At 32.2% G+C, this 72089-nt stretch overlaps 5 protein-coding genes and 1 pseudogene across 12 annotated transcripts in view; 3 read left to right on the top strand and 3 right to left on the bottom strand.

The window, feature by feature from the left end:
• The first annotated feature begins 5541 nt into the window (after nt 1-5541).
• On the top strand, nt 5542-7176 carry LOC110669722 (putative F-box protein PP2-B12; annotated as a pseudogene).
• A 23957-nt stretch (nt 7177-31133) lies between these two features.
• Nucleotides 31134-34987, top strand: LOC110669729 (protein TIFY 6B). 3 transcript variants are annotated; one of them, XM_021831491.2, is made up of 7 exons: nt 31134-31473; nt 32260-32459; nt 32702-32994; nt 33084-33168; nt 33268-33604; nt 33772-33826; nt 34561-34987. In XM_021831491.2, the coding sequence occupies exons 1-7, from the start codon at nt 31386-31388 to the stop codon at nt 34631-34633; spliced, it is 1131 nt and encodes a 376-aa protein (XP_021687183.1). In that variant the 5' UTR covers nt 31134-31385; the 3' UTR covers nt 34634-34987. The 3 variants fall into 3 exon arrangements, with proteins under 3 accessions (XP_021687183.1, XP_021687182.1, XP_021687184.1); XM_021831490.2 differs by having other exon boundaries at nt 31141-31473; nt 33769-33826; XM_021831492.2 differs by having other exon boundaries at nt 31158-31473; nt 32804-32994; nt 33769-33826.
• An 11143-nt stretch (nt 34988-46130) lies between these two features.
• LOC110669732 (mediator of RNA polymerase II transcription subunit 23) lies at nt 46131-49825 on the bottom strand. Of its 6 annotated transcripts, XR_009144074.1 has the most exons (4): nt 49473-49823; nt 49326-49369; nt 46877-47296; nt 46131-46488 (listed from the first exon to the last, which is right to left on the bottom strand). XR_009144074.1 is itself a non-coding variant. In XM_058135909.1 (3 exons), exons 1-3 carry the CDS (start codon nt 49578-49580, stop codon nt 46428-46430), a joined length of 645 nt encoding a protein of 214 aa, XP_057991892.1. In that variant the 5' UTR covers nt 49581-49825; the 3' UTR covers nt 46131-46427. The 6 variants fall into 6 exon arrangements, 2 of the variants coding, with proteins under 2 accessions (XP_057991892.1, XP_057991893.1); XR_002497766.2 differs by lacking the exon at nt 46877-47296; XM_058135909.1 differs by lacking the exon at nt 49326-49369 and having other exon boundaries at nt 46821-47296; nt 49473-49825.
• Nucleotides 49826-50348: 523 nt separating this feature from the next.
• On the top strand, nt 50349-55423 carry LOC110669747 (glucan endo-1,3-beta-glucosidase 3). Its single transcript, XM_058136618.1, has 4 exons — nt 50349-50781; nt 53126-54379; nt 54752-54779; nt 54960-55423. Exons 1-4 carry the CDS (start codon nt 50724-50726, stop codon nt 55114-55116), a joined length of 1497 nt encoding a protein of 498 aa, XP_057992601.1. The 5' UTR covers nt 50349-50723; the 3' UTR covers nt 55117-55423.
• Nucleotides 55424-56110: 687 nt separating this feature from the next.
• On the bottom strand, nt 56111-58739 carry LOC110669748 (uncharacterized). Its single transcript, XM_021831517.2, has 2 exons — nt 58179-58739; nt 56111-56410 (listed from the first exon to the last, which is right to left on the bottom strand). The coding sequence occupies exons 1-2, from the start codon at nt 58407-58409 to the stop codon at nt 56255-56257; spliced, it is 387 nt and encodes a 128-aa protein (XP_021687209.1). The 5' UTR covers nt 58410-58739; the 3' UTR covers nt 56111-56254.
• A 12332-nt stretch (nt 58740-71071) lies between these two features.
• LOC110669709 (protein PLANT CADMIUM RESISTANCE 2) overlaps nt 71072-72089 on the bottom strand; it is a 1421-nt gene continuing 403 nt past the window's right edge. Inside the window, exons 1-4 of the mRNA XM_021831473.2 lie at nt 72068-72089; nt 71868-71939; nt 71475-71687; nt 71072-71390 (exon numbers count right to left, since the gene is read on the bottom strand). The exon at nt 72068-72089 is cut by the window's right edge and continues 403 nt beyond it. Coding sequence (XP_021687165.1) covers nt 71305-71390; nt 71475-71687; nt 71868-71939; nt 72068-72089 — 393 coding nt within the window. The 3' untranslated portion in view covers nt 71072-71304. The remainder of the gene's footprint in view (nt 71391-71474; nt 71688-71867; nt 71940-72067) is intronic.

Consider the following 72089-nt stretch of genomic DNA (forward strand, 5'->3'; position numbering starts at 1 on the left):
GGGGGCTTTAGGCTGGTCAATATCCTAGTGATGGTCCGGCCCATAGATCAGGTCGTGACACATTCATTTAATGACATAATTTATTAAAAATTACTCTCAAAGTCCATTTTTTATATGTATTTTTTAGAAGTTATTTTATCTATAATTATCTGTTATTTTGAGAAAACTAAAGAGTACTAATTATTTTTTTTTAATTTTATCTTTATCCTTAATAAACACAAAAATTATTTGTACAATTTTTTAAAATTTATCTTAATGTCTTTTCTCTCTTAATTAAGTGAGATAAAGAGTAATTTAATCAAATTAAGAAATATTTTATTATAATTTAAATGATTTAATTACTTTCCTAATTATCGTAAAAAATCTTAAATTAAAAAGACAAATAAAAATGCATGAGGTAATAATTAGGAAATGTTTTTACACTATCTATCTTGGTATTCATTTGCCATTAGTCTTTAAGCAGCATTTATTTATAAAATTATATTTTTTTTAAAAAAAAACATTAGTTTAAATATAATTAAAGATATTTTATTATTTTAATAATTTTATAATTAAAATATATTAAATTTAATTTTCAAGTAATGCAAAATAAATCCGAAATCTATCTGAAAAGTGTAGAATCTTCCAAAGCAATGAGCACTCGCGTAAAGGCACCATTAATTGCTTCAATTTAGCAATCATTAATTTGGGAAGGTCTTGTAATAATCTATTCTAGTTCCGATAATATAAGAGGGAAAAAAACTAAAGTTTAATAGTCTTGTTCATGATCATAATATCATCCAATACACTTAATCACCAAACAATAATCTTATTTTTAACCTAATAATTTTTTTTGTCAGAATTTAACTTAATAATTAGGGGAAAATAAAAGAAATATAACAGGAGAAATATTTTTTCATACATGTGATTGAATGTTCTAAGATAATTTTAAAAAAGAAAAGTACATTTAAATATTCTATGATTTATGTATTTTATTAAAAGGAACTTGAGATTTTTTTTCACATACGGGCATGTAATCTAACATCATTAGCACTTGAAGAATAAAGTGACTAACGATATTAGATATTTATTCATATGGCAGGTATACATTAACATGGCGATCGACATGATATGACATGACATCAATGCCATATTAGCAACAAGTTAGTGCGACGTCATTATTATTATTATTATTATTATTATTATTGGATGTGAAAGGCTAAAAGCACATGTCCCTTAAGTGTTAAAAACTGAAAACACATATCTTTAAAGTGCCAAAAAAAAAGAAAAATTCAGATCTTGAATGCTAAAAGTTTGAAATTAGATAATACTTATGCGTATTTTATCTTTAATTTACAAATAAATCATTATATTTTGATAAATAAATTCTTAAATATTATAGTTATTTTAATCCCTTTGCTCTTATCTCTCTGTCTCACTCTGTTTCTCTCTGTCCATGTCTTTTGCCCGTCTCTTCCTATTTAGGTCTCTCTCCCTCTATTCATCTCTTTTGCCCTATCTCTTTATTCCTATTTAGGTCTCTTTCTATCCTTGTCTCCCTCTCTTCATTCATATTTCCCTATATCCATCTCTTTCATCCTCTCTTTCTTCCTATTTGGGGGTCTCTCCATCTCTCTCTCGCTCACTCCATCTCCGAGAGGGAGAGAAAGAGAGAGACAATGGCAAATGAATTATAAATAATTGTAATATTTAAGAATTTATTTATCAAAATATAAGGATTTATTTATAAATAAAAGTATAAAATACACTTAAATATCATATATTTTCAAATTTTTAGCATTTAAGGCCCGAGTTTATCACTTAAAGAATATGTGTTTTTAACCTTTGATACTTAAGGGGCATGTACTTTTAGCCTTTTGCATTTATGTTCTAAAATAATAATAATAATAATAATATAATTACTAACTTGGCAATGACTTAATCGCTGATGTGGCATTGATATTATGCCACATCAGTGCCACGTTTGCACATTGTTGCAATGTCAACACATTCCTGTCATATTAATAAATATCTAATACTGTTAATTACTTTAGCTGTTAAGTGTTAATGATGTTATACCATATGCTTTTATTAAAAATAAAAAACTCCTTTCAATAAAACACATAAAATCATAAGATATTTAAGTATACTCTTTCCTTTAAAAAATTATTAGACTTAAAAATCTTGGAGAGATTATTTCATGAGGCAGGCACATGTGATGTCTCTCACTCTCTTCAAGGATGACAATTGTGTTTTGAACCTGATTTATTCAATCTTGCACCAATCAATTTTTTTAGATCTCACCTCAACCTCAATATTATGTAGAGTGAGGGATGGAGAGAAGGTTTACCAACTTTGAATCCCTGTAACCGGCTTTAATAATAATATATTATTATTTTTTATTAATAACTTTCTTTTTCATATATTTAAGTATGTAAATATTATAATTAAAAAATATGTATATTATTAAATTTATATTTAAATTTCACATTTTTAACTTATAATTTATTTTTAATAAACAAATTTATACTATATAATGATTAGTTGAATTAAAAAAAAAAAAGGGAGAGAGAGATCCCTACAGGAAAATTTTAGCTGTCTCGGCTTTTCGATGGAAAATTTTCCGCCCCTTGCTATTCCTTCTCCTCTGATACATAAGCCATGTATTCACCACGTGGAGTTCCCTGGGACGCATAGTCACTATGAGAAGGACTGCATGTTGTAGCCGTTTCATGGTAGGGTTGTCAAATTTTCTATTAGAAATAGATATATGAGAATAAAAAAAATTTAAAACTTGTTTAAATAAAAAATTAAAACCTAAAATTATATTTGAAACTCATCGCCTCTTAAATGTTTAAATTAAGAAGAGTGTTGTTGCTCGATTAATAATATAAAAATTGAAATTTTTTTATTTATTAGAGATATGAAAGGAAAAAAGAAATTTAATTAAAGAGCTTATGATTGGATGGAGTTGAGCCAAAATATATACGCAAGCCAATTTGATTTTTGTATGTTTTTATATATACTCCACAAGTTAAATTCAACGTTCAACTTAAGTAAACAATTTAAAAGATAATATTTCCTATTCATTCGGCCTCAAAATTTCTTAATAAATTTGGTAAGTATGGGTTAAGATTTGAATGATTTCGCCTTAAAATAAGCTGAACTTAGTTTGAAGCAAAGCCCAATAAGAAAAGAAACCAGAATGGAATCCATTAGGCTATTTAATTTTCTTTCTTTATTTATTTGTTTATTTTAAATCTAAAGTTTCTGAAGGAAAATATATATGCTGTCTAAATTAAAGCTAGGTATATTTTTTAAACTTCATATTCGTTACATGTCTACGTATAAATTAAGCCTAATAGAAGTAATCCCATTTCATCGGCACAGATAATTAGGTATACTTTTTGTTCAAGTCTGGCTCTAATTTTATATATTAGGTGACTTGGCCCTTACCATTAAAGGGGGGAGGGGGAGAAATCAATCCACTGCTCAGTGGTAGTCTGACGGATTCAATCAAATTTGGAACATATGTATAAGAGTTCTTCTGTGTAGACAGTTTCCAGGCAATGTGTATTATCGACGGTCAAAAGGTCAGCCTCATTAGATTCTACTATCTCTCTCTCTCTCTCTATCTCTCTCTCTCTCTCTCTCTCTCTCTCTCCAGGTAGGGTAAAAATTTTCAATTAATAAGAATGCGATTGATATTGTCTTCTTTTGGAAAAATTATGTACTACATCAGTTCGGACAAAATATTTATATTCATCAATCTTGCATTTCCTTTATTGTTTCTAGTTATTTTGCATTTGGCAATATAACAAAGAGCTAGAATATAGCTATTTCCTTCGTTACATAAAACCTCCTATTATGGCATAGATTGGAAGTCAGGGGAAAGAAGAAGGAGAAGAAGAAGAAGATATTGCAGGAATTAATTCGAAAATAGGGGCATATTCAGAATATAATTTTAAGCAATAAACTAATACACTTTAATGGGTCAATATATAAATATGACTATTGGTGCATGATAAATAAGTAAACATAAATAATGGTCCATAATACATGAGTAATTATTAATTTCCTAAGTCCAACAACTATGAACATGGGTTTGGTCATAATAATTAAGGGCTAGCGTGATAGTGGAGCAAGGCTTTCTTTTTTAGTCGAAGCAACAAACATAAATGGTTAATTACTAGAAAAAAAAATTTTAATTTGATAATTTTTGTATTAAATTTTGAAATTTATATAATTGCTAATTAAGTTATTATGTTTTATTAATGTCTCAAATTGATCCGACCATCAATAAACTGTTAGTATACTTAACAAAAATTTCACGTCAGTTGTCATATCATCACTATATTAGTTACACCAAAAGCTTCAAATTAGAGTTAATTTCTAAAAAAACATAAAATTTATCAATTTTTACAATTAAACTCTAAAGTTTACATAATTATTAATTAAACCCTCATATTTGATTGATATCTTAAATTAACCCAATCGTCGATAAATCGTTAGTATGTGGTGCTTGGAATGTAATTATAATGGCTTTTGTTTTGACTGTTTTGGTTGAGAACTTTACTTTATAAATTTATTGATATCTGATATTAATAGACAATTGATTTAGAGGAATAATTGTTCTTTCTTCCAGTGGTTTGATTCATCTTACAATGGCCTAGAGAAAAAGTTACTGACACATTTGCTTCAGGCGTCAGTAAAGAAATGCTCTTAAAGATAAAGTTACAGAGTTAAAGAAAATTAACAAAAAAATCACTGAGTAAATAATGTGATTAAAATGATACACTTACGATTGAAGTATTGACAAAAATAAAAAGTAAAATAAAATTTGACTTGTAATTTCTTATTTGTTGAAGTGTATTAATGATTTATTGACGGTTGAATCAATATTAGACATCAATTAAATATAAGGGTTTAATTGATAATTATACAAATTTTAGGATTTACTTGTAAAAATAGGTAAATTTTCATTATTTTTTTTTTGCAATTAACTTTAAACTAGAATTTATGATATGATTTCTACAGTGATTACATGACAGTTGATATGAAACTCACATTAAGTATATTAACTGTTTTTCGACAGTTAGATTAATTTAAAGTATCATTCAAACGTTAAGATTTAATTGATAATTATATAAATTTTAAGATTTAATTACAAAAATTATCAATTTTTTTATACGATTAATCTTAACAAAAATAAAATATGTTTTCATAAAAATCATAGAATGGCAGTGGGGCAAGTGCCCCATTAATGTACATCTGGCCCTGCTTGGAGGAATTGCCAAAGGGATGTATACCCAATGTATTATCGTTCCTTTTTTTTTAAGTGATATTAAATTCAATCTGTTTTATTAATATAATGTCAAAAACATCCAATCTCAATATTGAATCAATTTTGCAAATTTAATGTTCTTCATCTCCAATTTTATACCTTTTTTGAGAAAAAAAAAATCCTATTTCCTTCGCTATATAAATCCTCCTACTCAGAGGACCAAAAATGTCTAGTGAAGAGCTAGGAGATACTATTTCCTTCGAGGCTTTGATGTATAAAACCTCATATTGTGGCATAGGCCCACAGAAAATCTAGAAAGCGAGGAGATAAAGCCGAAGTCAAGGAAAGGAGAAGTTGCAGGAGTTGACTTGAAGGACTTGCCACAGGGATGCATAGCCAACATACTATCGTTCACGACTCCTCTCGACGCTTGCAGATTGGCTCTGGTTTCTAAAACATTCCGATCAGCCGCCAATTCTGACTCTGGGAGAAATTGTTGCCTTCGGATTGTGATGAAATCATCTCATTTCTATCATTCTCTTCAAAGAAAGAGCTCTTTTTTCAGTTTGTGCAATAATCCAGTCCTTATGGATGATGCCAAGAAGGTATATAGTCGATCCCATCTCCTGTTCACAATAGAATGCACTCTAATTCTTTATTTGTTATTGGATCTGAACATTGTTGAATGTTATAATGCAGAGCTAACAAGTCCTGTGATTGCTGGTCACGATATATATGTCATGCGTCAAAAAAATCCCTTAAAGAGTCCGTCAATATATATATCCATATGGCTTCGAAATTTTTTCCAAAATTCTAAAAAAACTAAAAGTTATAAATAGAATGGGGAAACTATAAGAAGTAAACAGAAATTAATTGAATTGATTGTAATGAATGAGGGGATAACTTTGATTTCAACATATGCAGAATCCATGTGGAGTTGAAGTGGCTGGATCTCTATGGTTATGGACTAATCAAGAAACTAGAATAGTTATATGTGTATTGTTTTCTTATTATCCATTTAATTAATTGCCTTGATAATGCAAATGCCCCTTAATAGAGCTTTTCTTTGGACAAGAGTACTGGCAAGAAATGTTATATGCTTGCTGCAAGAGGTCTCATGATTGCATGGGGTGGTAATCCTCAGTGTTGGATTTGGAAAAATGTACCATACTCCAGGTGATCTCTCTTTACCTCACCAATCCCTTCTTCTCTTTTTTTCATCTGCCTTTTACTTGTATTGAATGCAATGTGTAAAAAACAACAGATTCACAGAGGTGGCTGAGCTTAAGTTCGTGTGGTGGCTTGAAATTCGAGGCAAGATAGATACTTCCATGATATCCCCAATTACAAACTATGTAGTAGCTTATCTAGTATTTAAGATGCGGACAGATGCAAGGGGATTTATCCTTCATCCAATAGATGTTTCAGTTGGCATATCTCGAAGGTGAAAGAAATAGTACAGGAACAGTCTGTTTGCACCCTGAACTAGAGCAGCATCCACGGAGTACTAGGCGGAGTCACATGCTGAGACTGCGGCATCCGAATAGAAGTGATGGGTGGCTAGAAGTTGAGTTGGGTGAATATTTCAAGCAGTGTGGAAATGATGGTGAAGTACTAGAGATGAGTGCCATGGAAGTGAACGATGAAAAGAGTGGACTCATCGTTCAGGGGATTGAGATCAGGCCTAAGGCAGTTTAATAACTTGGGAGAAATAATTTTTGAGTCCCATAATTACCAGTGTTGAGTGTCTGTAGTTGTACTTTTACCTTTGCTTCGCATACGAAGAGTAGAACTATTTTTAAATTTAGTGCATGCCTGGTCCATGTAATTGAATCTTAACCACTGTCTTAGCAATGGATTGTGGGCATATATTTTTATTTTAATGAGGAAGAATTGAAGATGTTGTGGAGTTATTATAATAGAAAAATTAAAAGTTGCCACTTGCGATGATGGAATATATATGTTGATCCTAGCACTTGAAGAATTATTGGATGTGTTCATAACATTAAATTTTAGTACTCTTATAATTACACAATTGTAGTTTCCTCTATAATTATGAAAAATGAGTTTCATATTTACATGAATAAAGGAGTACTTGTTTCCAGAATCATTTGATATTAGGTTAAAATAAATTAAAGATTAAGGGGATTTAGTACACGGTTAATAAGAGTAATTATTCTTTTTATAACTTTTAACTTTTATTTATATTGTTTAGATATTTAAAAAAATATATGTTATCTTTTCACTTCTTTAATATTTATGATTTATTAGGAGATTAAATGCTAATATTAGGAGGCTTAAATTAATAATTATCCTCTTTAAAAATTAAAACTTATAAAGATAATATTTAACATATTAAGAGAAAATAATATTAATTAGGTTTAAAATAATCAAACGTATTATTAGCATTCACATAACAATAATAAGAGTTAAAAATTATAAAAATAATAATTATTCCTTTTTTAAAGTATATCATATTTTTTCTATTAGAAATAGCAATCGTGCAAGTTAGAGGTGGGGAATTGCTCCCTCTGTCCTGCCTCAAAACCCATAGGAGTTTGATGCGAGAAAGGAATTTTCTTTTTATTTTTTTTATTTTAATTTATAATAACATTTTATTTATCAAAATATAAGTTAAAAGTATAAGTTAATATATTTATATTTTTTAATTAAAATTATAATATTTAAATATATAAAAATAAAAATATTTTTTTATAAAAATAATAATATAGTATTATGTAGGGATTACGGGGATTTAGAATAGGAAACCTTCTCTTCATTCCTGCTGCATAATATCAAAATCAAAATGAAAATGAAAAATAAAAATTAATGAAATGCAAATTAAACAAATTGAGTTCAGAAATAATTGCAATCCTATTTTCCATTATTGGGTAGATATGCACTAAACCTTACCTAAGTTGGGCCTCCCACAAAAAGGGCAGAAACTATAAATTGGGCTACAGCCCCATTTTTAATTTATATAAAATAAATATATTTCTAATATATATTTTATACATATAATTTATATAAAAATCTATTATTGGGCTGGGCTTTAAACAGTCCTATGATTGCCCAACCTATACATATCCTCTACGTTTTCAAGGGCTAACTTTGAAATATTAAAATTTAATTTAATAGCATTAAGATATTTCTCTTAATTTATAAATGGATTAGAAAATCAACGTTAGAACCTCAAACCAAAAATGAAAAGGTTTGAATTTTAGTCATAGTAATATGAACCAAGCAATTATATGATGGTGTAGAGGGCTCAAACGCTTGAGCAAATAAACATTGGGTTAAATTTAGATTTTATAATTTGAAATTTATTTTTTAAATATTGAATTTTAAATTTATAAATTTAAAATCATCTTATATAATCAACAAAATAAATTTCAAATTTTAAATTTAAAACAAAATTTTTACAAGATTGAATTTAAATTTCAAATGATATACTTGATATTGTTATTTAAAAATTTTTTTTTTAGCCTTAATACTTATGTTACATTTGATTGAAATTCAAATTCATATTTTTAAAATTCCCAAACAATTTTATTTGATGCAAATATAAATTTATATATTTAAATATATGAATTCAAGCACAATTTATTTTTTTTTTTCAAAAACAAACACAAGTATTTAAAATTGAGGGAGCAAATTAGAAATAATCACAATTTATACTATTAGAAATATTAAATTACAAATTTAGCAGTATTTCTTGTTCTATGTAGGGGAGGAAGAGTTACATTTGGGTCTCTTAAATTCAACATAGTTAATTCCTCAGCAAAGATTTCATTTTCAAAAAAGAGGAAAAGAAAGAAAAATAAGAGAAGAAATTACAGTAATGAGGAAAATCTTATCTAATGCAAGAGCATGTCACAAGGAAAATCTTTATGATTTCTGAAGTGATATTTCAAAAAGCGTGAGAATATTGGGCATGCAAAGCATAGGACAAGGAAAATAATTCAAGAGTCAAGTATGTAATGGACCCAATAACAGTGGCTTCCATATGCCATCACATCCCAAGGTGTAGCCCAAAGGGGTTTTCCAATCCAATCGAATCATTGAGTTTACACACATCATGGTGATTTTATGGAACGTCCCCTATATTAACCTTTTCTTTACGTGCAACTATTCAAGAAAGGCAACATGCCCTTTCCCAGATGTTAGAACAAGTCACCAAAAGGAGATATGTATGATTGCTCATACTTGGCCTCAAAGCTCGTCACAAATAGTTGTCCAAATAGTCAAGTAATGGTAACAAAGTAACGTCTCATTGATTCTTTTTTTTTTTAAATCCTTGTATGTCTTCTAATTGAAGTTGGTCCATGTCCATAGTGGGCAGATGATGTTAGCGGCAGCAAATTCTATAATTTGTGATTGTGAATCTAATATGGCTGAATTGATGGCTATAGAATTTGGATTGAAAGTGTCTAAGACAGCGGAATCCTTCAATTTGAAAATGGAGAAAGAGATTAGTGACCATTCATGCTCTCAAAAGTGGTCCAACTTGTTAATTCTGATTGATGTGAGTCGAAATCGACAGATCTTGATCTCTCGCCACATATATTCTATGAACAAAATGTAAACACGTGACATGAAAAAATTATAAAATACAAGGGTGATTTTATGCTAATAATTTTATATATAATGATAAATTATTAATGAATAAGCAAATAATTGTTGAAGTGATAACAGTTTTAGCTTTTTGGAAACATTGCTTCAGCGGTCCAAAACTCGATCTTAAGAGACACGTTTACAGGGCACAATAACTCCCATACACAACCATATTGCTTACTTAATCAAATCCACAATGCGCTGAAAAAAAGAAATCTTAAAACTATTGATCTTTAAGCAAACAAATTGGAGTTGGTCCTGTTGATGACACTATAAATCTTGTCATTGTATAATGACTTTGAAGTTAAACAATTGGTTAATCCTTTGAAATTTTATATTGAATGTGCAGAGTGCATATATATAAAATATATAAATGAATTATGCTATAATAAGATTAAGTTAATATTATTATGATTTTAATAGATATTTATTTTTATTATTAATTTATGTGTGTATTTTTTTTAAAAAAATAAAATTATTAAACAGATATAAAAACTCACAGCACATGGTTTAGGATTTGGTTTAAATTATTAATAATAATAATAATAATAATAATAATAATAATAATAATAATAATAATACCATTCAAATAATATTTGGAAACAATTAGAGCATCCAGCGAGCAGTGATCGATGGAGTGCTCAACTTGTGCAATTGTATACGGTGAAATAATTTGTGGCAACAATTTTTTACAGTGAAGTACTCATAATACATAGTTTTTAGTTCAATAAAGTAATGATTAGTGCTCATCCACAATCATTAATTATTAAAATTATAAAATCAATCTATATTTCTTATAAATTTTAATTTCGTATTTTTATATTATTAAAATAAATATTTAATTATTAAATTATTTATTTAATATATATATGACAAATATTTAATTATAAATTTGTCTCCCAATAACTCTTTAATTTTCATTTTCAAAGATTCAAATATGAATCATTTTATGAAAACTTCTTCAAAATTTAGGATGTACATAATTTTTTAAGTGTTGTCCAGCTTGTAGTTAGAGCCATTATATATATAATCCTAATTAAGTCCTAACCCTCATCATTTAAATTTATAATATTTTATATTATGATTAGAAAACGTGACTGCACAAAACAGCACTCATGGATATGTATATTAAGGATACTATTACTTAATCATTAAAAATAAAATTAATAATGAATGATTGGCATCCCCATGTTCATTAGGTTTATAGGCATGCCTTTGACCTTAAGTTTGCTTTTGCCTTGGGCGAGTTCTTAATTCTGCAATAATAATATACTAATATATATTTTTGTTTTATATATATAGTCGCGTGAACTTTAAGAGTTAGGAAATATGTATACAAATATATCAAATCAACCAGCAGATTACGAATGTGACAATACAAATAGTTTTTTTTTTTTTTATATCTATCAATGATTATTAATTAATTGAGCGAGTGCAGTAGGTGCGAATAGAATAAATTAATTGTGTAAAAAAGGGAAAAATATTTATTAATTATTATCAATTAAGGAAAGGAGGGGTAACATGTTGGCTATCATAGCAGTCTAGCACATTCTTCTTCTTTTTTTTTTTTTTTTAAACGAAATTTGCTGAATTTTCATCGTAGATGAGTTTTGTTGTCTGTAGGGTTGATGGCCTATAAGATTAACAAAGGATTAGTTGCGCATGCACTTAAAGAAGAGTTTAAAATGGGAAAATATTAATTGTGCGTGTGTATGTGTTTTTATGTTTTTTTTAATATATAAAATGACAATTTATCAATAAAAATTATAATATAATTATACCATAGTTTTTTATATAAGAGAGAAAAAATATAAATATAAAAGATTAAAATCTTATGTTCATGGATTATTTAAGTAGCAAATAATAATTTTATAAGTAACAATTTATCATTTTTTTTAATTTTAAATGACTAAATAAATTTTCTGTAATATTATTATTTCAAGAATTTATTATCTTTATAATTTTTAAAAGGGATTTGAACACTAAACATTAATAGATGAATATGCAGATAAAAAATTATTATTTATATTTAAATATTTAAAACTATCGGTAGTGAATTAGTTGTATCAGATATTTATAGAATTTAATTTGAGTCCCATCTATGCATTTACTCCATATGCACTGTTGAAAATAATATATGGGGGGAATCTAATATAAATTCATATTTATTTGAAAATAAATTTTATAATTATTAAATTAAATTTTTATATTAAAATTTTATAAAAATAATTAAAATATGTATAATGAGCATATAAATTTAAATATAAATATTTTATTTAATGATTATTAAACTTACCCTTATATAAAATTGAACTTATAGTAGTTACACTTTAATATATTAACTATCATTTAATTAATATTTTCATAATAGGATGTTTATTTTACGATATAAAAGTAAAAAAAAAAAATTAAAAATATTTATTTTTTAAAAAAAACTTAAAAGCATTTGAAATTTAAATTTTTACATTTATAGTTTGGGTATTTCTAAATCAATTAACTTACATGTACATTGAAATTATTAAGATTTATATAATTGATTGACGATCTATGGTTTGATTTTAAATCAAGAATATTATAATATATTCTCAATTCTTACGAGAATTCATAATTCCAAAGTATTAATATTGTAATCGCTACCATTAAAAAATTAAAAAAAAAAAGTCAATCGGACTCTTAATATAAGTGTGCACGCTGTTGTCCCAACCCCACCTAATATTTGACAATCGTCCCTTATGCTTTTATATTTTAATTAGCCAGCTTTAATTAATTCAATTTTAACTCACACACACATATATATATATATATATAATCATAATAATATAAAAAATTAGAAATTGAGATATACCAGCTCCATTTTTTAAAACATTATAATTTTAAATTTTGAAATTTAAAATATTTCAATAAGTGAAAGATAATTTAAGGATATTTGATATGTATAATTATAGTTTAAAAAATGAAAATAGAATTCTATACTATAAAATTATATTTATAATTTAATATTTTAAAATAAAAATAATATCATATGAGTACTATTGAAATATAAAAATGATGAAAATCCAGTTTGCTCTATATTTTTTTTTTCATAATAATTTATTAACCATTTGTTTCCATGGTATAGATAACTATTTGGACTTTTTTTAATATTAATAAATTTATATATTTTAAATTAATTTATCATGAGTGAATTAAATTAATATAATTTAAAAAATAATAAAAATAACTCATTTATTTACTTATTTTAAAATTTAAAATTATATGGTATGTATTTTTATATCCTTTATATATATAAATTTCTATCAATTAATATTAAAAATATAAGATATTATATTGGTAAATTCTTATGAATGAATATTTAGAAGAAAAAAAATTAATGTAACACCCCTAATTTTTAAATAATTATTTTATATATAAATATAAATATTTTAGTGTAACCCCTGATGTTGTGGGTTTTTGCGTAGGTACTTTCATTTCGTGGCAATTCGATTATCACCAAGATCTGTAATTTCGGGCCGAGCAGATAAGCTGTCGGAATCACTTCGAAACCATGTCAAAGTTATAAGCTACCTTACCATTTTCAGACACCCTAAACGCGTTCTAAGCATAAGAATTGGCATAGGTAAACCCAAACTCCGAGTTTCTTTAATTTTGTAGTGCTAGGTTTAGAATAAAATTTCATAAAATATTTGTGGGTAGCTAGAAAATTATAATTCTTTTTGCGTTAGCTCTATAATATTGTTAAAAACCGCGAGACAAAATTTTAGAATTTTTAAAGTTAGCTATAATGATTTTTACAAAATATCCGTTTTAAACCTTTTAATTGGATTGTTAAATTATGTGAGATTTGCCTAAGTTGGAGTGCTCAGGAGGGGCCATGTGTTGTTGTTGAGATGATATGTGGCTTGAGAAGTGTGATTTGAACTACTTTGCAGGTTGGGTAGGTTTTAGGTATAGGAGAAATTATGCCAAATTTTCGGCATAATTTAGGGTGTCTTTGGTTCTTTTTAAGTTTGTATTAAGTCAATTATATTAAATAATTGTAATGTAATTGTCAGATGAGCCGGGACAGCCTTTCTCCTCCGCTCAGCCACCACAATGACCTCTGTTGTTACACCTTACCCCTCTGTAAGGCATAACATGATCCCGTAAAATACCTAATGAACTATCGAACTTCACCTACCGATAACTTATTAAGTACCCTACAAGGGATTTTAAAACAATTTTCTTACTTTTGATAAGTGGTGAGCATTTTCTAATAGGTATTACAAGATTTAATTAAAGTTGAAAACTAGTTAAAATTTTTTGCCCATTTTATTTTTTCGCAAATTTTATAAAAATTTCGGCAGAGTGCCATCTGTATTTTGAGAAAATAGTTCTTCAAATTCCTGTAAAAAGCACTTCCAATTATTTATTTCAATCACTTCTTCAAATTCACAATCAATCTCAACCAATTTCTCAAGTTTCAAAATTCAACAATCCTCATTTCTCAATTTCAAAAAATTCAGTAATCATCAAGAAACTGTCAATCAATTTCATTCATTCATATTTCATTAAAGATAAACAATTTATATATGCATCATATTAAAAATTTACATTAAAAGAAATTCAAACTAAATTTATTACAAACTTTGTACAAGCTGCTCAAGACCAATTTTACATGTCCATACAATTACGTATATTACATACATCAAAATAAATTTTTACAATCAGGATATAAAATATACCCGATATAACTTCAAGCAGGTAGCTCCTCTGTCCTCAGCAGCTCAATCTGCTGCTCCTCTAGTCTCTATATCTGCGACAGCAATAACAACTATCGCTGAGTATTAGGACTCAGTGGTGCACAACATACTAAAATAATCTTTATGCATAATTTAAATCACATTTATTCAAAAATTAGACTGAACATGAGAATTAAATTCGAAACATGAAATATGAGATTTTAATCCAAACAAGTTTATTTCGAAGTGCCAAAACACATTTCATGAAACCCACAGTTATATTGATGAGAATCAAGCTACATCCACAACAAAGGATTTCATCCAAGGTCCAATTTCTAGGGCTAGAGCTAAATCACTTCAGAATTTAATTTGTGAAATCATAAGGAGCAAGGATTATAAGCTGGAATGGCATGAAGAAAAATGTAAAGGATTAAATTTGGTGAAAATTATGCTTAGAAGTGACCAGGTGTCATATGGAGCATTAGATTACATGGAATAACCTGTGGACATGCATGCACCAGATCCAACCCATGTACATGTATCTGCTGGCACCTTTTTCAAGGAATATTCCATCTGTTATAACCACTTCTCTTTTGGACTTAAATGCCCTTATTTGTCACGCATTAAATTTACTTTTTGTAAGGAGTTTTTAGTCTTTTGATAGATTAATTTTTGTTTGGACTTAAAACTCCCTACAGCTGTTACAAAAGTAGGGATATTTTTGTCTTTAGCTTTGAAGCCAAGAGGCTATAAATACAAGTGTAATGAGAGAGTGGAGGACACACTTGAATATTAATGAGAGATTGTTTCTGCTCCTCTAGTGAGTAAATTGGTTGTTGCCTTTGTTCTTGTGAAGCCCATTAACTTCGAGATTCTATCTTGCAATGTTTAATGTGCATAATATTCTTGGTTTATTCATTCTCCATATGAATTAGGTCAAGAATCCCATTTCGATATTTTCTTTGAATTACATAACAATCGATTGTCTGGTTCAAAGATTCAAATTCATACATCTTGATTTGGTGCTTTCCATATTGTTCATTTAATTCTTGAATGTGGGTTTTCAAGTTACCAATTACTTGAAGGTTCACATCGATTTTGTATCGAGCAAAGGGACGTCCAAACAAGGTAGATTCTCTATTTGCTTTTTATTCTTTGTGTTTCTTACCTTCTTCATATTTCTTTGTTTGGCTCTTGGGGTTTAGTTGGACTGATTGTTTAAAAATTTGTTTTGTTGGGTTTGTCTTAGGGTTTTGGGTTAATCAAGCTAAAGGGATTATTCTAGCCATCCATTTTGCTTCCTTCATTTTGATATTAAGCATGAGAGATTATCTGGTTCATTGAGTTCGACTTACCAATTTGGCCTGAACTGCACTAGATTATTTGAGTGTGTTTAAGATGTTGGGTGTAAATTTTGGGGTTGTTTGATATCGTTTGCTCTTTGAACTAATATTTTCTGTGGACAGATCAAATTATGTTCACATAGCAAATAGACCAGAAATTCCTGAAAATTTACCAAGTGTTTATACCCCATATCAGTAGTTCCCAAATTAAATTTCAGCTTAAAATTCATCCGCTTGTGTGGGAACCAAAATTTTTGCAGACCGATCAAATTAAGTTCACATAGCAAATCAGCCTGAAATTCCTGAAAATTTACAGGCCATTTTTGCCACATTTGAGCTATTCTCAAATTAAATTTCAGCTCAAAATTTAATCGTTTGTGTGGGAACCAAAATTTTAATGCAGACACGATTATATTTGATTTACATAGTAAGTCTGTCAAGAAAAGCGTGAAATTCTTGCAAGAATTAGTCAAGATTGGGTTGCATTTGCCTACTCAATTTCAGATCAAAATACACTCATTTGCTTGGTGATCCTAAATTTATGCAATTCTTGGTGTATTGTGTGAATCTGGTAATTGTGATAAGTTGGTGGCAAACTTGGATATTTAAGCTTAATATCTCTACTTTAGGTTGTCTCTTTTCCACTTACTACTCTTTTATTTTGGTGTCTTCTTTCTTGATTCCTATTGCATTACATTTCCATACTTGAGCTTTTCTTTTCTTGACTTCTTGAATCACATTATTGTTTTCTTGATTACTCGTTTTGATCCGTCACGTTCAAGAATTTTATTGTGTGTTAAATTTTTGTGGGTACTGATCTTGGTTTGAGTTACTTGAGTTTGATAAGAACTTGTGGACATAGCCAAGAGAGGTAAAAGGCACAGAGTGGTGAGTTCATAAGAGGAAAAAGCCTTGTTGAGTTAAACACGAGTGGAGTGTCCTCTGTTGAGTGTAAACACGTAAGGGAGTGAGTGAGGTGTTTTCTTTACACTAACCATTTTCTTGCAGTCCGAAAACATGTCTAGAAGGGGTGATGGTAGTGAGGGGAAGGTGAAAATCCATTCTACATGCAGTTGTCGGACAACAATTTGAAAGAATGAATGTTGTGTGCAATGAAATCATAGATAGGTTGGAAAGATTGTTGCATAGAGATAGTCAAAATTTGAGAAGGACAAATAGGTGGGATCTTGTACATCGAGTAGTTTAATATGATGAAGTTGAGGTTGATAACTTTGATTTTGAGGATGAAAGACCTAGGAGGGGTAGATATGAGAGAAGAGTCAAGATAGGAGGAATGGGGATAGGAGGATAAGAAGAGAGGAAAGAGAGAGGAATAGGGTAGATGACAATATCAAAAGTATTAAAATGAGCATCCCTTCTTTCCAAGGGAAAAATGATCCTGATGTGTATCTTGAATGGGAAAGGAAGGTAGAAGTGAGTTTGATTGTCATCACTATTCAGAGGAAAAGAAAGTAAAGTTAGCAGCAGTAGAATTTACTAATTATGCTTTGGTATGGTGGGATCAAGTGTTGATTAGTAGAAGGAGAAATTATGAGCAATCAATTGCAACCTGGGGTGAGATGAAAACTATAATGAGGAAGAGATTTGTTCCTAGTCATTACTATAGAGAGCTACATCAGAGGTTACAAAAATTGACTCAAGGTTCTAAAAGTGTTGAAGATTATCATAAAGAAATGGAAATTGCTATGATTAGAGCAAATGTGGAGGAGGATAGAGAAGCCACCATGGCTAGATTCTTGAATGGGCTAAACAAGGAGATTGCTCATATTGTTGAGTTACATCACTATGTTGAGTTGGAGGATATGGTCCACATGGCTATGAAGGTAGAAAGGCAACTTAAAAGCAAGTCAAAATTTGGAGGAAATGCAGGTACTTCTTCATCTTGGAAGTCTAACTGGAAGAAGGAGGATAGGGAAAAGGCTTTTAGCAACTATAAGAAAAATGAGGATAAGGATAAGGAAAAGAAGGTGGAGAAGAAATTTGTAGAAAGTAAAGGAAAGGAGGTTGCAACTACTACCCGAAATAGAGACGTGAAGTGTTTTAGGTGTTTGGGCAGTGGACACATAGCTTCTCAATGCCCTAACAAGAGAGTCATGGTCATGAGAGAAAATGGTGAGATAGAAACAGAGGTGGAAATTGTGAGTGATTCCACATCTTCAGGGGAGGAGGATGCAGAGGTAGAATATGCTGCTGAAGGAAGTGCTCTAGTGATTATGAGAGCATTAAATACTCAAGTAAAGGAGGATGTTGGTGATGAATTGCAAAGAGAAACAATTTTTCATACAAGGTGTCTTATCCAAGACAAAGCTTGTAGTGTCATCATTGATGGGGGAAGTTGTGCCAATGTTGCTAGTACTATTTTGGTGCAGAGATTAAGGTTGAGGACTTCGAAACACCCTAGACCCTATAAATTGCAGTGGTTGAATGAATGTGGTGAGGTGAAAGTAACAAAACGAGTATTGATTTCCTTTGCAATAGGAAAGTATCAAGATGAGGTTATGTGTGACGTGGTTCCAATGCAAGCTGGCCATTTATTACTTGGCCGACCATGGCAATTTGATAGAAAGGTGATCCACGATGGGTATAAAAATAGGTATTCTTTTGAAATGAATGGAAGGAAAATCATTTTGGCACCTATGACACCAAAATAGATTTATGAAGACCAAACAAGGCTTAAGCAAGTAATGGGTGAGGAAAAATCAAGAGTGGCCGAAAAGAGAGCAGAGAAGAAAAGAAGGAGTGAAAAGAAATTGAGTGAAAATGTTGTGAGTGAGCAAGACAAGGGTGGTTGTGAGGAAAGAAAAGAGAGTAAAGAAAACATTCCAAGAGTGCTTGAAAAGGTGAATCTTCTACGCAAAAGGAGAGTCAAAGGAAAGAGGGGAGAGAAAATTAAGCTTGTATGCTAAAGGAAGAGATGTGAGGAATGCCATGTTTGCCAACAAGCAAATGTTATTAATTGTGTTTAAGGACTCTTGTTTATCCACATCTGACCTTGACCCCAATTTGCCTAGTGTTGTTGTCTCCCTTTTGCAGAATATGAGGATGTACTACCCGAGGAGATGCCACCGACTACCACCTATTCGAGGGATTGAGCACCGATTGATTTTGTACTGGAGCGCTTATTCCCAACCGTCCCACCTATAGAAGTAACCTCAAGAAACCAAAGAATTACAAAGGCAAGTTGAGGAATTGCTAGCTAAGGGATATGTGAGAGAAAGTATGAGCCCTTGTCTTTGCAGTCCTTTTGGTACCAAAGAAAGATGGCACATGGCGCATGTGTGTGGATTGTAGGGCGGTCAACAAAATCATCAGAAAGTATCGCCTCCCTATACCTAGATTAGATGATATGTTGGATGAACTTTGTGGTGCTTGTGTTTTTACCAAAATTGACTTGAAAAGCGGATATCATCAAATTCGCATGAAAGTAGGTGATGAATGGAAGACTGCATTTAAAACAAAACATGGACTATATGAGTGGTTATTGATGCCTTTTGGGCTAACTAATGCTCCTAGCACTTTTATGAGATTGATGAATCATGTGTTGCGTGCTTTTATTGGAAATTTTGTTGTTGTTTATTTTGATGATATATTGGTTTAAGAGAGGCATGAATGAACATATGCATCATTTAAGGGTATTCGATGTGTTAAGAAAGGAAAAATTATATGCTAACTTGAAGAAATGTTCATTTTGCATGGAAAAGGTTGTCTTTTTAGGATTTGTCATTAGTGCTAATGGTGTTGAAGTTGATGATGAAAAAATTAGAGCTATTAGAGACTGGCCCATTCCAAAGACTGCATCTGAAGTACGTAGTTTTCATGGACTAGCTAGTTTCTATAGAAGATTTATTAAGAATTTCAGTACCATTGCAACACCATTGAATGATCTTGTCAAAAAGAATGTTAATTTTGTTTGGGAACAGAAACAAGATGATGCTTTTCACAAAATTAAAGAGATGTTATGTTCCGCTCCTGTGTTGGCTTTACCTGATTTTTCTAAAACTTTTGAGATTGAGTGTGACGCATCAGGAATAGGTATTGGAGCCGTTTTAATGCAGGAAAAGAGACCAATAGCATACTTTAGTGAGAAGCTTAATGGAGCAGCTTTAAACTATTCTACATATGACAATGAGTTGTATGCATTGGTACGTGCCTTGGAAACATGGCAACATTACCTTTGGCCAAAGCAATTTGTCATCCATACAGATCATGAGTCATTAAAGCATATCAAGGGGCAAAATAAGTTGAGTAGGCGTCATGCAAAATGGGTTGAGTTCCTTGAGACCTTCCCATATGTGATTCAATACAAACATGGGAAAGAAAATGTGGTGGCTGATGCCTTATCTCGAAGGTATAACCTTCTTGCCCTTCTTGATGCAAAGTTATTAGGATTCGAATATGTGAAAGAATTATATGTCAAGATGATGACTTTGCTAGAGTGTATGCACTTGTGAAAAGAATGCTTTTGAGAAGTTTTATAGGCATGATGGATATTTGTTTAGAGAAAATAGATTGTGTGTGCCTAAGAGTTCCATGCGTGAATTACTTGTGAATGAGTCTCATGCTGGTGGATTAATGGGTCATTTTGGTGTTGCCAAAACTTTAGATGTATTGAAGGAACATTTTCTTGGCCGAATATGAAAAGAGATGTTGAAAGAGTATGTGCTAGGTGCATTGTGTGTGCTAAGGCTAAATCTAGAGTTTTGCCACAAGGTTTGTATACACCTTTGCCTACCCCTAGTGATCCTTGGGTTCATTTGTCTATGGATTTTGTGTTGGGATTACCTAGGTCTAAACAAGGCCATTATTCAATTTTTGTTGTTGATGTGTTTTTAAAAATGGCACATTTTATTCCATGCCATAAACCGATGATGCTACAAATGTTGCAAATTTATTTTTTAGAGATATTGTTAGGTTGCATGGCATACCTAAGAGTTTAGTTAGTGATAGGGATGTTAAATTCCTTAGTCACTTTTGGAAGGTTTTGTGGGGAAAATTGGGCACCAAGTTGTTATTTTCCACCACTTGTCACCCACAAACCGATGGTCAAATCAAGTAATAAATAGAACACTAACTACTCTTTTGCGTTCTGTGGTTAAGCAAAATTTGAAGTCATGGTAAGATTTCATTCCACATGTTGAATTTGCATACAATAGAAATGTGCATTCTTCTACTAGCTATTCTCCATTTGAAATTGTGTATGGTTTCAATCCTTCAACTCCTTTGGATCTTTTACCTTGCCTATGAACGAGCTTGCTAGTTTAGATGGAAAAAGAAAAGCGTAATTGGTGAAGAAAATCCATGAACAAGCCAAGCTTCAAATTGAAAAGAACAATGAAAAATATGCTAGTCAAGCCAACAAAGGAAGGAAGAAAGTCACATTTCAACTGGAGATTGGGTATGGGTTCACTTGCGCAAAGAAAGGTTTCTCTCGAAGGAAATCAAAATTACAACCAAGATGTGATGGACCTTTCCAAGTCTTGACCAAAATTAATGATAACGCTTACAAAATAAACCCGCCGTGAGTATAATGTCGTGCCACCTTCAATGTTGCTGATTTATCTCCTTGTGTTGATGCAGAATGCATTCGAGGACGAATCCTTTTGAAGGAGAGGGGAATGATGAGAATCAAGCTACATCCACAACAAAGGATTTCATCCAAGGTCCAATTACTAGGGCTAGAGCTAAATCACTTTAGAATTTAATTTGTGAAATCATAAGGAGCAAGGATTATAAGCTGGAATGGCATGAAGAAAAATGTAAAGGATTAAATTTGGTGAAAATTATGCTTAGAAGTGACCAGGTGTCATATGGAGCATCAGATTACATGGAATAACCTGTGGACATGCATGCACAGATCCAACCCATGTACATGTATCTGTGGCACCTTTTTCAAGGAATATTCCATCTGTTATAACCACTTCTCTTTGGACTTAAATGCCCTTATTTGTCTTGCATTAAATTTACTTTTTGTAAGGAGTTTTTAGTCTTTTGATAGATTAATTTTTGTTTGGACTTAAAGCTCCCTACAGCTGTTACAAAAGTAGGGATATTTTTGTCTTTAGCTTTGAAGCCAAGAGGCTATAAATACAAGTGTAATGAGAGAGTGGAGGACACACTTGAATATTAATGAGAGATTGTTTCTGCTCCTCTAGTGAGTAAATTGGCTGTTGCCTTTGTTCTTGTGAAGCTCATTAACTTGCTGAGATTCTATCTTGCAAGGTTTAATGTGCATAATATTCTTGGTTTATTCATTCTCCATATGAATTAGGTCAAGAATCCCATTTCTGATATTTTCTTTGAATTACACAACAATCCGATTGTGCTGGTTCAAAGATTCAAATTCATACATCTTGATTTGGTGCTTTCCATATTGTTCATTTAATTCTTGAATGTGGGTTTTCAAGTTACCAATTATTTGAAGGTTCACATCAGATATCATGCCATTCGAAACAAATATAATCTCAATAGCCAGAGGCTAAGGAGAAATCACATCACAAGGCTAGCTAGCTCAAATATATGGATATCCATTCAATTTTTTCTTCTACTGGCACACACCTCAACACTTCAGCTAGAGAAGGAATCAAAATTCAAAACTGATTACCCCCACTCGTCATGCTAGTGAGGTGTTCAAATATGTGGTCATGACACTGTGATTTCAAAACTTATCTTAACAATTTACTAAACATTGTCATTTAAAATATACATAAATAACTTTCAACAATTTAAATCAAAAGCATCATAACAATCTCACAATTCAATATTTCAAATTATTCAAAACAATATGCAGAAAATAATTTACAGAAATTATACGTTGTGCACAAATCTTAAGCGAGTCGCCTATTGGCCTTCACTCGATTCCTCGAGTCCTTTCCCGGTGTTCTTTTCCACTGAAACACACAGTTTCACAGTGTTTCAGTACCATAACTTAGCATAAATCCAAAAATAAATTTAAATTCACTTTTACCTGGCTCTAATATGCTAATCTTGACGTTCTTTAAATTTTGTGCTTCGGGATTACTATTCACTACACTATTCAAGTCAATTTTTTGACTTTCTAAGGCTTAATAGGTATGGGAATTCCAACTTCACCCACATACTATATTTTGGTCACTAAATTTGTTGGTTTTGGTTGTTTACTCAAATTCTAAGTCTTTTAGGCAAATTTACAAATTTTTAGTTTTGGTGTCTTAAGTTGCACTGTTCCATTGATCATTTTTCTGTTAGAATTTGGCAAAACTTCTTTCATAGAAAATGTTCCCTACTGTCTTAAATTTATTCTCCTTTTTGAATCACTCCAATTGGAGTTTTGTAGCTCAAGTTATAGCCATTTGAACCATGGCTGCTGGATTGGACTTAACCCAGATTTCTGGGCAAATTCTGGTTCTGGCAATTTTTGGTTACCAACTTTGGGTGGCCAAATGACTTAGTTAATAGCATAATTTGGGTTTGTGTTCTTCATAAAAGTTTTAGGTCTATATCTCATCTGTCCACTGGTAAAATTTCAGGTTATTTAGACCTGCCTAGCTCAAGTTATGGCCAAATGAACAAACACTGTTCATTTGGTCAGTTTGTACAGGGCAGACTGAGAATTTCCGAATTTGGTCAATTTATTCACTAGGTTTTGGTCACTTTTTGGGCATGCTTCCTAAATGAAAATTGTGTCATTTGGTGTCTATTTTCATTCCCAATTGGTCTCATACTAATTGGACTTGTAAATTTTCAGTTTTGGTCCCTCAAAGGGACCTTGGTCCTACTGCCAGCAGCATGACCACATTGAATCGGAATTTAACCTCAACTCCAACACTTCCAACACACTTCATTTGGTCACAAATGACCATTTCTCACCTCAAACTAGGTCAAAGACATCATTTACCAATTTTTCACATTTTTGTCTCTAAACTTTAAGTGTCCAAAACCCTAATTTACATATTTACTCCATTTATGAATTTTAAGTGTAGCACTAACACCTACCCACTTAGATTGACTTGCAGGCATGATTTATTGAAGTGAAACATTGTTAATAGCATGCCCTAGAGCATATCATTTAGTATGTATCTTGTACATATTTTTATTAATAAAAGGCATTTCCACTTTTCCGTTTACATAATATATTTATGCGTAATAGAAAAGGTCCATTGATATTTTGTTAGAAATTCTATTCTTAAGTTGTTAAGAATATGAGTGACAGTATTTATAGTACAAAGTATCATAAATAGGTTCACAATTGAGGATACTTCATAATAAGGACATGACTTATCCAGAAAGATTGTATTCATGTTTGTTACCAAGTTATTTATATGAGATATAAATAAGAAGGAATTGTGAGTCTCATGCCATATAGCAAACATGATAGGCACTTATAAATGATAAATAGGCCGAACTAGTGACACTTATGATAAGCATATGGAGTTTACTCTTGTCAATGTTTTGTCATAAATCATATCGGTGCATATAATCTTTAAACCTGAGATAGCACAGTTATCTTATATATAGGTAGTTTGAGTTTGATACTGCTTTCATACTTGTACTGTGTATGGGTATATGAGCATGTGTTGGCTCCTACTAGTTATATATGGAGATAGGTATTGATCAAGATGGAATCTGTTCCTCTAAGTAAATAGAGATAAAATCCTACGTTCATTTAATTGTTCTTGATGTTTCAAGTTCCTGGCCAGGAAAGATAGATTTATTCAGAAAAGAGTTTCTGATCAGAAAATCTTTTTAATCAAGAACTGGAATTAAAAGAGAACATAATATTCATAGCAAATGGAGTTTGACATAAACCATGACTCTTGCTTGAGTTGGGATTTTGTAACAGAGAGATTCCAGTGCATGGTAACATATGATTATAGGTTCATTTAAGGTAAACCTTATTACTAATTGGGTAACCATGGCATGCTATGTTAGGTGTTAACCATGGTCTATGAGGTGCATAAAATGATTTAGAGAAATCATTTATGGTAAGAAAGAGTTCTAATGGTATTAAGAGTTAATATCATATCTCATTGCCAATTAGTGATGAGCCTAGTAAGTCACACACATACAAAAGTTATCACCTAATCAAATATGCTTTAATTAATTAATTAAAGAGTTTAATTGACTAATTAAATAGGTTTGGTTTGCAATTATATTGCAAAGTCCCTAGCATGACTTAAAACCAAATCTAGATTATTGGATATATAGTATAAGTTAAATTTATATTTAAAGTGTTTAAATATGAATTTAATTAATGAGAAATTAATTAATAAAGATTAATTAATTTATTTATATTTGATATAAATTGATTAGAAGAAGAGAAATAATTATTTTGGGTTAAGAACTCAAAATTAAGACACATGGGCATTTTGGTCATTTCACAGGGTGACATGTGGCACCATGAGATGGTGACACATGGCATTACACATAAGCTTGCCAAATGTCTTTTAATCATGTAAGATGATTAAAATTAAGATTAAATATAGGTTTGACACTTGGCACAATGTGATTGGGTCAATTAAACCTAGAACCAATCAGAGGGTGACATGTGGCAATGGTTTAATGTGTTGACCTAGCTATATAAGTATTGTTATGAATTAAAAATATGGCAACCAGCAGCCACTCCTCCTTTGTCACGCCATTTTGAGGCTCTCCATATCTTCTTCTTCATCTCTCATCAATTCAAAGAGATTAGCCATCAATCTTTTGAATTAAAAATGCTAGAAATCGTTTTTAGTGTCCTGTTTACATCTCTAATCTCTTAAAAGGCAGAACTTAAATTTCTAATTAATAGAAAAAGCTTTAGAAGCTGTTCAAGGGCTGCCATAGGTGTTCTTGGTGTGGACAAGCTAGAGGGACAACATTTGGTGTCCTGAAGACGAATCTCAAGGGCGCAAATACGCTGCAGCGCATCAAGAGGTTAATGTAATCGTTCTTGATTTAATCTAGGGTTCTAAAATTAATCTAATTAATTTTAAAATTTAAATGGCAAATACAGATCCAAAAACATATTAAAAGAGTTTTAATATGTTGTTCATCATTGAAATCAAATAGATAAAAATAAATCTTGCATGATGCATGTGACCCAGGTGAAAAATTTTGAATTCAATGGTATAAACTTGTATTTTTCATGCTTCCGTTCCTTCAAACATATCATTTTCCCCCAACCCTTATGGCTGCCAAATTGTTTGTCCCTTCATAACTTATCATTTTCTTTAACTTTTCATGCAATTTACACTCATCTCAACTTAATTTCAAAGCTTAAAGAGGAAAAGAAAGGGAAACAAGTACTAACATCACTTGTCAAATTTTCTTGAATTGCCAAGCTTGATTTTCCTTCACTTTTCTTCAATTTTCTTCCTCCCAACTTCTTGTTGAGGTTCAATCTAAAGGTTTCTACAAATTTTAGAAATGATTTATGGAGAAATTTTAGAGTTACTAAAGCTTGAATTTGAGCTCAAATGGAGGAATTAGAGTAAAGAGAGAGAGAAAAGAGGTGAACGAAAATTTGGAAGAAGAAGATGACCACTTTGTTTTTAATTTTATGTTTATTTCTCTTTTTTTTGACTTAGTCAAAAATAACTTAAATAGGAAAATATTTATGAGGTATGCATGATGTCATCTATGTGATGTCATTAATCTTTCATTAAATTTATTTTCTTTTCCTTTTGTTTTTCCATAACTTCTTCAATTTAATTATATATTTCAAAATTTTCTTTTCTCTAATTTTATTTGACAGTTAGGTCAGGAGTCAGCTCTCGGGGTCAATTGACCAAATTGCCCCTCGCCGGTTCAAACCGGTTTGCAAATAATTCAATATTTCTTTCGAATCCCTGACCTAATTATCTGACTGACTTAACAATTATTTTTCGTGATTTTCTCTTTTCCACTGTGTTTGTAATGGTCTTAAGGACCGCGGCGTCACATTTTACGGTTCGAAATTTGAGTTTAAATTGACTTCGCAGTCGTTCCCGAGAAGGTCACCCATCGCTATGACTCTCGGTTCATTTAACTTCTTATGTTCTGTTTTTCTTATTTATACTTAACTAATTGACAATTACTAATTATTTGGGTTTAAGGCTTATCTAGTTGTCTTAAGTATGGTTCTAATTCCCTTAATTGTCCGGACTGACACCTGTCACCGGAACAGTGAAATATACTAGGCTATGCAAATAGGGGTGTTATATCTGTTTACGTCTGTGAGTAAAATATTGATTTTAACTATAATTTCAATATTATATATATTCAAGGCATGCTCATACATCACTTATAAATATACATATTTACATAGTTAAATACTAGGCACGCTTTATATTACATTTTTAATTGATGAAATGAATATGGATGTTGCTTTATGATAATTTGGAGTTGTGTGTTTGTAGTGTGTGTGTGGTGATATTGGATATGGGCAGGACGGGTAGACGCGGTTGGAGCTTGATTCGCTAGAACCCGATCCTATTGTGGTTAAGACGGGGTAGGCATGACTAGAGTTGATCTCGTTGGCCCCTGCATTTGGACTATTAAGAGAAAGTTCAGTTTGAGATGTACTAGCTGACAGAGGTTGGATTTAAGAAAGCTGTTTAGGGGATCAGCTCCCATATGTATGTATTTATATATATTATTTGAACATTATATGGGTGTATGAGTGTTTCAAATTACCTTCTTATTGTCTGTGATGTGACTTATATGAAATCTTTGAAGGTGTTGCATTCTATCCCTTAGGGTGCACTAGCCTTAGATAGTCATAGAAATTGTACTTAAAATCAGTATTTTACCCTTTGAGTCGAGCACTTACTCCTGTTCACTTTATTTTTTCAGCATACAGGAGATTTCTCGTTGAGTTTTAACCTGCCTCTCTCATTCGCAGGTCATATAGTAATATCTGTTATGTTTTGTATAATTTTACTAAATCTAGAACTTCGCATGTGTTAGAAGTATTTTATTTGATTTTAGTTTGCAATATAATGCCATGTTGGATCTGTAAATCTATTAAATACATGTATGATTGGATTTGATAGGGAGCTGAGCTCCCATTTGATTTTATGACATGATGAGCATGTGGAGGATGAGCTGAGCTTCCCAAATTGATGTATATTGTGCTTATAGGTCGGGTGAGTAAAAAACTTCTCGTTGGGTGATACACGTTATGGCCAGACTTTGTTCGGTTGATTTATTGAAATTAGGCTAAACATAGGCCTTAGGATTAAGTTAAGAAATAGTTATGCTTATTACGGGTCTCGGGGGCTTTAGGATGGTCAGGTCCTAGTGCCAATTCGGCCCATAGGTTGGGTCGTGATAATTAATGATTATTTAAAAATTAAAAATTAATTTAATTTAATAAGCATATAATTATTAAAAACTTTAATATAAACTTAAATTATATTTAACTTAATTAATTAAAAATTATGTAATTAAAAAAATTTTATAGTATAAATTTGAAAATGAAAAATATAAAAAAATAAATGCTAAATTATATTGCTTAAAATACAATATAAAGATTTTTTGTCATACACGAGTAAAATGATTAAATTTAATTTAATTTTCATTTTTAATTTTATTTAATTCAATTTTAATTTGATTCTCCATATAAATGTCTATTTAAAATTATTTAGAGTTTTAAAATTAATTTTTTGAATAAAAATATTATTTTAGATGTCATAAAAAAATTGTTTAAAAATATTATTTTATTATTTAATATTTTTATAATTAAAATTTATTAAATTTAATTTTAAATTTTTTTAATATTCTGTTATTAACATATTTTAAAAAATAATTTCCTCAAACAACAATTACAAACACCAATACTAAATAAATACTACCTCTATCGTGACCCCCCACCCCTGTCGGTGTTGGGAACTTGGATGAAATCTTTCAAGCTTCCACAAGATAAGGTGAGGATATTTGAAATGTTGACACAACGGAAAGGATTATCTCACCATCAATCAAACCTCAACTTTTCTTTAACTTACGGTAATAAGTGATCTCACTAATTAAAATTATAAAATATATTTTTAAAAAAGTTTATATTAATAAAAAAATATTAAAAATGTAAAATTTTATGTTCGGAATCTCAATCTTGAAAAAAAAACAATGTATTTAACTTATTTTATTTCTTTATGCCCTTTAAAATATTCATATTGCAACGGTGGCCATTTAGCATGATTAAATAGAAGTAAAAAAAAAAAAAAAAACGACAAATAAATAAACTAAAAAATTAGGTCGCAAGCGTGGAGAATTAGGTGCACGTGCGGTAGGGCGACGTGGGCAAGCGTGCAAATATAAATAGCACGTGATAGTAAAACGGTAGTAACTGTAAAAAAAAAAAAAAGGGGGAATTTTACGGCTTCATTTTATTTCTCGTGTTTAAGCTAGCTGTCTAGCAGAAAAGTTTATTGGATTTGGATAAATAACGTCACACCCTGTCATTCAAACGAAATTACATCGGCGGTATCATATCATTTATTTTTATATCGCGATAAAATCAATGAACGCTCCCATTTTTCACGAAACAAATCATGTTTCGGACTCGGTCCCCGTTTTCACCTAAAGTTCATGTTTGGTCAAATAATAATTATAATGATATTATCTGTATATTAAGTTAATTTTAGTTTTTTAAGTTAATAATAACATGTGAATTTATTATGTTTTTTATTAATTAAAATTTGACTTTCATAACTGAATCATTAAAAAATAATTTAATTTTATCAACTTTTTAATATCAATTTGTATGTAGAAAAATTAATAAGTCAAAGCTTATGGGGATAAAATGGTGACCATCCTAATGTCTAAACACAACCACAACATAGTTTAATTTTAAAATTATATATTATGTAAATTATATAAAAATAACTCAGTTAATTTTATATATATTTTTTTATATAATTTTTCAACTCTAAATCATATTTAAAGATTTTATCATAAATTAGATCAACTCTAAGTCATATTTAAAGATTTTATAATAAATTATATCAACTCCAAACCTATCAAAATATCTTATTATCTTAAAAAAAAAAATTCTAATATAAAATCAAATGTGGGTGTGGTCCATGAATTTAATATGCACAATAAATGAATTAAAATGCATAGACTTAAGAAAAAGCTTTATTTTTCTTAGGGGAGTTGAAATTTAAATATAATTTTATCAAATAAATAATATACGTTCAGTTAGTGAGTAACTCATATTAAAAAATTAATAAATAAATATTTTTATTCTAATAAAAAAGTGAAAAAAAAAACTAGAAATCACAATCGTTAATCAAAATCTCAAATTTAAAGTATAAAAATTTATTTATTTAAGTAAAATCATCAAGAAAGAAAAAAGAAGATGACTTACAGATAAAAAGATACGCAATGTTATAACAGGATACACGAAATATAATAAGAGTTAAAAGAAAGTTAAATATATAATATTAAAAAAAATATTTTTTTAAAATATATTAATCAAAATTAAGGATAATTACCATTATAATATGAGCTAATTTCAATATAAAAGAATCTCTTAAAATGAATTTAAAGTCCATCTCGATTTAAATTTTAATTGTAATTTAGTCTGACTTTATCAAAATTAATAATTAAAATTTTTATCACAGTTTTTCTATTTTAAAAAAAAGAAAAGAATTCGTTTGGTTCAAAATTTATAATTAAATTTAATATATTTTAATTAAAAAAATTTAAACTAGTTAAATATTTTAAATTATATTTTCAATATTTAAACAATATAAATTTAATATTTACCAAATAGTACTTAAGATGAATAATATATAAATCTTAAGTTGTTAACTTTTGCCGTTGTCGATTTTTAAACCACACCGATCTCAAAACCATGGAAAAACAAACCCAATGTGAAATAATGGAAAATGGTTTTTTTTTTTTAAAAAAAAAATCACTTCTCAGCAATTTCTCGTGACAGCTTGCAATTCGTACATCACTTTATTAAAAAAAAAAGAAAAATATTAATTCACGAGGGAAACTGATCACGTGAGAAAATAACGTGTCAGTCCATGAATGGTAGAATAGTACACGTGGTACGTTATCATCGACCAGTGGCCACCAGACGCAAGTTGCTGTTGAGTGTGAAATGTAAATTAAATGCTCGCGCACGTGGTAGGTTACCGGACTAGCCGGTAACCAAACTGGATATACCGGTATCACATACCTGGTTTTTGATAAAAGCCTAATTTTTATTTTCTTTCTCAAAAATTAACGGTCAAGATCTTATAAATTCATCTTCTCAGGCCAAAATACACCCCTCTGTCTCTCTCTCTCTCTGCCTTTTGCTGTAGTTGGAAGCTTTTGTTTTGGTTTTTCTCTCTCTAGTTCCTCTCTATAAACTGAGGTTTGGGATAGGATTGGAGGGATTGATCTGTGAATTTATAGTTTTCGGACTAGTTTGGTGAGGTGGGTTTCAGTTAAATTTTGTGTTCTCGTTTTTTGAGAGGTAGGAGAGGTAAAATGGAGAGAGATTTTATGGGTCTGAACTCAAAGGAACCATTGGCTGTGGTCAAGGAAGAGGTTAATTGTGATGGGTACAAAGAGATAGGTTTGTGTTTCTTCTCTTGTGATTCCTTTTTATCTTCCATTAATTCTGTTATTTAATTCATGCAAGTTCTTTTTCAGTTGTTTCATATGGAAATTGTGTAAATTTGCTTTAGGATTTTTGTTTGGTTTGGAGTTCGAATTTTTCTCTCTGCAAGTACCTTGTCAATTTTGTGTGTAGAACAGGAAAAACTCTGATAATTGCATTGAACAAATGAAAGGGAAAAAGAAAAAGAGAGGAACTTTTTTACTAATTTTAAACAACTATCTTTTCTTCTTTGGTTTGAAATAGAAAGGTATTTGTTTAATTTGGAAGCGTTTGATGACCCAAATAAAGCCAATCTTGATTTGAGTTCTCTGCCCCTATTAATTGGGTTGCATGGGTCCCCTATTAATTGGGTTGCATGGGTTTAATCTCTAATACTTCAGATTTATTTGGATGACAGCATTTGAATAGCTGTATTCTCAGTAATATGCATGCATGCGTGTGTGGATGTATATAATTGATTCTTTACATCTTCAGCATCTGCTGTTATGATACGCTTAACAATTTTTGGACTACCTTCAAGAATATCGGTATTTTATTGTTTTATCTCTAGGTTTAGGGTTCCATCTAACTGTAAAGAGTCGTGCAATCTGAAATTTTAATTTATTTTCCTAATATATTGGGTTTTAATGTGATTATTGACCAAATTGTTAGTGCTAGAGAAATTAAGCTAACATGACGAGCTGATTTGTCTTTAAACTTAAAGCTATTAAGCTTGTTAACTGTTTTTGATGGATTCTGTAGGATTTAGTAAGAGTTCAGGGATACACTGGCCCTTCTCCAACAAGGTCTCTGCCCTTCCTCATTTGAATTCTTTCAAGGTTTCCCAAGAAGATAAGACCAAAAGGCTTGTATCTGATTCCTCATTGTCTCCTGGATTCTTGTCCATCTCAACTGCAGATGCATTTGATTCTAACCAAAAACAGTTTATGGCTGAAATCCAGGTATTATATCATTCGCCATAGAAATATAGTTGTTTAGGTTTCCTTTCTTTCAACAAATTTTATGTTAGCCCAAGTTGAAAAATCAAGAGGGATGAATTTTATTGTTTGCACTTACCATTCAAGGTTAACCTGATGATTATTACCATGACTGACGTTGTGGTAATTGTTTGGTAAAGATCATAGCCACTTTTTATAACTATCAACCGATGCTATTATTTCTCATTCTGGTTTTTACTATATAGAAATCATTCAATCACAATAGGCAAAGTGGGACTGATTTTACATTGACTGCTTATCCTGTGCAACATGATGTGCATTCTGTGCATCATCCTCGTGACATGAAGATGTTTCCAGTCTCCAACCATGCAAGTTCAATTTCCTTGAGCAACCCTTTCTTCAAGAATTATTATGCCCCCTCTGGTCAGAATGTTTCTGGTGCTACAGTGAAGCCTCAATTACTTGGAGGAATTCCTGTCACGACTCCACAAACAATTCTTCCTACTGTTGGCTCTGTCACTGGGATGATGGAATCATGGTAATCTATAACTTCGCTGAACATGAACATAAAACAAATATTGTTGAACATAAACATGAGTTCTAATTGAAACCTATTTCTACAAACAGTGCGATAGCCTCTGGGTCTCCTGCTCAACTGACTATCTTTTATGGTGGCACAGTGAATGTGTATGATGATATATCACCTGAGAAGGTTGTCTCTCTTTCTATTCCTGAAAAATACTTGTGCTTGTTACTTATTCTCCTATAGAGCTGTGGTGAGCTTAAAATCACTTTTGGGAATTTTATGCAGGTACAGGCTATCATGTTCTTGGCTGGGCAGGATTCTTCTATCTCCTCTAACATGGCACTGCCAAAAATTCAAGTCCATGCACCAAGCTCAAAACCAATAGCAACTGATGTCAATCCTGTGAACCACAATGTAACTACACCACCTTGCTCCCGGCTCTCGAGCCCTTTATCTGTTTCTTCACAAACAGGTGCTCAGTCGGGGAGTGGGTCTACTAGTACTGAAGAAATAATGGCAACTAAAACCACTGGAGTTGCAACCACTCCTGTTAGTAAACTGGACACTCCAAAACTTACAAGTGCAATGGGATCTGTTGCTGCAACAACCATGATGCCATCTGGTATGAACTTGTACTCTGGAAGACAGTTTTGCATCATATGTACTCTTTGAAAACTTTCCAGTTTTGAAGCTCATCCATTGAGCATCAAACACATTTTATTCAGATGTAGATTTTTTATTATTGTATTTGCCATGTAAAAATGATATCTCTAAATTCTTGTGCAGCAGTGCCCCAGGCTCGTAAGGCATCCTTGGCTCGGTTTTTGGAGAAGCGCAAGGAGAGGTAAGTTGTATAAATTCAAGCAAAAGAAGAAATATTTTTTCACAATTTGATTATGAATTGACTGATCCCTCACATCTAATGAAAAATTGTTGACCCATTATGGATGGTAAACAAGGTGATGATCTGTGGAAATGTATGCACTCTTTATCCTGTCACTTTGTCAGCAGTATATAACTCAACCTAGCTAAACCTTAATCCCAAACTAGTCGGGGTTAAATAATTTTGCTTGCCGTATCTTGACTTTTATTCAGTGAATGACTGAATATTATTTTGATCTGTTTGGGGCTTTTAGTTGGAAACACTTCTGCATTGGTAATTTTCAAAGTTGGTTTTTTTTGCTTGAGGTTCCGCCATTCTGGGGCACATGTGCCAGCCACATTCAGGTGATATTAATAGAGAATATGATGCAATAAATATTCCTTTATGTGGATGTAGCTTGTTTCTTGATCATGACCTAAGTCTGTTTAGGAGAGGACCTATTTGCAATTATTTTTCTAACTATAATACTTTAGTAGTGGTGGAAGTAAGATGTTTTGGCAGGGAGAACCTAGGTTTTGCATGAGAACATCCTGTAACTATACTTTTAAATGATGTATAAGTATATTACTAGAAAAACGTTCTACTGCCACTTATAATGTTAACATTTTCCAGAGCCTCATTTTTACTATGACAATGACTTCAATCAAGACTACCAAGACTCGTAATTGATTTGAGACCTTTGTTTGTGCATGTAGGGTGATGAGTGCAGCACCATACAACATGGGCAAGAAATCTCCTGAATCTGCTATGCAGAATCCAATAGAATGAATTCCTCTGCAGAGGCGACCTGTTCTCTCTCACCAAGGAAGGAGAGTAACCACAATAAATGAAACCAACTTAGAAGGGAATCGTTGTGATTGATGTAGTAAATTGAAGATGTAAGCACATTGATTTTGTTTTAAACTAGAACTGTAATCCTTTGTTTGATTTCAAAACTTTACGTATATATTTATATAGAGAGAGAGAGAGAGAGAGAGCTGGTGTAGGGTGTTTTCCTTTTTTCTTTTGTTCCCCATTCTGTTAATCCATTTGGATCCTTAGCTTCCAAGATGACATTGAGTACATTTTGTAGCTATATGTAACTTCTGTTACATTGTGGAAATAAAAACCAGATTTAGATCATGTCTAGTATCTCAATTCTGTTGTTATATATTCTTGTTTCCCTATATGCTGTTCGGAGACTGTTAGCATTATGGAACCCACTCCTGTGTGGCTTGCTTATGCAAAAGTTTACCATCAGGCTAATACCTAAAGATCAGTTGTCTTTTCCTAACAGCTTTGCCATCAGCAAGTATTTGAAGCTCCTAACTTTTATAGCCTTTTAGCCCTAACAATGGTGATTGGCTATAGAAGTCCATTTGTCAATTCTTTAATTTTCTTGAAATAAATTGTTTTTGAAGCTTTATCTGGTTGTAATTTGAGTGCCTTATCCTTCCACAGTACACACTTATTGTGGAGTAGATGTTCTTAAAGCATAATAGTGACAGGAACCCAGATACTCACATGCTTGTATAAAGCCTGGAGGACTCCAATATCAAATTCTGAGTTTATTTTACCCTGCTTGATGAGGACTTGCCCTTGGGTGTTTGATTTAATTTTGTTGAGCTAAATATTGAAAATAAATATGATGAAAAAGTAATCAAGAAATAAAAGAACTAATCAAACACCCAAGTTAGGAAGTTCTTGAAAATACAAAATTAAAGAAATTTTTTGAGGCAGTGTGGCAGACGAGAAAGTATCTTGAAGAGTCGTGGTTTCCATCCACAAAATTCACGTGCTACGGAAGGAGGAAAGGCGGATTGATCTTTTCTTTTCTTCATTGATGCTAAAATAATGAGTGGATGTCCTTTTTTGAACTGGAGTGGCTGTAATTAAACCTCAATTCTAGATTTTTTTTTTCTTTTTCATATCTTCCACCGATCTGCACTGCACATTTGAATACTTGTTAGCTTCGGCTTCATGTGATAATAAATTAAAAATAAATCCAAGAAAAGGGTTTTCCGAAAAATCACCGTCAGATTGGGCAGGTGGTGAACATCAGACACGTTTTCAACGACTATAATGTTGGGTTGGGGCCACACGACAGCCTTTGCAATATCTTTTTCTCCAAAATAAAACACCAACCAATCAAGAGAATAGCTTTTTAAATATGAATTGGCAGCGAGTGATGTATGCATTGGGTTGTCATATCATATCAGCTGCTGCTAATGTGTCGTTTTCTAAGCTTTAATAGATGGACAGTGTGACTAATTAGTCCTACTAGGGAGGGTTATTTCTTCTACCGTGTTTGCTTCTTGTGGCCAAGATTTTTCATGGACAAGAGAGAGTAGCCCCAACAAACAATAAGATGGATAAACTGATTTGAATTTAGAAGTTATAATTAAGGTTTTTATATTTGATTTGATCATTGAATTAACGAAGATAGAGAATTTAGCGTTCAATTAGTTTATTATGCAATAAATATTAAATATATGTTACATAATTAATACTTTTACAAATCAATAATATTGTCTTAAATTAAACCAAAACTTAGTGACTTGACGTATTTATATTTCAATTATTAAAATAAATCTAATAAATTTCAATATATAATTTGATTTTAAAAAATAAATTATAGTGCAATAAAATTAGAGAAAATTAATATTTTTTTTCACATTATAAGAGAAAATAAGATAAAAAGTAACTAAATTTAAATAATTATTCAAAGTAAATTAAGCCCACACATATACATAAAAAAAATAAATTGCATGAGTTTCAAGTCTTATTAAAAATTATAAATAAATTGACTTATATTAAAATAATTAGGCCTTTATCATATGAGACTGCAGACTTTGAATCATCTTGGCATTCACATTAGTTTGAGGCTTTCTTTTTTTTTAAATTCTCTTCTTTCACTCTCCTATTTCTTCTCCAATATATGGAAGAGTTCATATCAGTTTTCACTACATGCCAAAGAATAAGGCATATACAGTTTCTTCAAGGTGAAATGAGGAATTAAAAGTTCTAGCATTCATTTTTCACTTTTCTTTTTTTTTGGCCAAGAATAGAGATTTCATTGATAGAATTAGAACATTAATGAAAATAAAACTCGAAAAGTAGTATACATCAATCTGCTTATAAATCTATACTCTACTAAAATTGAAGAAGCAAAATATGCATAGGTAACAAAATCCAAGAGACCTCTCACAAAGATTTGGAGGGTATAAATACAGATTTTTTTTTTTAAATCTATCTTTGCATACGGAGATATTATGGACGGGTGACGGGGTGAGAATCGTATTGAAATCCGAGCACCGGACTAAAAGTTCTCTATCATCCATAAAACTGGTGATGTCAAAAAAGTTCATGGTTGCTTCAAAATCAACTTATCTACCGGATTGACCAAAGCAAAAGTCTTTAAAATTTTGTGTAAATAACTTTTCTCCTAAATTGTAAAATACCATCCAAAAGACAGAAACAAATCTCCATCAAAGAGAAGAAAAAAAACAAACTCATGAAAAAATCTATGGATATGGAAGAATTCCTTTATTAACTTGGAAAAATCTAAGAAACACAGTGACACCACTTGATCAGGCGCACGTGTTATGAGTCAATAAGGATAGTCGGATGGGCTCAATCTTAACTTGGTTACCTCCCTGTTGCTTGACCTAAGAGGATTTCTTTAGGGTGGTCGTTCTAAACACCCCCCCCTAAGGGGGTCAATCCATATTTATAGAACCAGGGAACCAATGTCCGCACGACACATGTAAAGCTCTAGTAAGTGGCCTATTTGAACTATTGATATTCGTTCCAATATCAAATCAGATACTTTTTTGACACTGACAACCTTGACAGGCTTGATCAATAATATTTAGTATATCTATCCGATCGATGTGTTTACCTATCCGACCCGTTTGTGATACAGGTGTGTCCAGTGTCTTGTTGATATTGTTGATTCTCCTTAAACAGGTCGGAAGGCCAGAGGCTTAGTGGTTGGGTTTCACCCGGCTTTCAGCTATATCTTTAGGGTTTAATTTTAGTCTTAGTGAATGTGATGGTTAAAAGGCACTCCTGTAGCATAATTGGTTACTAGGTTCTAGTAGACTTTTAGTCCAACCTTTTCGAGTTCTATGACCTTATTATCCCGCCTTAAACATGTTTTTAGGATTTTCGACCTCTTTGACTAAGAGTTGAGTGCTTCTACTCTCCTCTTTTCTATACCGGGTTCTTTTAACTCCTTATTTGTAATATACACGTGTCATTCTATTAGTGTTCATTCATATTTTAGTGTATCACATAGAAATAAGAGAGGAAAAGGGTTGCTGACAGCCAATCAAAGGCTGGCGGCAACCCTTGGAACCAAGGGAACAAGAAAAGGCTTCAAAGAAAGAAAAGAAAAGAAAAGAAAAAACTAGAGAGAAAAAAACCAGAAAGAAGTTTTCTGAACCCCATTTTTCTAAACCACATGTCAAAGTTAAACACCATCCTTCATTTTTGCAATGAGACATGATTATTTAATTTATTTATTCTAGAGTTGGAATATGGATTTGCATTTATTGTTAATAACGTCATGAGAATAATATTTGCTTTATGAAGAGAGAAAGAGAGAGATACAGAGACAAAGAAGGAGCATTCAAGGGGGATTCAACTTTTGGTGGAACTTGAACTGCTTACAATGACATGGAACCTTCAAAGGGAAAAGTTAATTAGTGCACTCAAGGACACACTAATTATACACTCTCTCAAATTTATATGGGATTCACCTATAAATGTGGAAGGAGGATCCCAAATTAATTGATCACAATTCCACCATAAGAAAATAACTAGTTACATGCATATTTATGGACAATGATAAATTCTTAAATTAAAAAATACTAATTAATTAGGAAATTAGATCCTTTATTTCCTAGATAGGACTATCTTAAACATGTTTATGTAATGCTCCAAAATAAATTTTAAAAGTTCAAAAATTCACAAGAAAAATCTTGAATTATAAAAAAAATATTAAAATTCTAAATTTGTTTTTCCTTGACCACATTAATGTTATTAAAGAAAAATAAACTAGAGTTGCATTCAGAATATCCCCCATCCCCCATTAAGCAATTAAATGGAAGGTGGAAAGCAATGAGCAGTGTTTTTTTTTTTTTTGTTATTATACAAATGGCTTCTACTGAGATCTGAATTCGAAATCTCGTAGCTTTAGAAACGGCTACAGTACCACTGAGCTAATGAGCAGTTCTTTTTACCTTACTGAAACGAGAGTCAGCATTGTCAAGTCGTGGGAGCAGTGGACCCATTATACGGAATGCTATCCTCAACTGATGTTATCGGCCTGAGATGTTTAATAATTACACGAATCCCTTCTAGCCATTCCTGTGGGAGGTTACTGAAGAAAGAATGTAGCAGGGCAACTATTTTCGTCGCAAGACAACATTTGCACAATGACCAGCGTCCATATCAGGCACAACTAATATACGAAAACCATGTAGTGAAGCACAGAACAAAATCGAACCATGATTATTCAGTCACTATAACCATACAAGGAAACAACTGGGCAGAGTGCAGTTCACCATCAAACTAGAAATATATCAAAAATCATCTCAAACCCGATGGCACACACAACATCTGTACTTTATGGCTGCACATTGCAAAAGAGTTCAGAAGTATATCATCCTTGGGGCTCTGTACCTTGTACATAAGATATAGTTTCAACAACACCTGCAACGGTGCATCTGCAAGTCTACTTCGGATGCAACCCAATTATATTAACAGACCTTCCTTCGGCTTGTTCTAAATGGGGCCACACAACCATGTGAAGAATTAGCCATGCTCATTTTATAAACATGTATTTCACAGTCATGTATTCACTCCCCATATAGAATATATACAGATTATGTTATATCTCAATCTATGCTCAATCACTCTATCAAAGAGTTTGATAGTTTGACTTATGAATTTGGTAACTCTGTTGTATGGTGCTTCTTCCCCTTTGTAGGGAATCCTCTTAATATATTCTTGAAAAGTCAACCTACTACTCCCATCTCTCCTAAGCACTTCCAAACTTCAATCACAATTCTTCTGGCCTACATGTTTTTCTTGTCTTCATAAACTCCTTTTCTCAAACAATTACCATGTATAATTGATATATTTTAAATTCACTGAGGTAGTGTTAAAGATCAGATCTGAATTAATCTCAGAAATAGAGATTAAAGTAGAATTATAGAAGATTGGGTGAGAAGAGAATAGAGATTGGATGAGAAGAGAATAGAAAAATATTGAAGAAGAGAGAAAAATATTTCTGTTATTGATTCTTGAATGAATGAATACAGGAAAAGACTTCCCTTTTATACAAGAGGTGTAACTGCTTGTACAACAGAGTAGTGTAACTGCCTCTAACAAACAACAGAAAAGTCAATTACTAAAGTATCTTTTAATCCAGTCCACCACTGATTTCAACATACCAGGCCAGTAAAAATGTCTGCTCAACCTCACAAAAGTAGCATTAATTCCAGAATGACCATCTAGATAAGAATTATAGTAAAGAACTAACAAATGCTCTCTCAAATTTCCATTGCTGCCCACATGCAACCTATCCTTATGGAATAGCAATCCATTTTTATAGGAATAACCAGGGTGGCCTTGCTCATCTATTGACAAATGAGAGATGAATTCAGCAGCTTTAACATCCCCTTCATAGCTATGAATCAATTGTGCCATCCAAGTAGGCTGCAATGAAGAGTGTAAAGCATAAAGTTGACCATCCACAGCAGGTTTCCTTGATAAGGCATCAGCAACTTTGTTTTCAACCCCCTTTCTATATATAATTTTATATTGCAGCCCCAATAATTTTGAAACACCCTTCAATTGCAAATTAGTGTGCAACCTTTGCTCCAATAAATGTTTGATACTCTCATGGTCAGTCTTAATAAAGAATGGCCCTTGCTCTAGGTAATGTCTCCATTTAGAGACAGCAAAGGTAATGGCTAGCAGCTCTCTCTCATAGACTGACAGTGCTTTAGTTCTTGGGCCAAAAGCCTTAGAGATAAAGGCTATAGGATGTCCATTCTGCTGTAAAACTGCCCCCATACCTGTCCCACTAGCATCAGTTTCAACAATGAAAGGTTTATTGAAATCTGGAAGTGCTAGAACTGGAGCTTGAGACATGGCTATTCTGAGATGATCAAATGCTCTTTGAGCTGTCTCACCCCACTGAAAAGCATCTTTCTTAAGCATGTCAGTGAGTGGTTTACTGATAATACCATAGTGTTGAACAAATTTTCTGTAATACCCAGTTAATCCCAAAAAACTCCTCAACTCTTTGACTGAAGTCGGTATTGGCCAAGACAAAACAGCTTTTAATCTTGGTAGGGTCTGTTGCTACCCCTTCCCTTGATATGATATGGCCTAAATAATCAATTTCAACCTTGCCAAATGAACATTTACTTAGTTTTGCAAACAATTGTTGCTGCTATAAAACTTGAAAGACTAATTTCAAATCGTGTAAATGTTGTTCCCAAGATGAGCTATAGATCAAAATATCATAAAAAAAAAAAACTAATATAAATTTCCTCAAATAAGGCTGAAAGATGTGGTTCATGAGTGCTTGAAATGTTGCAGGGGCATTTGTTAGCCCAAAGGGCATGACAGTAAATTCATAATGCCCATGATGTGTTCTAAAAGCTGTTTTGTGAATATCAGAAGGATTCATCCTAATCTGATGGTATCTAGCTTTTAAATCAATCTTAGAAAAAATTGAAGCACCATGAAGCTCATCTAGAAGATCATCTATAATAGGAATTGGGAACTTGTCTTTAATAGTAAGATCATTCAACTTCCTGTAGTCAATGCAAAATCTCCAAGAGCCATCTTTCTTCTTGACAAGTAGTACTGGAGAAGAATATGGACTGGTAATAGATTTAATGACCTCATTTTGTAACATTTCATCCACAAGTTTCTCTATTTCTGTCTTCTGAAAATGTGGGTACCTCCTATAAGGCCTGATATTGACAGGTAATGTTGAAGATACAAAGGGAATTGAATGGTTGTGACTTCTGAAAGGTTGCAGGCCTTTTGGATCCTCAAAAATCCCATGATACTCATCCAATAATGACTGCAATTCAACTGAATAAGGACTTGAGGGTGCTGCAGTACCTTGAAATGCAACAGAATTACTTGAGAATGCTGCAGTATTTGGAATTACTGAAGAATGTGACTCAGAAACTTGTATGCAAAACAAGGGAGTTTGAAAATCCTTCCCCTGCTTGTGTGAAAGCTGTTGACAACTCATACAATTTAGTAGCTTAGAGTGAGAACCCAAATCACCAATTCCCTGCAAAGTTATTGACTTCCCATCCTTCTTAAAACTGATTTTTGAATTCTGAAAATCAAACAGAATGGGATTACATGTTTTCATCCAGTCAACTCCCAAAATCATATCAAAACTTCCCATTTCCAACAACTTCAAGTCAAAATTGAAAGAGTATTGCTGAATCTTCCAGCTAAATGCAAGGCACACACTATTGCTTGCAATTTTTCTGCCATCTGCTACTGTAACAGATATTGCAGGGACTTTCACCAATGGGATCTTCAATTCACTTGCTACTTTGGCATCCAAAAAATTGTGAGTACTACCACTATCTACAAGAATCAGTAGCTCCCTATTTTGATGCCTTCCAATGACCCTTATAGTTTCAGCTCCTTGAATTCCCTCAATAGCATGGACAGACAGAGAGTAACTCTAGTCCTTGCAATTGAAAAACTTCTCCTTCTTTTTCAGACATTTGCAAGGACATTAATGTTTTTTGCTTGCATTGATGGCCATGGAAATATTTTTCTCCACATTTAAAGCAAGGTTTGGACTGTCTGATGGAGTTAGAAGCATTGGAGCTGGAAAAATTGGGTTTAATAGCTAGTTGGTTGACAGAAGATTGACTAGTGGTAGGTAAAGTTTTCTGTGCAGACTGATTTTGATTGGTGAAATTAGGCTGTTTCAGATGGAAATTTTGGTCTGCATTAGGTGGTTTAGGGGCATAAGGATATTGTTGAGAATTTTGAATAGTTCTATGAGTATTAGGTAATGAAGATAGAGAGTTATTAGGTCTATAATTGCTTTGGTAAGGTCTGGAATAGGCATTAGGTTTTCTGGTATTATTCAAAAGTTGCTCTTGCAATCTTGCAGTTTCAATAGCTTGCGAAAGAGTTGTTGGTTTGAACATTTTGACCATAAGTCGAATATCATCCCTCAATCCACTTACAAAGCTGGACAGAAAATAGGTTTCTCCTAAATGAGGCATTTCCCTTTCCAATCTAATTCTAATGTCTTCAAATTTGTCCTGATACTCCTCAAGAGTACTTTCTTGTCTCATTCTCATAAATTCTTCAATTATATCCCCCAATCCTTCATCTCCAAATCTACCACACAACTCCTTTTCAAAATCTTCCCAAGAATGTCCTCCATCCCCCATAATCCAGTTATGGTACCACGAATTAGCCCTATCCACCAAAAATAAACTTCCTATTTCCACCTTTTGATCCTTAGGAATATCATACACTTCAAAGTATTTAATACATTTCCTAAGCTAAACCCTAGGTTCTTTACCATCAAAAGTAATCAACTTAACTTTGGGCAAAAATCTAGACATACCTTCAACTTCAGTTGTAGATCCAGCACTATTAGCCCCTCTCTGACTTGTAGTAATGTTCTCCCTTGGCACAAGAAGTATTCCCCTTCCTCCAAGAGTAGCCATAGAAGTACCAGCCTCCTCATTGCCTCCATGCTGGTTTCCTTTGGCCTTCTCAGCCAAATTTGCACCAAACAAGGATCGAAACTCCTCCAGGATAATTTTCCTGGTATCAATTGCAGATTGCTTGATTTCCTCCCTCAATTCTATTGCAGATTGCTTGATTTCCCTACGCAATTCCTCCTTATTCTTCTTAAAATCCTCTTGTAAAACCCTAACTTGTTCCTCTAACTTTGAAACCCTAGATTCTTGAGTAACTGTTCCAGATCTAGTCATCTTGCAACACTCCAAATCTGAAATTGGCTGATTCCCTCACGCTACAAGCTCTGATACCAAATTGTTAAAGATTAGATCTGAATTAATCTCAGAAATAGAGATTAAAGCAGAATTATAGAAGATTGGGTGAGAAGAGAATAGAGATTGGATGAGAAGAGAATAGAAAAATATTGAAGAAGAGAGAAAAATATTGAAGATTATTGATTCTTGAATGAATGAATACAGGAAAAGACTTCCCTTTTATACAAGAGAAGTGTAACTGCTTGTACAACAGAGTAGTGTAACTGCCTCTAACAAACAACAGAAAAGTCAATTACTAAAATATCTTTTCCCTCCAAAAATCTCAGCTACCCAACTCTCACTACTTATTACTATTCTTCTTCCTCTTCCTATAATATCTAACAGGTAGCATGGTCTCCAAAGGTTTTTTGAGTAGCTACAGCTGAGAAATTTCAAGGCATATGTAAAACTATCCTACTCTACATCACAAGAATGCAATAACAGCAATTGTAATAGCAGCAGCAGCAGTAGAAAAAGACAATAAACAGAACTATGTAAAATAGCATACCATGGCTGTTGAGGTATTGTCCTGAGCAGCCCATGTTGATCCAACATAGAATAGCCAACAGCAGAATCTAGTTACCCGACTGATCTTTTACCATCAGTGAGCCACCGACTCTCTTTTATCATAGGTGATGCCTCCATATAAAGTTGCAAGTGAAAATCAGGAGGAAGCTGAGTATGAGTGATGTAGGACCAGGAGAAGAAGAGTATCAAGAGAAACAAATTCTCAAGAAAATAAAATGAAATTAGAGAAACACATTCTCAAATAGGGGGAGAAATGAATTCTCAAATAAACTCTATTTATTCTCAATAATAATCACAATCAAAACTGAAAAAATAGCCAAATTTTATAGGTATTTATAGACTAACAATCCTACTACTATTAGACTTAAATAACCCTAATCAAATACTAATTAGGAACCCTAGATAAAAACAAACTAGAAACATAATAATAATAATCCTAATAATAATAAAATTCCTAAACAATAAAACTCTATATTTCCTAATTCTACAACAAATAAAATTCCTAATTCTACTTCTCTTCCAATACTGCATTAAGTATGCTAATTTTGTGTTTTGATTTCTTCCTTGTAATTTTTTGGGGGACATTATTCTTCAAGTTGTAATTTTTATTTTTTCCTCCTGTGTCATTTTTTTTTCTTTTTAAAAAAAAAATAAAAAGGAATGCACGAAAACACATTGCACAAGCTGACACAAATACAATATGTATTATGATGAGAAGAACCTCAAAATCAATGTATTATGACTGCATAATCACGTGAAGTAGAAAGTAAAGGAAGTAAATGTGCTGGACATTAAAAGCAGTTTCCTAATTCTAATAACCAACAACAAATCCATTATAAAAATTTAAATTTAAATTTAAAAGTTCAATCTGCAAATATATTGGAGAGAAATTTACCATTGGTCACTGTTTTCCACCATTCATCTATTTGTTTTTCTTTTTGAAGCTGCTCATTATTTAAATACTCACTTGTTTATGTTTTCAATGACCAAATATTTTCACAAATGCTCATAAAATCAAGCAAGATGCCTTGAGGATTATTAGGATCTGAACTTCGATCTTCTCTATGAAATGATATAATCTTTCTGGTGGTCTCTACCCATCAGCAAAATTGCAATGTCCAAGTTTGCAAGTGACAAAGTTAAATCCCAAACACGAATCCCTTTATATATTGTAAAAAAAAATGTCCAACAAATGCCAACAATGATTGAGTAAAGCAGATATAAATGCCTTGGACAAGTAAGGAATGATTGAATGATGACAAATAAGTAGTGAAAGTGCAAAAGAAGATGCAATAATATATGACTACTGTAGAAAGGCATCAGAAATTTGCACTAAAAAACAACCTTTCTTAATTTACTTCTGCAGTTCTCCAGGAAAAGGAGAACATATGAGAGTCGGCTTAAAATATATTTGAAAATATCAGTAACTAAAACAGCTTCATCAAAGAAATCCTAAAGATAGTGGAAATTCCAAAATGACTGTTGAAAAATGGAGATGAGCAGGTTTATCAACTTGCACATATTATGCTACCCTGACAAACACATCCACTACACTTCTCACTAGTTACTCCTGCTCAGCATAACATAGCATTCTAAATTCCATTTATCAAAACCATATCTTCAATTATGAAATATTATAAAGTCCAAAAGAATAAAAGCCTAAGGTCCGGCAACATCACAAATATGCAATGTAATTCATTGATTGATAGTATCAGAAATTCAATGGAGAAAACATTATGAAAAGAGAGTCAAGAAACACATTATATATAGAGGACAGAGTACAAGTAAAAGGAAGATATTTTTGCCTGAATTTGTTAACTTCAATAATTCAACAATTCTATCAATGGTTGCCACATAAATCATGCTAGAAGTGAAAACAGCACCAAGAGTAGGTGCATGAGCATCATTCCTATAGCAAGGAGTCATGAGGAACACAAGCTTCTACTGATCAGGTGGTGGAGTAGTGCGAAGAGCATGTCTTATACAACGGAAAGCTCTTTCCCATTCCAAACTTCCTCTCTGAATAGAATTTGGAAGGTCCTACAAAATTATAAAAAAAAAAAAAAAAGAAAAAACACCATACATGACAAGCAAGAACATAAAATAGCTTCAGAAGCAGAATCCTAAGACATCAGAAAATGATAGTAATGAAATAAAATGAGTGCAGGATTTTATGCACAGTGGAAACTTGTTGGTGCAGATTTCTTCCGTGAGTGAAAGAAATAGACAAACACATATCAAACCCCAATATTCATGTGCAACAAGTTACCAAATCAATAATTCATCTTCGCTTAAAACACTTGCTGGAATTAACTACTACAAGTCAAATTGAAGAGCATAACATAGAAAAGCGTCAAGAATTATTGTTTTACCAGATTGAAGCATCACTTTTCCAGATTGTATACAAGTACTTAAAAATAATTATCACCTCTCCACGCAACGGTTCTCCAAGTACACTTGGATATGTGATCGGCGAATAGCGCAAGTTTGCTACTGCTTCAACTGAAATGTTAGGAGTTATTTGAGACAGAATCCGATGAATACCAAATGTGGGACAATGCAGGTGTTGTTCTAGCATTTGCATTTGTATATGCATGGCCATCATATCTTGCCTCCTATGGCTCTCCAAGATAAGTGTAAATAAAGCTTCATCATCTGGTATGGTCTCAATAAAAGGCAGCCCACTGCACAACAATTCATAGAAGGGCACTCTGCACTTATTCTCATCGACCAACAACCAAAAAACATCCAGACAACTGTGTAGCTGTTCAGTTAGAGCTTTGTCAGGTATAAATGATTTCACACAATCACATTCTTCAACTCCATGTTGTCTTTGATTACAATTAACCTGCCAGTACAACATATGGCGGAAAATCTCAGAATGAGTCACTGGCTTTAAATTAAACTCAAGACAAGACCAGTTAAAATAATCTAGCAACAATAGCTGGCATAGGCTGCTTGTGGCATTATCTCTTATAGATAAGTTAACCCTTGTAAATTGTTGCCCATTACCAGAGATATCATATCAAATGATTTAACAGGAGACATAGTTGCGCCAGATGATGGTTCAGTTGCCGATTGAGCGAGATAACCACTACCATGAATTGAAGATAAGGGGGATGTAGGGTTTGAAGATTGAAAATTGGATGAATTGGGGATTGAACTGGAAGGAGGAATCCTAGTCTGGTAAGTTCATAGATGACATTGGTTGACCAGCCTGACCAGCTGACATTTCGGAAGAGGATACAGAAAAAAGAAAGGATGGCAAGAAAGTATCGCAGTTAATATATCCTATGCTGCAGAAGCTCCATAAAGCAAAGAGAAGAAATTCTACCTTTGGGGCATGACTACCATTAGATCAAAGAATAGAAGGCGCCAAAGTCAGTTGATGGGAGCTTTAGTTTGTTAGAGCTGTTGTCCACGTGTATAGTTTGTTATCAAAGTAGTTATAGGTAGCTTAGTTTGTTAGCTCTCTCTCTCTCTTTATATATATATATATATATATATATATACATATATATATATATATATATGTACCGTGAGCTGAACAATGTAATTAGAGTTTTCCAATCAATGAATTCTGTGATACTGAACAACTAGAGATATAAGCACAGATTTTGTGACAGATTGCAGCCGATCTTGGTCCTGAGGTATATGCCATATTATCAATATACAAGCCTCATGGTTAACAAACATTGCATAATTAAACAGAATTAAATACTTAGCAAAAAGTTGGATTCAAACTTCTTTTAGAGCCCACCAGAAACTAACTCTAGTGCTCAAAATCTAAAAGGAATTGCTCATGTCGAGAGCTCTCTGTTAAAAGTGACTAATCGCTTTTGTGTCTTGTCCCTGAGGATTGGTACATTCAGGATAAATTTAACAACCATCAAACAAAAGCAACCAATAAAAGAATCATCTACACATTAAAAGAAAATTAATATGCAAAAAAGCCCTTTTTAAGCCCCTTGACAATTACTTTTAGAGTCAAATAAGTTCTTGTCAATTTAAATGATCCTTTTAAGTCCTTGACAATTACTCTTAGAGTCAAATAAGCCATTGTCAATTTAGATTATCCTTTTAAGTCTTTACAACTACTCTTAGAGTCAAATAAGTCATTGTCAATTTAATTAATCCATTTAAACCCCTATGAATAAAAAATTCACTTTTACAAGCCTACACTCAAGGTTGTGTATTCTCTGTTGAACATGAGTCTAATATGTCCAGTGCCACTGGGTCATTTAGCGCTTAAAGCTCCTCTTCTACATCCAGTAAAGGACATGCAAAAAAGCATTGAATTCAGCATTAGGCATGCTGGATAACAATAAGAGTGCACAATTTTCAATAATTTATCTTCTATAAATGGAATTAAGTCGCAAAGAGAGAGAGAAAAGTAAAGAGCTTAGCTCTTAGATTATGTAACAAAAATTAAAATTAACTAAATGTCTATCCATCATGCGTAAGTCACGTGATAGAAATTAGGCCTCTTTGATCCAAATTTTCATAGTTTTGACTTAAGAATAATTGTAATTGTTAGGAGCTTAAATGGATCAACTAAATTGACAAGGGTTTATTTGACTAAAATGGTAATTATTAGGGGCTTAAATGGATTCATTGTTTGACTTTAAAAGTAATTGCCAAGTCTTAAATAGATCAATTAAATTGACAAGTGTTTATTTAACTCTGTATAATGTCAAGGGCTTAAAAACTCTTTTTCCCAAAAATTTATAACAATTCACCAATAGTATGATTAAAAACAGCAACTTTTCAATATGTCAAGAATTTCATCAACAAAACCTATAGCTTCTATGTTGCCTCACTGTTACTAACTTTATTTTATACTTCCCGTAAGCAATGATATAAAGTTATAAACTCACGGTTGTTCACAGTTCCAATGATCAGCTTTTTGACGGCTGCATCTCTGCGAAAAAATTGAAATTCAATTCAATTGAACTAAACACGCATAAATGAAATGGACACATATATAAGCAGAAGAGGGAGAAACAAGTGAGAGGGAAATTTACTCCTAAATAGAAATTAAAGAGATCGATAATGGCAGCTCGTGCTGGGTGGAACTGGTAGTCGCGGGAAGCGGCTTTGGTTGCTGCTATTGATCTCTGCCTTTGATCCATGCTTTGGTTTTTTTCACTCTATCTGATTTGAGATTTCGAGAACAAATGGAGGATCCGACCTCTGGCCGGCTGGCCGCAATAGTACGCAGGAGCGAGCAAGAGTGAACGAAGAGCAATGAACAAGAATGCCGCAGTTGGAAGTCAAGACTCCAGGCTCGGGCCTCAGGGACGTGAATTCCCTGGGCCGGCGAGCTTAAATGGAATTTGGGTCGGGCCTCTTACCAAAAACGGTCACAAACATAATTCCATTTGGACAATTCCGTATGATCCAAACGGCGAGAAAAAACACATCAGCATTATCCCTCGTGGGGGCTACCCTATTCCACACCAATACAATAAATAAAAAGAGAAATTTTTTTTTTTATCTCCTTATTATGCCGTAATGAACACATAAAATTTTATATTTTAAAAAATAAACAGAAACGTAATTATGATTATTAATATTTTTATTTTTTTATAATCTTTATATCTTATTAATAATTAAATTAATGAAAAGAAACAAAAGTACATGAAGAAATCAAATTTTAAAACATTATATTTATTTTTTAAAGTTTAAAAATTTAGCATTAATTATAATATAATGTAAGAATAAAAAAAAATATCTTAAATAAAAATATAAGCATGTCTGGAAACAAGAATATGACCGTTGACAGGATCCGGCTCTTTTCCCATGTCATCACTGATGCTTTCCTCGTAGACCGTGACCAGACAACTCCTCCCTTCTATCTGCATTAAAAAAAAGCCTGAGACACTTCTAAGGAGAATTCATCTGTGGTAGTACTCACTGTTTACCATGCACCTAGGTTAATCTTAGCCGTCCGATCTCTGAATCATTCAAAAGTTCAGGCGCTGACTTTGTGTCTATAGCAGAAATAAAAAAAATGAAAGGCCCATACCTCTTCTTCATCAGTCTTGGCAAATCAAAAATCCAAGCTTTTTTAGTTAGAGTATTCCACTAGTTCAAATGCACTTGTTTCTGAATAGACCTCAAAAGGAGCTCCTTCTCTCTCTATCTCTCTCTCTAGATTCTTTTTCCCCCTTGTTTTTGTTGTTCTTTTCTCGTTTTCTGGTTTAGTCTATAGATTTCCTTTCTTGGTTTTGTGTTTTGAAGATTGAGTACCTGTACCTGTAAGCAAAGATTTTATGGCTGTGCTGCTCTTGCTCTTCTTATTGGTAGTATCTGCGTTTTCTGCTGATGAAGGTAAGCTTCTATATGAAAGTGTGGTGGCTTTCATTTGGTTTTTAACTTTGAATCAGGTGTTTCTCTGTGGGTTTGGTTGGTGTTTGTTTATAACTCCTTGTTATGTGTTTAGCTCATTTGTACTCTTAACTCAATAGTCATTGCCATGTGTTTGTTTTACTTTGATAATGAATTATGATTTTTTCCTATTGTGTGTTGAATCATTCCATTACTTTCCATGTTTTCTCGCTTTTCTGTTTGCCTTGTCTTTCATTTTAAGTTGATTCCTCTGTCTACATTGATGTGCTTGGCCAGCTGGGTTTGGGAGGATTCTATATGGAATCTTAGCAGTGTTGTTTTGCTTTTGTTTTTTAATCATCTCTACTCATCAATGGCTTGTATCATCAATAAAATGGGTCTCATTTTTCTCTTATTATTCTGTATCTGCTAAATGCCTTTTTTCTCAATATTTTGTTTGCTATATTATTTGACTCTGGCTTAGCTTTTCATTGGCTAACTTGGATGGAAGATAGAATTATTGGTTACAGAATGAAGTTTTGAACAAAACAATCATTAGTTGTTTCAAGTTCTTAATAGAGTGAAGTTTTGAATAAAACAATCATAAATTATTTTAATTTCTTAATGATAGATTAGGTGCTAATTAATATTTTAGCTAAAAGAAGCAGCAGTATGGTTTCGAGTCACAATCTTGTTTTATTTTATTGCAAATCTTTCAGTAGAATACTGAAAATTAGAGATGGAGAGAGAGAGGGGGAAGGTAGGTTGGAAATTTCTCTTTCCCTTTGGTAGTTTACTTTGTTGCCACTTAAGTAGAAGCCTGTGCACAAAAATCTTTCTCTTTGTTGAATATTTCTGATCTCTTTCTCTGCCCTCTTTAGTGGGAATCTCAAATGTATTGCGTCCCAGCTCATCTGGCAGTCCCTTACCAGCTTCAACTGCATTTCCATACAATATGTTTGTAGGACCAGAGTACTGGTAGCATGAGGATTTGAAAACATATTTTGTTAAATGAAGTGGAATCCTAGAAATCTGCTTTGAAGGGTATTATTGGCATCTTGCTACTTTGGATTGTAACATGTATTTTCTATTCCACTACGTTATAAAAATATAGTGCAACCTCTACTTCTCTCAGCTGCAGAGGATTTTTTAAATACGTACATCCTGGTTACAGATCTGACTGTCAGGGTATTCTAGAGCACAAACCTACTTTAAATAAATTATACTGTGGTTAATTCCTTCTATTTTCTCCTTTAATATCTAGGTACTTATGGCAGGAAATTGATGTTGATGGTCATTGACTAAGTGCTTAAGCGTTCAACTATGACCAAACTTAGGAGGGCAAACAACATAAAGTGTCTTGTGCCACCAAAATGACAGCAACAGTCTGAAAGTAACTTTAACTATAGGTTGTATGCAATACGGGGGACTAACTTATAAAAATACTTGGCTCATAGGTTTTGATAATTGAAGTCAGAGATATGTATTTAAGCTCTAGAACATGGATTTAATCACGGTTGTGGAAATAGACATATCACTACCCTTTTTTTTAAAAAAAAAAAGAATACAAAGTTTATGAAATGAATAGATATTTAAATATATAATTAAAACTAAAATAAATAAATAATAATAGGCATAAATGCATCAAATAATAATATTAAATTTATCATTTTTAGATATTATTGGCATTAATTAATTTAAAACTAAAATAACTAGGGTACCGGTAATGGCACCCCTAAAACCTATGAATAACGGCCATTAAGTTATATAATGGCTGTTATTTAAAATATAGCATGGAATGATAGTATCTTCCTCCACAATGCAAAACCTTGTTTTGAAATGGTGGTAGAAAAACAAAGAATATATGTATCTACACTAGACTAGCTCATCTATTTTCCCCCTTTTTTATCTTTTTCAGTCCAGGGTCTTCCTTTTTTATTATTTTTTTCCTGGAGTGGTACCTAATTATGCTTACTGTTATTGCGATGGTGTCTCATTGTGGTTTATAAATTGTGTGAACGTTTATCAGTCATTGGGGATGTACCTCACTGCTGTAAAAGGAGTTCAACTAAGGTTTAACATTTTTGGGAGCAGTTGTGTGTGAATTAAAGATATGAAAATGGTTCCTCCATGCTTGCCTATTTTTTTCCCGTACGTCAAATGCTTTCTTCTCCTGCATGCTTTGGTTATTCTCCTGTCAAAGTTTGTTTGTCTGATTTAAACCAGTTTTTCAAGCATTTGCGATCAAGTCATTGACGCTCCTGATTTACCATGAAGATGAAATATATTTTATCAAACGAGGACAATACGCTTGTCAAAATCCTTACACTTGATTCACTTGTTCCAGATGCTTTCATTGGTGTGAATGTTGGTACTGCCCTCTCAGACATGCCAAGTCCAACTCAAGTGGTGGCGCTTCTTAAGGCTCAGAATATCCGACATGTCAGGCTCTATGATGCTGATCGAGCCATGTTGCTTGCACTTGCCAACACCGGCATCCGTGTAACAGTTTCTGTTCCTAATGATCAGCTTCTTGGTATTGGTCAATCAAATGCTACTGCAGCCAACTGGGTTGCTCGCAATGTAATAGTCCATGTTCCTGCCACCAACATCACAGCCATAGCAGTTGGATCTGAAGTCCTAACTACCCTACCAAATGCTGCCCCAGTCATAGTTTCCGCCCTAAAGTTCATCCACTCTGCCCTTGTTGCATCTAATCTTGATAGCCAAATTAAAGTCTCTACTCCACACTCTTCTTCCATCATCCTAGATTCCTTCCCCCCTTCCCAAGCTTTCTTTAATCGTACATGGGACCCATTCATGGTTCCCTTGCTGAAATTTTTGCAGTCAACTGGGTCGTACTTTATGCTAAACGTATATCCATATTATGATTACATGCAATCAAATGGTGTAATCCCTTTAGACTACGCACTTTTCCGCCCCCTCCCTCCTAACAAGGAAGCTGTGGATGCTAATACACTTCTTCATTACACTAATGTCTTTGATGCCGTCGTTGATGCAGCATATTTTGCAATGTCCAATCTGAACTTCACCAATGTTCCCATTGTTGTGACTGAGTCTGGTTGGCCCTCCAAAGGTGACTCCAGTGAGCCAGATGCAACAATCGATAATGCAAATACTTACAACAGTAACCTAATTAGGCATGTTCTTAATAACACCGGCACTCCCAAACATCCGGGGATTGCAGTTAGTACTTATATTTATGAGCTTTATAATGAAGATTTGAGTCCTGGACCAGTTTCTGAGAAGAACTGGGGGCTTTTTGATGCCAATGGGGTGCCGGTTTATATCTTGCACTTGACAGGTGCAGGTACTGTGTTGGCAAATGACACTACAAACCAGACCTTTTGTGTTTCGAAGGAAGGTGCTGACCCAAAGATGCTACAGGCAGCACTGGATTGGGCTTGTGGACCAGGAAAAGTTGATTGCTCACCTTTATTGCAAGGTCAACCATGTTATGAGCCAAACAATGTGGTTGCACATTCAACATATGCCTTTAATGCCTATTTCCAGGAGATGGGCAAGTCTCCAGGGACCTGTGATTTTAAAGGGGTGGCTACAATAACTACCACTGACCCAAGTAAGAGTTTATATTTCCTTCAAGAGAGAAGTATATGCAACTATAGAACAGAAGAGACTTGGTAATTGATGTATGAACATTAAAACCTTTACACATCTAACTGAAAGGCAGTGGAGAAAATCTAACCATGAATGGCCTGTCACTATGGGGGGCAAACTCCTTGTTGAAATGATCTATAGAGTTGGTGGCTTTTTTCTGCCAAGTAAAAACATTTAGTTCCTTCTGCCAAACAAGTTTTTGGAGAACCTGACTGCTAGATGGATTTTTTTGTAAGACATTTGCAGCAGAGGAAGTTTTCAGTCTGCATTTGCTTATTGTTTGCTGGCTTTACTTGCTTCCTATAGAATCACTAATACTGTTTTACTGATGCAGGTTATGGTTCTTGTAAATTTCCTGGAAGGTATTAATCCAAGCTTTTAAATCTAACCTTTCTGATCAAGAATGTCTTACATCTCTTCTCATCCACCATCTCAATATCTCATTATTGTTTTATTTCTGAATTTCAAACTCTGCTTCAATGTCATGATTTCCTGGCATATTTTGCTGAAGCTTCTTCTCTCTGCTTCTATTTTGAGTGTAGTGCTGGAAGAAATGGCACCTTGACGAATACCACATCGCTTGCCCCATCTTCCAATTCAACAAGTTCTGACAGCCCTCCGCTACATCTCCATAATATCGGTTCTTTCACAACCTCTGTGATTATAGGTGCTTTGCTAATGAGTACAGTTTTCTTGTAAAACTGTGCATCTGTATTTCCTGCAAATCTTGGATGCTAATCATTTGGAAAATTTGGTTTCAAATCTCTTGGACAACTTGCAGCAATCCCAATTTTGGTCCTCCTGGATAGGAGTAAAGGGGTGGCAAGATGAAGTAGTTCTATGTTCTATTCTAACATGAGCCTGGCCATTTGTTTTTGTACAAACCAGCCAAAAGGATTGCTTGGGAGTATTTTTGTATCCTTTGTTGTTAGGGTGATTTGGTTGTATTCTTTAAACGGAACTTGCGATGTTCATTTTTATTTAATGGTATGATTATTTTTGTTAAGTTGCACAAATTTTGATAAATTGCTTCTTCCAGCTACTGCCGGAGCCTTTCTGTCCAGAGTCTTTCGAATTTGTAATCACATTTTGTGTTTTACCTTGTTGAACACTGCATATTCTTGATGATTTTTTTTTTTAACCTCAGCGTGTAGATCTCATTCGAAAGTTTTAAACTACTGTGTAACATCTGAAACAGGAATTAACCTTATTGGGTTGTGTGAAAATAATAAAAAAAAAAAAAAGAAAAAAAAAAAGAAAGAATTTACTACACCTAGTGCATGCAATACATTATTCAATGGCATCGTCACTCCCATTTGAATTTCTGATGGTCATCACATGACGTGCTTCACAAATGAACCCAGCACAACTGGAGAACTGAACTGCTGATTGGTAATGTCGGTTACAATATGGCTTGTTGCAATAATTACATTTGGAAGAAGAAGCCAACAATCTGAAAACACTGTCTGCACATGCAGCTTCTATTTCTTCCGCATCCACTCTCATCACACCTTGGAAAGCCTTCCATTTTCCATGCTTGCAAAGCAAATGAATGCAGGAAGACCCTGTATTTTCTTGGTCCAGGTTTATGCAATCACAATAACAACTTCTAGAGCATAAAAATCCTTTACATTTTAACAATAGCTGAAAGCTATTAATATTCACGACCAGAATTAGGAATCAACTGGTTAAAGATGAAAAATGAGAGTTCTATGGCTGAAAAGATGAAAAATTTTGAATATTACACTGTAATTTGAAATACCAAAAAAAAATAAAACTATGATATCAATGAAAACATACATAAGCCAATGAGTGTGGCACTCAATTTTGCAAACCATCAATGGTCTAAAGGCTCAACAGCTGTCTTAAAGAGTAAGATGTAGACCTTGTCAATTGAAAAATACAAGAAGCCTCCTATGGAATGAGTAACATATGAACCAAAGCTAGTTCCCACTATGCAATGCCAGGCTGGACCATACATGGAGTCAAATTCCTGGAAGATTAGAAGCAAAGAGGAGCTGGATTATTCATATTAAATGGCACCTCTAGAAAAAAAAAAAATCCAACACACTCAAGCTGAAAAAAATTCCTACTAATCTCAAATGAAGGACTTGTTTAAAACAGTGCTAATAAAAATTACTCAAAATGTTAAATGACACAAAAACCTCCTTAAGTTACGAGTCCACACTGTCTTCTTGTGGTTTGCAAAAATGTCGCTTTGCTCCCTTATGTTATCGTTAGAATTATTATCCAAGTTAACATAATATCAAACATGCTGTTAAATATTGCAATGGCAGGTTAAAGAAATGAGAAGACTGATAAAGGGTAAAACTAGTAAAGTTTTGCTATAGGACCATTAATGCTGAATTTTCACATGCAAATCTGGACAAAGAAAAAGACAGGAATATTTCTGTCTGACATGACAAATACATGGGGCATAAGTCTTGATTTAATCATAGAAAAATTGCTTGCTCAAGGCCAAACTACAGGCCAATGTCAAACAGCAAACAAAGCTCATATTTTCTATGTTGATATTTAATCAAAGACACTTGTGACAAACTTCAGCCTGACACGTTGACATGCTTGCTACCTTCACAGCCTTTCCTTTGTGAACAAATTGCAGCGCCTCCTAACTCCAATGCGTCATTATGCACATTGAGGATATTGAAATGCTTCCCAATTTTAACATGAAAAAGTTTAACTCACCCAAACTTTAACCAAACCAGTTATTCATTTTGCTAAGCAGGGTGGCATTTGGTAATCATCCCAATCATATCTTTTATTTCTTTTGAAACCTCCTATTAATTATGCTTGAAATGTATAATGGACTTTTATTGTGTATGACAATCTAAAGTCTAAACCTAGACCTCATTAAATTTCAAATAAATATTGGAGTCAACTTCAAGGATGTGAAATCTTGAATTCAAGTACCAATTGGAGACAATGAGAAATAAAATAAAATAAAATTTTACCCTCAAATAGAATTAGAGATATAATTTCAACACAAATTAATGCAATTAAATTGGTTGAAAACCCTCAATCAAGCTACCATTGACTCCAAACAAAAGCAACATTATTCAATATCTAAGTAATCTTAGACAAGAAAAGCGGCAAAAAATACAAGTGGAAAGCTAATTCAATTTCCACACCCGTGAACAATTGGTCCATTCCAATTTCAAACCCAAAATAAGCAATTGAATTTTGCTGAAAAAGTTAAGAAGAAATACAGTTAAAATGACCATCATGCATTTGAAATTACTGTGTACTCTATACTTGCAACATTCAAAAACTAATAACATTCAACACAATAATGGAAAAGGAAAGAAAATTAACGCTGACACATGTGGACCACTTTTAGACGCATTCACAATGAAGAATCCTTCAGTGTAAACATTCAAAAATTTTAATTGATATAGAAAGTTAGAAACCACAAATCATTCAACACGAAATGAAGATAACTGCCCATAAGCATAGAGGGAAATCAAGTTCTCCAATAAAGAATCCCCACAAACCGATTTTTAACCTCCTACAGGGAAACACTCATTTCTGGAATATTCTCAACATGTTCACTTGCTTGCAAAATTTTACTAGATAGCAATAAAGGACCACAACAAAGCAGATCCATTTAAGATTGCTCAATCAAATAAAGATTAAAACAAAGAAAATGAAGGAAACGCAAGGGAAGGGAGGGAAGGGATAAAAAAAAAAAAAAAAAAAAAAAAAAAAAAGCGGACTTATTTAATAAACCCAAGATTTCTAACCTTCTTAAGTGCAAGAGCTAGGCGTTTGCTATCGAGCTTTCCAGGCATGGAGTCAAGTTGGTCACGAGCACACTTAAAAGCTCGAGTCTGCAAAGGAATGGGCATATCAGAAGCTCTAACACGTACATTGAGCTTGTCGTATTGCTCTTGATGTTCTTTAGCTTTCTTCTTCTCTATCAAACTGTTCAAGAACCGGCTTCTCCTTTCCAATTCCAATTCTGCTCCCTCCATTGAACCCAATTCTTTTCCCTTATGATATCATCACTGAAACAACTTAAAACATCAAAAACAAAAAGCACAAAAAGCTTCCTAGGAGGTTCAAACAGCTCGATAATGTGGTTACTACAAATGCATACAAGTGGTTGAGGAAAAGTCTCATAGAAGGGAAAAACGAAAGAAAGGAGGACAATAATAAGCAAACGAGATGTAACAAAAGCAACAAGAAAGAGAGGGAGAGCAGAAAAGGAGCAAAGTTTCTTGGTGTAGAATAATGAAGTTCTGGGTGTTTCTTTTCCTTTTTCGAGTGGGCAATCGAGGATGTCGTCGTTGTGCTCCGCGCTGAGGGGACAATAAAATATTTATTTTTACTTTGATTAGCGGGAAATTAAAAAAAAAAACCTTTTTTTTGCTTTTTTTTAAACTAAAAAAAAAACCTTAAAATTTAGGTTAAAATACGATTAAATCGCTGAAGTATAATGCAATTCATAAATCAGTGTTTAATTTGTTTTTCGCTAATAATATATTCCTCAAACTTCAATTTTATTAATAAATTAGTCTCTATCATAACATTAATTGTTTTTAAATTTAAAAAAAAATTAATTTCTAAAATTTTATCTTATTAGTATACTAATTTTTATATTTAAATAATTATATATTTTAAAAATATTAAATATTTTTATATTTGAAATTATTTAAATATAAAATAATATAAAATTTAAATGTACAGGCTATTTTATTGATGAAATAAAATTTCAAGTATTAAATTATTTTAAATTAAAAAGTAATTAATTGTGAGAAATAATTTATTAATAAAATTTAAATTTAAGAATTAAATTGTTATTAATCTATGGAGCTTGAGATGAACCACTTAAAAGAAAGACTTTAAGGAAGATGAATTTTCATCTTGTAGAAAGAACAACTGAACAAGATATTAAAAAAAAAAAAAAAAGAAAAAATCCAGTAAAAAAAAGGTGGGACAAAGCCATAACAAATTTAAAGAAGTTCCTCTGATTAGCAAATTACTGAAAGTCTGAAACAAAACCAGACAAATTAACAAAAACAAGAAAAAGCAATGAAAAACAAGGATTTGCAGTGAAAAAAGGCAAGGATTTGGGCTACAGCTAATCATAAAATGATAAGAGCTTTAACAAAACTGAAAGCAGGATAGGAGGGTTGCATGAGAGAAATTAAGGAGGGTTATAGAAAATAAAAGGGAAAAAATAGCGACTGTTAATCTCTCATAAGTGTTGGCATTATAAAATATATATTTTTATTATTAATTCTGCTACATTTATAATGCACCTTATGAGAAATATAAGAGAATTTCATATGGAAAATTTTTTCTTATACAATATGTAGGACTTCATACAAGAGAGACTATTTCCTTGCCCTGCAGCTATGGTTGCTGCGAATATTATTCCCCCAAGTTGGAAATACTTTCCTTATTTTCATGACACGCCTATCCTTTTTTTTTTTTTTCAAGAAAACTTTCATAGAAAGCCCTAACTGGGCAAAAAGGAAGATACAAACAAGATTTGATAAGAGGGATTACAAGTGAAAGATGTATCTCGAAGAGCTTTAGCAGCTAAATTGTGCGCTGTCGATAAACAAAAGAAAAAAGATACATCTGACAAGGAGGCAGACATAGTTGATATAACGTCCTCACTTTAGGTAGTCCGTACATTCTACTGTTTTGATAACTAACGTCTATTCGAACAGCCAAAATATCTAAAATTATACTCAAACTAAAGTGAGGAAACATAAATTGATTGAATAAAGACTATGTAAAGTTAAAGAAAAGTAAAAGAATCGAAGTACAACTCAGTTAAACAAGCCGAGGTCATGGCGATAAGTGACCATATTGGGAAGCGACAGTTGTTGACTCCAGACCCTTGAGAAACCCTAGAAAATAATTTTTGGGATTAAATTAGATGATTTATGAAGATTAAATGACATTAAAAATGTTAAAGAAAATTTAAGAAAATTAGTTAATTGGTACAGACAATTATAACTCGATAAGTACAACGAATGGCATTTTGGTCATTTTAATCCCAGAGTTAAATTTTGACCTAAATGTCAATTAAAATGAGAGGGATTAAAACACATAAAATAAATTAAAATCATGAAATTAAGTATAGAAATGGAAAAAAAAAAAGAAAAGAAATTAAAATATAAATGAATTATGAAGTAAGCATGATGTCATGATGACATCATAAAAAAAAAAAAGAAGGCCAATGGGAAATTAACAAATTTTATTAAGGGATAAAAAGAGTTAAAAGAAGAAAAAAAAATGAACTTAAAGTCATCTTTTTCTTCCTCTTGTCATTCATGGCCGACCTACCTCTTCCTCATGCTCTCTTCATTTTTTCATTTTCTACCTTGATTTCCCTAAGTTTTCTACCGTAAAACTCTAACTTATTTTCACTAAAGCTTGTCCCCGCATCTTGGAGAAGCTAATTGTAGCAAAAAAAAAAAGAAGAGAAATGATTGAAGTTTTGTTGGCTTGAAATTAAGCTACAAGAGGTTAGTGCCTTCTCTTCCTTTTTTTCTTCTTTTAATCATTGAATTGGACTTGAAATAAGTAGAATTTGCAAGAAAATAAAAGGAATTCATGAACAAATGGGATCACTAAAAATTCGGCAATCAAGAAATTTATTGGATTTTGATGTTTTTAAATTATGTAAAGGAGTTTAAAAATGATGCTTGGTATGAGTATATGTATTGGAAGTAATAGGGATTGAACTGATTGAAATTTGAATCTTGAAATTAGGATTTGATCATAAATTAGGGCTTTTGTGAAATTGTTTGAAATTGACAAATTGAGATTGATTGATGATATTTAGAAGTGCTGTGTATGCCAATTAAAGTAAGGGAGTTGGAGGAAATTGAAAATTTGAGAGTACTCTCTTGTGCAGGTTATGGGACTAAATGAGTCCAGTTTGGTTTTTGACTTATAACTGAAATTGTGTGGCTCCAATTGGTATGAGGCCAATTAGAGGTGAAACTAAACCCAAAACACTCTATTTTTTCATGAAGAAACCATACCCAAATTCTGTCCAAAACTTGATCAAATTACTATTCCAATCCGGCTGACCATACATTGAACCCAGAAAAATGACTAAATGAATAGTACACATTCATTTGGTCATAACACCCTCTAAACAAGTCAAAATGACATGAATTTTATACCATTGGAAAGCTTACACATAGGACTACAACTTTCATGAAGAACACAGAGCCTAGAAATGCCTCTACCCAAACCAAATTGCTAGCCCAATTTGGGACACAAAACTATCCATAATTATATTGTCCAGAAATTACTAGACATAAACTTACCCAACCAGTTTTGGAGAAAAGGCCATAACTTGGTTTATAAAAATCCAAAAGCAATGAAACCAGTAGCAAAATTTTAATAAGACATAGATCTACAATATTAGTATTTTGACAAAAATCCAGAAATCATAGAAACTAGGTCAATTGGTTAGGTCAATTTAGCATACCAATTCTGGAAATTGGCTAAGTTACCCTTGACCCCAGAATAGTTTTTAGGTCATATCTCCCACTAGGAAACTCTAATTGGGACAAGCTGTATTGTTCTGGAAACCTAAGAAATAGGGCTCTAACTTTTCTTTAGACACTGACCTCAAAATTTGAGTGTAAGAACCCTAAAATGGGAGTCAAAGCCGCTGACCTAAACCTGAAATCCTGTAGACACAGGGTACCTGAGTCCAGGCCAGTTAATTGGCTATAACTAATTCTACAAAACTTAAAAAATTGTGATTCAAAATTCTGAGTGATCATAATACATAGGTAACAACTCCTATGAAGAACATTAGACCTAAAAGTGATTGTAACATATCTAATTAATTAGATAAATATGGATTTCAGAATCTACCTGAATCTGGACCCAGAAAGAGACCATGAACCAGTTGTGGTTATTTGACCATAACTTGAGTTCTAAAACTTCAAATGACATGAATTAAAAAGGAAAACAAAGACAAGACATAGAGAAATAACTTCTAAGAAGGAAGTGGACCAACTAGTGGCCACATTTTAACCAACTTGTTAGGTGAACTTAAGACATCAAATTTTGACCTTAAGAAAGGTTCATAAAATGACTTAATACTTAATAACATTAATTTGCCCAACGTATACCTAAACTTATTTATATAGTATGGATCGATTGGTATACCAATTAGGGACTACAGATTGCAGTACTACCCACATGAATAATGATTGATAGACAATATATGTCTAAGATGGTTATTCTACTAGCTTTATGCCTGCTCATTGGTTATTGTGCCTAATTTTATTTCTGGCTTTATACTTGCTCGCTGGCCTTGTGTTTGACATGACAGATGTATACATGTTAGATATATGAATGTTTAACTAGTATACTCCCGTGTATCCAGTCTTTATAGTCTGTTATAGGTTACTTAGGCACAGATATGTGTAATACACTTTAAGTTTAAATAAATACATGAAAAAAGTACTAATATGGGTATAATAAGATTGAATATGTAATGTATGAATAAAAAGATCCTGATAAATTATTTGTTCCCAAAGTTTCATAAATATGTAATTAATTCAAAAAAAATTAGTAAATTTTATACGGAATAAATATTTCAATTATTTAGTTATTTTTATTTTAAATTATTGCACTACTAAGCAGAAATACGTAGTGCAATGGATTGTTTCCTTGCGTAGGTATAGACGATCACCACCAGCAGTAGAGCACGGATAGAGAGTTGATCATATCTGCTAGAGTGTTGGTCACCTCATTAGTCATTTTGGTAGGGCTCATGTATATTTAGGTTTTTGCATTTTGATTATTGTATGTAAGTAAACTATATACATCATTTTGTGAATATAAATAAATTGTAAATAATTATATATAAATTTTATATGAATGTATGAAGTTTATATGAATGAAATCAATTTTATTTTCTTGAAAATTTTATGAGCTATGATATGATATAATGCATGGAAATTGATATGAGCAATGAGATGATGTATGAGAATATAAAATAGATATAAAATGTTTTTAACAGGTAACAGTGGAACCCACCATGCACTGACTAAAATAAAAGAGACTCTATCTGGATCTCTATAAAAATGAAATGGGATAAAAAAAAATTTTACACATAAGATAATATAATTAAATAGACATTAAATTAATATTATACATAACAAGACAAGATAGGGTGCTCCGACACCAAATGTAGCATACCTTACTCAACTACACTGTAGACAGGTGAGGGGTGTTACAGTTAAAATATCATAAATGATATTTTGTATGACCATCGGTGCATTCTCTCCTTGTAAGGCCCTGATAACCATTTGACAGTCTCCTTCTATTATAATATGATCCCAACCTCTAGCTTTTGCCAAGAGAATGACTTCTCTACATGCCAAACTTTCGAGGGTCAAGACATCTGACATTGCTAGAATGGTTTTCCATACCCAACCTCATGGCTTACCCAAGTGGTCTCTTGCGATAATTGCACGCTTATGTCTTCTACCGTCCACTGCTTCACCGGGGAGGGGGGGGGGGGGGCATCCGCTTAGAGAATTGAATCCTATCAACTGGAGCATCTCGCTGGCTCATTGAATTTTGGCCTTGGACTAAGTAGAAAAATTATATATTTTAATAATTTTAATAATGAAGAAAAATTTTAATAAAAAATTTAATAAAACATAATCTATATTTATTACAGTATTTTTCAGTCAGTGTAAAGATAGCAATTTTTAGAGAATTTTATTTAGGGTTAGGGAGATAAAGCGTTAAAATATCATATAAAAACTAAATTTAACTTTTAAAAGTTTAAATGTGTATAAATATATTTTTAAATTATTAATATTTTAAAATAATTTATAATTATTATAATAAATAGTAACTAAAAATTTTGAGTCTATATAAATAAAATAAATAGAGATAAATTTTTACACTCACAAAAAATTAAAATTTTTTAGCTTCAATAAATTATCTATTTTCATAATTGATAATAAAATTAATTTTAAATTTGATAAAATTATTATTCTTAAACTCAACTCAACTCAACTCAATTAAGCCTTTATCCAAAAAATTTGGGGTCGGCTATATGGATTCGCTTTCTCCACTCTAAATGATTTTGGGTTAAATCCTTAGAAATGTGCAATGCTTTTAGGTCATATTGTACTACTCTTCTACAAGTCAATTTAGGTTTACCCATTTTTTTCTTTCGATCTTCTAACCTAATGTACTCTACTTGTCTAACTGGAGCCTCCGTATGTCTACGCTTCACATGACCAAACCACCTCAATCTCCCTTCTCTCAACTTATCCTCAATTGGCACCACTCCTACATTTTCTCTAATACTCTCATTACGGACTTTATCTAGTCTAGTATGGCCACTCATCCACCTTAACATTCTCATCTTTGCAACTCTTATCTTAGACGCATACGACTCATTCAATGCCCAACACTCACTACCATATAACATAGCCGGTCGTATGGCTGTACAGTAAAATTTTCCTTTCAACTTATTGAGAATCTTGCGATCACATAAAACTACAGTGGCAAGTCTCCACTTCAATCATCCGGCTTTAATCCTATGACTAACATTATCCTCACATCCCCCATCTACTTGAAGGACTGAGCCGATATATTTAAAATGATTACTTTAGGATAGTACCACTCCATCCAAACTAACTCCTTCTCTATCACCAGTTTGGCCTTCACTGGAACTTGCAATGCATGTATTCTGTTTTCATTCTACTTAACTTAAAGCTCTTTGACTCTAGAGTACTTATCTAAAACTCTAGCTTTCTATTGACTCCTTCTAGCGTCTTATCTATCAGAACAATATCATCCGCAAACATTATACACTAAGGAATACTCTCTTATATATCTTTCGTCAATTCATCTAAAACTAGTGTAAAAAGATAAAGGCTTATAGCTGATCCTTGATATAATTCAATTGAGGTATAAATTAAGGAAAATTTGTAGATATAAATTAACAAAAATAGTCACTAAAATTAAAATTTTCATTATTTAAATATATTTAAAAAAAGTTTTATATCTAAATTTTTATTTTACCATAAGAAGGGTAATTGAAAAAAAAAAAACCTGGAGGGGACCCTCACGCATGAAGTGGGTATCTCATGCATAAAGTGGGTCCGCCACTGTGGGCCTTGATTCAGTTGCTTATCAAAGTTGGTTTGGCATCATTACTTGAGTGATTTTACTCTTGGTTTTGAAATTTCGGACTGATCTTGTTAATTCAATCAGATAATTTAAAAATAAAATTTATGAAAAGTTTAGGTTATTCTTAAAAAAAAATTTATAAAAATTTGATCAAATACAATTGAATTCGATTGATTTAGTCACGAGTCAAACTGGTCAATTGGGTTTTAATCTTTTTTTTTTTTTGCCAATTTTTATATAAAATAACATATTTTATAACATGGTAGTGATTAGTTAATGACACATACAACTCTTCATATGACAAAAAATACAAAATGATCATATTTTATAATTTTTAAGTCCTAAATACAGCAATGATATTTATTTTTACTAAAAGATAATTATAAACTCTTATTATAAATAATAAGAGTCTGTTACAGTGTTCTTTAATAGTTAATTTTTAATAAAGATTGTCTAATAAATAATATTAATTAAAATTTAAAATAAATTAGTTGAGTTGATTCAATATTAAAAATGATGTTTCTAATACACAAATTAATGTGCTAAAATTAATTTATAAAGTATTATATTTATTAAAATAACAATTTAATATTAATCTTTTTATATCAATTTAAGAAAGATCATTCATTATATAATATAAATTTAATATTTCTTGAATAATATAAAATTTGATATTTTAATATTAAAAAAATTTAATATTTATTAAACAAAACTATGTCTTTATCAATTCTTTGCGGATTTGAAAACCTTGAAGTGCAATAATGATAATATGCTAATACTTTATAGTATGAGTTTCAAAGTTGTCAAATCCTGGCAACCTAATTAGAAAAGCCCTCTTCTAACGACCCAAATTTTTAAATTATAAATAAAATAAAAAAAAATTACTTATTAATATTAAGAGATTTATTTGAATTAATTTTAAAATAAAGTAAGATAATTAAAATAAACAAAAAAAATAAAAATAAAAATGAAAATATAAATATAAATATAAATATATATATATATATAGTTATATTATATTATATTGTGGGTTATAATATTTTAATATTAAATATTTTAAAAGTTTAATTTAATTAAAATAATAATAATAATAATAGTAAAATGAAAAAAAAGACAGCCTTAAAAAGCTGTCTGCAGCCCCCGCCCCCCCTCTCAACACACATTTTTTCTGCTCCTCTTTCTCTCTCTTTTGATTTTTTTTTTCTTTTTCCTTTTCTAGCCATAACTTTCTCCTTTGATCACCATTTTTAGCATTCTTGGTATCAAAATATTCCTCTCTTCATGAGTATCGTGTAGATATCAAGTTTGAGCAGTATCATTTACTAGTTTGCGCGAATCAAACTTCAGAAGTTTTAGCCTATTTTAACTTCTGGGCTAGATCTCTTCCAACCTGTAAATCCTACAAAAAATCTAAGACTACCAGCATGCCCCACTCGTTAAGGGCTTCGCAACGACGCCAATTTGAAATTTTTCCGACACTAAAATTTTGATAGGTCCTATAGACTTCGTAGTATTTTTCCGAGCTTCAAATGAGCTTATTTAATTTTGTAACAATTTTATTCTAACCTCTAGTATTGTGGGCTTCTCGTAGGTACCCTCGTTTCACCGAAATTCGATAGTTGTTCGGGTTTGTAAATTTTGAGCCAGACAGACAGACTGCCAGACTGCCAGAAAAATTTTAGAACCGAGTCAAGGTTATAGGCTACCTTACTATTGTCAGACGCGTCCCATGCATCAGAATTGGCTTAGGTAAACATGAAACCCAAGTTTTCTTAATCATTGAGTGCCTGAATAAGATTAAAAATCTATAAATTATTTGTGGCAGATTAAAAAATTATAATTTCTTTTGTATTAGCTTAGTAATATTGCTAAGGACCCACGAGGCAAAATTTTGGAATTTTTAAAAAGTTTTTGCTAAAAAGTTAGCTCCAAGGACTAAAATATAATTTTTTCAAATTGTGAGTTTTGACAGATTTGGAGGACCCAGAAGGGGCCATATGTTATTGATGAGTTGTGATTGCCGGAAATTTAGAAATTAGAAGTGTTATTTGAACCTTTTTGCAGGATTAGTAGGTTCTAGGTATAGGGGTAATTCTGCTGGATTAGTGTCTTTTGATCATCTACAGCTTTGTTTCAAGTTGTTTATTAATAAATTTTGATATATTGTTTAGGTGAGTCGGAATAGCCTTCTTCCTCCTCCCAGCCACCGCAATAACCTTTAAAGTATTGTGAGTAGATATTTATTTTATTTATAATTTTAATATTATTATATTTTTGACATGCTTATGCATCACTTAGATTTTTATAGTTAAATATTAGGCATGCCCTATTTTGTATTTATACTTGATGATATTTACTTGGTTGTTGTGTTTGATAATCTGGAGCTGTGTGTGTGAGTGGGTGTGTATGTGGTGTATATGGATACGAGAAGGATGGGCAAATCCGCTTGAGCTAGTCTTGCTTAGGGCCTGGTCATTTTTGAAGAAGTCGGGGTGAATACGGCTTTGAGTTGATCTCGCTGACCCCTGCATATGGATTATTAAGCGAAAGTCCGGCTTGAATTGATCTCACTGGCAGGCCTTGGATTAAGAGAACTGGGTAGGAGAATCAGCTCTCCATATATGCATGTGTGAGTATAGATTTGACACAGGTGCGTGAGTCCTCCAGATTATCTTTGATGTGACCTAATGTGATTTTTATGACTTGTATAAAGATGATGCATTTCATTTATAAGGATGCATTAGAATTAGATAGTTATAGAAATTGTATGTAAAATAAATATTTACTCTCTGAGTCAAATGCTCACTCCTGTTTACTATTTTTCCAGGCTACAGGAGTTCTTTTTCAGAGTAATTTGTTTTTTTCCTTGCAAGTTTAACATCAATTATTTATTTGTTTTATTATTTTCTAAATTTGAAATCTAGAACTCCGCATGTGTTAGCAGTAGCATGAGCCTTGTTGGAAACTATATTAATTTAAATTTTTGATATCAATAAATGAAATTTTTATGATATTTATATAGTTTATAATTGATTGATTCAGGATTGAAATAGACTTCCCTGGCTTTAGATTTTAATAGTTATCGGATTGGGTTGATCATAATAAAAATATAATATAATATAATATTTTATCTTATTTTATTTGTATGATGGGCCTCAATTTTGACCCCTGATTATGGATGTGGGATTAGTAAGGCTTACTACGAGTCCCGGTGGCTTTATGCCGGCCCAAGTCCTAATGTCAGTCCGGTCCATGAATTCGGGTCGTGACATTTCTTCTCTCTTTAGATTTTAGCGAGACAAGTTTTCTCTCATTTCTCAGTTTGTTTCTAGAGGTCTCACCTATCTGTTCTACCATTTTGTTGCCGTTTTTTCCCCCATTTGGAGTAGGGGATGGCGTTCCCTTCACCGGAAGTGTGGGTTTGTGTTTACAATTTTGACTCTCTGTTTTTTACTGTAGGCTTGATCTTCATTAGGATTAAACTATAGCTTTTCAAACAATTTAAAATTTTTATTTTCTCATTTTATCCTTACACAATATATAACATTTTAATTATAAAATTTAAATGTTATATATTTATAAGGCATATTTAATGATTAATTAAAAAATAAAATATGTCTTTAATTATTGTTCTTATAATATTATTTATAAATTAATATTTTATTTAAATAAATATTTTAAAATCATTTATATATTTAAAATAATAATAAAAGATATTTTTAATAATTTTTATACTTATTTTACCATATCATATTATATAACTAAATAAAAAAAATTATTAAATCATCTTATACTTTATTATTTTTTTAAATATATTAATAATAAAAATTATATCATATGATACAATATTATATATTAATAAATCACGCTTAATCAATTCAAACAGAGAGTTAAATGGCTAAAAGAGATTGAAAGTGCCAAAAAGCTCTTCCTCGCCGATCATCAATTCTCTGTGCTTCAGTCTTGTCTCCGGCAATGTAGATATGATGACTGGTTACAGAGGCTAACCGTCTGGATTGGGTGTCATTTGCTCTTCTTGTTCCCGATAGAATGCTTCCCAAGGGTGTGGTTCATTGGCATTGGCGTCATCGCTGGCAGCCGTTTTGGCTCGATGCTCTTTGTAGTTCTACGAAAGTTCCTCCTTTACCATCAAGTTAGCGTGTGCTGATTGAAGCCACCTTACTCTTGGGTTTTATTGATTGGGCTTTCCCGTAATTAGGCCTTAAGCCCTGCTTTGTAATGCTCTTATTAGCCCATTAATGATATGCATACTATTTTTTAAAAAACCAATAAAATAAAGTCATCTATAGTTTTCAAATATAGAAAATATATACAATTAATGGTTGGTTATATTTATACGAAAATATATTTTACATATATAATATAATTAAGTTTATCTGCCTCATTTAATGAGAGACTGTTATTTTCTTCTTTAGTATATTTTTTAATTTGGGATAGGAACAAGTTGACTTGAACTAACTGGGCCAATACACGTCATAATTTACTTATGGATTTGGTGGGTCCATTTGAAGATTCTTCTCTTTTAAAGCCCAAAGCCCAATGCCATCGCCATTGCCATTGCCATTGCCGTCTTCTTCCACGGTCTCTCAAACGGGAAAGGTAGATATGGGAAACCCCGAAGCGAAAGGCCTAATCAGTGCCCTTCCTTAGAAGGGCCTACCATTTGTAGACAAACGATGCGGAGAGAAAAAATAAAGACAGGGCGTAGCAGTGTTGGCACTCTGCCCTTCCAAACAGCGAATCCTATAGGATACTTGATTTTCTATGGTCTCTTGGATACACCAAAATTAAGGATTGTCCTGTTGCCTTGAACCTGGAGGTTCAGGTCTTGGCTATGGGTACATTAGATTTTAGTTGTGACATATCAGAACAATTTAGAGCTCCTAATAAATAAGGACATCCTGCATCAATTTTTTAAAGTTTGTGTGTATTGCAGAAAATATTTAAAAATAATGTTTTATAAGAAAATAAGTTATTTCAATTATTGAAGATTGAGGGAGAGATTTTGGATTTCACATCTTCAAGGCTTTATGGTCTTTGCTTGCAGCCTTGGATGGTGATATCCATTTTTTTTTTAAATAATTAATAAATATATTTAGAAAAAAAAATTTAGAAATAAACAATAATTATTATAATAATATAAAAAGTCTATTATATTTTAAAATAAAATATTTATTAAATAAAACCTCCAATGATACCAAATTTATTATAAATAATCAATTATTATCGTAAAAAATTGAAAATTTAAAACTGTTTCCAAAAAATTAAAAAAAAAAATTAAAAATTGATATAGATCATTTATTTACACGTATCAAAAATCTGACCTAAGCCTAATTTATATTTCTCTTCTTAATTAATCTGTATTGAACATGATTATTTCCATATTACTAATACTTACACATATAATATATTTAATTAAATAATGTATTTAGTCAAATGTGTTTGGACTTTTGAGAGAGATAATTAATTAATTCGTTTAACAAACAGCTACTATTGCAGCTTATTTTACACAGATATTATATATTTTTTGTCTATTAAAAAGTATAATGGTTTTAATACATAATAAAGATTAATTAAGGGATAGTACATCCCTTTTCTAATCAGCTACAATTGAGATTAGATATTAATGGAGAACATTTGACAATGATCTTCACCACACAAATGTTTACTAGTTCATGAACAAGGCTCAAATCTCCCAATCTATCTGCTCATGCCTCCTTCCACCGCTGGTGGCACCGAAGCCATCTCCAGGCTATGGTTCTTTTTCTCCACGTTACCATGCCATCCTGAGATAAATAAAAATGAAACTAATAAGACCCAGAAAAGTTGAGATGATGATTCATTAAATCAACAAGTTCCAATCTTTTTACCTATAGACAAGTCATATCCACGGCTTTTCAGCTCTCGATATTCTTGGCACAAGGCGCAATACTCGCAACAGAAATGAACCAAACAATCCCCACAAGGGCTCTGCTTCAAGGAGTGTTGCTGCCTCATTTTTGCTCTATAGAAGCATGAGTAGCAGCAAGCAAAACCAGTCACACAAGCAATTAGTGTGTATAGAGCTCCATTCACTCCACAAGCTGCACCCACCAACGTCAACCCATCTTAATTTCTATCAGTAAACATGACTCAACCCAATTTGAAATTAAAAGTGGATCTTTCAATAGATCTATAGTAATTAATCATCCTAGCTAGTAGATAAGCAATTGAATGTAGTTAATTAATGATTGACAAATTAATAGTATTTGCTTCTTAATTACCTGATGATCCCTTGTCTACAATCTCAGCAATTCGTCCGAAGGTGACACAGGGGCACCAACATGTTAAGCAGCCTATGAAACCCACAGGAAAAGAACACTAAATATCAAATACTATGGTAATGCTATTGGTACTCTAAGAAGCAGCGCGTGGGATTAAAAGCGCCATCGATGAAGCAGAGGCTGAATTAGTTGGAACTTACAGTTTCGCCAGTCGGAAAAGCA

Source organism: Hevea brasiliensis, chromosome 15, assembly GCF_030052815.1.
Source record: "Hevea brasiliensis isolate MT/VB/25A 57/8 chromosome 15, ASM3005281v1, whole genome shotgun sequence".
Taxonomy (NCBI): domain Eukaryota; kingdom Viridiplantae; phylum Streptophyta; class Magnoliopsida; order Malpighiales; family Euphorbiaceae; genus Hevea; species Hevea brasiliensis.

Coding starts and splice junctions, on each gene's coding strand:
- LOC110669729 (XM_021831490.2), top strand. CDS start 31,386: ATGGAGAGAGATTTTATGGGTCTGAACTCAAAGGAACCATTGGCTGTG. Junction 31,474..32,259: donor TGATGGGTACAAAGAGATAG/GTTTGTGTTTCT, acceptor TGGATTCTGTAG/GATTTAGTAAGAGTTCAGGG. Junction 32,460..32,701: donor AGTTTATGGCTGAAATCCAG/GTATTATATCAT, acceptor TTTACTATATAG/AAATCATTCAATCACAATAG.
- LOC110669732 (XM_058135909.1), bottom strand. CDS start 49,580: ATGGATCAAAGGCAGAGATCAATAGCAGCAACCAAAGCCGCTTCCCGC. Junction 47,297..49,472: donor TCTTTAATTTCTATTTAGGA/GTAAATTTCCCT, acceptor TTGTACTGGCAG/GTTAATTGTAATCAAAGACA. Junction 46,489..46,820: donor AAAAGTGATGCTTCAATCTG/GTAAAACAATAA, acceptor ATAATTTTGTAG/GACCTTCCAAATTCTATTCA.
- LOC110669747 (XM_058136618.1), top strand. CDS start 50,724: ATGGCTGTGCTGCTCTTGCTCTTCTTATTGGTAGTATCTGCGTTTTCT. Junction 50,782..53,125: donor TGCGTTTTCTGCTGATGAAG/GTAAGCTTCTAT, acceptor CACTTGTTCCAG/ATGCTTTCATTGGTGTGAAT. Junction 54,780..54,959: donor TCTTGTAAATTTCCTGGAAG/GTATTAATCCAA, acceptor TTTTGAGTGTAG/TGCTGGAAGAAATGGCACCT.
- LOC110669748 (XM_021831517.2), bottom strand. CDS start 58,409: ATGGAGGGAGCAGAATTGGAATTGGAAAGGAGAAGCCGGTTCTTGAAC. Junction 56,411..58,178: donor TAGCTCTTGCACTTAAGAAG/GTTAGAAATCTT, acceptor CTAATCTTCCAG/GAATTTGACTCCATGTATGG.